The sequence below is a fragment of the Mytilus edulis genome, chromosome 1, assembly GCF_963676685.1.
Source record: "Mytilus edulis chromosome 1, xbMytEdul2.2, whole genome shotgun sequence".
NCBI lineage: Eukaryota > Metazoa > Mollusca > Bivalvia > Mytilida > Mytilidae > Mytilus > Mytilus edulis.
In genome coordinates this window covers 103,873,546-103,926,882 of record NC_092344.1, presented here as the reverse complement: position 1 = coordinate 103,926,882, position 53,337 = coordinate 103,873,546, and the positions used below count along the sequence as shown (strand labels likewise).

General features: G+C 34.9%; 2 protein-coding genes across 2 annotated transcripts; one reads left to right on the top strand and one right to left on the bottom strand.

The window, feature by feature from the left end:
- Positions 1-5,360: 5,360 nt before the first annotated feature.
- Positions 5,361-16,281, bottom strand: LOC139516705 (probable G protein-coupled receptor 85). Its single transcript, XM_071306965.1, has 2 exons — positions 16,056-16,281; positions 5,361-7,084 (listed from the first exon to the last, which is right to left on the bottom strand). The coding sequence occupies exon 2, from the start codon at positions 6,999-7,001 to the stop codon at positions 5,823-5,825; it is 1,179 nt and encodes a 392-aa protein (XP_071163066.1). The 5' UTR covers positions 7,002-7,084; positions 16,056-16,281; the 3' UTR covers positions 5,361-5,822.
- A 3,705-nt stretch (positions 16,282-19,986) lies between these two features.
- Positions 19,987-32,758, top strand: LOC139495909 (sushi, nidogen and EGF-like domain-containing protein 1). Its single transcript, XM_071284354.1, has 9 exons — positions 19,987-20,041; positions 20,804-20,989; positions 22,250-22,444; positions 24,819-24,950; positions 29,067-29,204; positions 30,278-30,391; positions 30,730-31,026; positions 31,267-31,497; positions 32,208-32,758. Exons 1-9 carry the CDS (start codon positions 19,987-19,989, stop codon positions 32,612-32,614), a joined length of 1,755 nt encoding a protein of 584 aa, XP_071140455.1. The 3' UTR covers positions 32,615-32,758.
- Positions 32,759-53,337: the final 20,579 nt, after the last annotated feature.

Genomic DNA, 53,337 nt, shown 5'->3' with positions numbered 1-53,337 from the left:
AATATGACATGGTAATACAACATAGAGCAGGGAAACTACACACCAATGCAGATGGACTATCAAGGAGACCAGATGATTTAGATTCTTGTAATTGTTATTATGCTGGTGCAGATATAAAATTGCTACCTTGCGGTGGTTGCTCATATTGTACTCGAGCACAAAAAGTCTGGAGTTCGTTTGAAGATGATGTCGATTATGTAGTTCCATTGTCTGTAAGGAGTGTTTCAGAGCAAGAAGAAGATTTGGACGAAACCAATTTAGATAGTTTAGTGAATTGTAATTGGATAAGCGAGTCTGAAATTACCAATATGGGAGCTGAACAAAGGAAAGATCAGGAACTTAACAGATTGATAGTATGGTTAGAGGATAAAAAAGAACCAGAGGAGCATGAATTGTATTTATGTAGCCCTTCTATTAAACATTTATGGAATTGTAAACATCAATTAGTACTTAAGGATGGTATATTATGCTATAAATGGTTAGATCCAGTTCATTCAAGATTGTTATTAGTTGTTCCAAGATCTTTAAGACACAAAATCTTAGAGAATTGTCATGATGCTAAACTATCAGGGCATTTTGGACAGGCAAAAACTATTGAAAGATTTAAACAGAATTACATTTGGTATGGGTTAAGGGAAGACGCGAGAAATTATGTGAAGTCTTGCCATACTTGTAATGTCAACAAAAAAGCCAACGTCAAACCAAAGGGGCCTCTAGGTCAATTTCACGCAGGAATTCCTATGGAAAAATTGCACATGGACATTCTAGGACCACTACACGAGAGTTCTTCTGCTAACAAATATGTATTAGTGTTAGTAGATCAATTCACAAAATGGATGGAAATGTTTCCATTACCTAATCAAAACACAATTACTGTGGCTAAAACATTACTAGACGGTTTCATTTCAAGATTGGGATGTCCAGTCCAAATTCACACCGATCAAGGGAAAAATTTTGACGGTCATTTGTTTCATGATATTTGCAGACTGTTACAAATCGTCAAAACTAGGACCACTCCATATAGACCATGTTCTAACGGACAAGTTGAGCGATTTAATCGAACCATTTTACAAGCCATCAGATGTTATTTGAAGGGAAAACAGAAAGATTGGGACCTTCATTTACAAACCATTTCTGGTGCTATACGATCAACTGTGAATAGACAGACAGGGTTTACACCTAACATGATGATGTTAGGTCGGGAAGTACTACATCCAATCAATTTACTAACAGGAACTTGTTCTGTCAATTTTGAAGCCAAGGAAACCGTTCATCATGTAATTGACCTAAAAAATACTCTCCAGGAAGCTCATAAGTTTGCGCGCGAAAAATTACAGGCAGCTCAGCTTCGTCAGAAAAGAACTTACGATATAAAATTGTATCATAAAACTTACGAAGTAGGTGATATTGTTTTCAAGTTGGATTCAACATCAAAAGTAGGTCAGAGCAAGAAACTCAGGGCTCCCTGGCAGGGACCCTATGTAGTAACCAGAGTATTGTCCCCTGTGTTGTATGAAATTACAGGTAGAAAGAAAGAGATGGTAATACATCATGATAGGATAAAACAATGTGACGACGAAATTGTCCCATTGTGGATAAAGAGACTTCGAAACCGTCTGTTTGGTCAGTGTGTTCCAGAGGGGAATATGGATTCAAGAAAAGAAGAAAACGAGTTGCCTGATGGTTGGTCAGATGTTTTATTTTCACTTCCATATTCAAACTGTGACAGCAGTGCTGTCCAATTGAATAGGAATGATGAAAGTAGTGGCAATAGTGACAGCAGTGCTGTTCTCTTGTCTCCTGATAAGAATACTTTAAAAGTACCTGGATTGGATTTAGACAGTGAGAATGATATTAATCATGGTAGTTGTGCTGATCCATTGGATTTGGCTAACATGAGTAATGGCAATAGTGACAGCAGTGCTGTTCTCTTGTCTCCTGATAAGAATACTTTAAAAGTACCTGATAAAACTGAAATATCAGATAGAGTAAAAAGAAAGAGGTTTCTGCCAAGCTATTTGTCAGATTATGTGGTGGATGTAGTTAGCGAAGAGTTTTGAGTGATGATGTTCGTCACAAATGTTTTTAAATATTTTTGTATAGTATGTTAAAGTATGTAATATTTTTCCTATTTTTTTTTTTTTATTTTTATTTTTATGAATACACATAAAGGTAATAGTATTTGCTCATTTTCAAAGCCTTATAAAAAAAAATAAAATAATTAAGTAACAATAAATAATTAGTAGGTTCATTCAGTATTTTCTAGACTGGTATAATGAGTGAGGAAGAATTGGATTATGAGGAGGAGGAGAACCAGGACCACTTAACTGAACCTAAAAGGCAGATAGCTATCAGAGGTGAGGCTACAAATGTCCGCTTGAGACACAGGGAGTGTGATATTTGCTTTCACACATTTACCAACCCAAGAAGACACACCATTCAAACTCATCTACCATGGTATGTGGCGCCAGAGACTGCCTGTTGGATTTGTGGTACTCAGGAACAGACAGCTAATTTCCTGAACAAGCACATAACTCGCTGTCATCCCACAAATGCCATTGATGCTACCTTTAAGAACAGAGAAGTGATGTACGCTGAGCTAATGAACGGTCTTCTACGAGAGTTAGCACGTTCATTAGGTACTTCCTACCCAGTAGGCCTTGAAGAGAAACTGAATGCCATAATGAGAATTAGGACACAATTGCCGCCTACAGAATTCCATATTTCTGAAGTTAAACTCGTGGATTCTTTCTTGAAATTGAATTGTATGGAACCTGCTGCTGATTACAAAATTCCTGCCACTCCACTAATGGAAATCTATCATATTCTTCACTGGAAAATTCTCAAAAATCTCATTGGTTATTTGAATTCAGACGAACAACTTTGGCTTTTAAAATTCGAGGAAAGAAAGGACAAAGACGGACTTCAAATTGGACAGTTGAGCACAAAGTTATCCGGACCACTACCCATCATAGACTCTCACTTCCATCTAGACCAACTATGTAGGCAGATGGGTAGTGGAGCTTTCCAGGATCTGGATGACCTTGGTTCCCAAAGCATTTATAAGACAGAACTGAAATATGCCATTGCTAACTTTGTTTTTCCGTCAGCTTGGCCAAACTCAGCACAGCGCAGCGAATTCAGGAAAGATAACCGTTTAAGATTCACCTTTGGCATTCATCCTAAAATTATAAGCTCATCATCAACTTCATCTCTGGAACATAATTGGACTGATCTTCAAAATTTATTAAATTCAACAAAAACAGTGGCAGTAGGAGAGATTGGTTTAGATGATTCTACCAACCCTTCAAGGAGAGATTTCAACCGACAAATTACATATTTTAGAAAGCAACTGTATTTGGCAGCAGCATTGAATTTAACTATCGTTATACACTCAAGAGGAAAGCCATCACTGCATGAGCATGTTTTGGCCATTCTAAGTGAAATATGCAAACCGGACCAATTAATTCATTGGCATTGTTTCACATGTTCTACTCAACTGTACTCAGCAGCCGTCAGTCAATTCTCTAACATTGTTTTTGGCATTACCCCATTTATTTTGAAGAACCGATACTCCAATATTGTAGAAATTGTGAAAACCTTTGGCATTACACGTTTAGTTTTGGAATCAGATGCTCCATATATCCCACTACATTCTCACACCATTGGAAACCCTTACTCCGTTCATGCAGTTGCACTTAAAATATCTGAACTTTTACAACAACCCATTGAAGATGTTTTCAAAATTACTACCGAAAATTCAAAGAAAATCTATAAATTACAGTGAGATATAAATACTTGTGACTTCTTATATATATGTACATATTTTTTATGTGGACCTATAGTAATATTACTTCTTTAAAAGGATTTAAAGAATGTTTAAATGATGGACATTTATATGTATATATGTAATTAAATTCCTTGGTGGAAGGAATAAGATAGGAGGATGAAGAATCAGGAGTAATTTATGTTATGCGGAATTCTAGTGTGTGACAGCTGTGCTGTCCATCTAGGATTTTGTGTAAGGATAGGAGGATAAAGAATCAGGAGTAATTTATGTTATGCGGAATTCTAGTGTGTGACAGCTGTGCTGTCCATCTAGGATTTTGTGTAAGAATAGGATCATCAAGAATCGGAGTAATTTGTGTTATGCAGAATTCTAGTGTGCGACAGCTGTGCTGTTCACCTAAAGTTTTGTGTAAGGAAGGAGATCGGAATGGTGAAGGAACGTTCACAGCCACACCTGTCATTCCGACAAGTCTTTAACATTTAATAACATTGAATTATATTTTTAATATTTGGAAATTCGCAATAACGTGTTATGTATATCAAGACATGGATAAAAATGATAAAAATTCTGCGGATAGGAACATTACTGCAATTGCCTCCACAATCCAGAGAATGATCAACAAAAAGAAGATGACAGGGAGGAGTGTAGTGAATCTCAGAGGTGCTCCTACTCTCAGGAGAAATATATATACTTAGCCGGAAGTGAGATCGTGCAATTCGGGGCTTCCTGTTCTAACCCATGGTCTATGTCTGAGGTGTGTTACACAGCTCCTACAAGAAGTCTAGATATTATAGAAGCTACGCTAATCTGACAGTTATTGTTGGTAAGTTATTAGCAAGCCCACACAAACACTTCAATATACGCATGTGCAAACACATTTTATTGGATTTAGAGCATGTTTTTTTTCACAAAGCGAAAGAAGCACGTCATATTATAATCATAAATAAGACTGTTAGTTTTCTCTTAAATTTAGCAAAGTTACGCGTTTTTAGCGGACTATACGGTATTATTTAGTCTAGTGCCATAAGATCAAAACAAGCAAATTCCTCCAGGGTCGAAAACGCGCCAAAAGGGGAGACAATGTCCTCGAAAAAAAATGACCAGATTTTTTTTTCAATAGGTAAAAAGTATGCTTAAAATTTGGGTAAAAAATGGCGAAAGCTGCAGTGTCACTATCTATATTAGTTGCTAACATCCACGTCACTTATAAAAATTGTGAATTGATGTCATAGAAATTGGTGACGTTATCCAATCAAAATGAACGTTACAATGTTGCATTATTGTTTTTTTCAGACTTATTTTGTAATTTGAATATACATTTTAGTATGTAATAAATCAAATATGAGAATTGAAGTCAAATAAGTGAACATGAATTTGACAGCTAATGCCCCTTTAAACTGGAAGTCCAACGGGAAAAAAATAACGAAATATAGAATAAAGACGTCAATTATGACGCGTCGTTTGGTGTATTGTGCTTTAGTGCACTAGTGATACACATCATATGACTATCGTGATCCTTTTTAAATATGTGATTGATTAAGATTTCATGATTATGAATTATAATGCAAAATTCAAACATTTTTGTATTTTATAGGTTTAACATGGTTCTATATCATATATGTCACTGATGCTATCAATTTGCATAGTTAAAAGATCAATATTTATTTGCACAAGCCGACCGACACCGGTTTGTCTTTTATCAATTCCAATGAATCCTTTATAAACGTATCAGTCCGTTCCTTAACACGATAGGACGTAATCTCTTTCATGGTAAACGTGTTGCGTCTTTTTATTATTTAGATATTGTTTATAATTGTTATGGAGATGTCGGATGAAGCTTATTATACAGCAAAATTTACAGATTATCTGATTGTGCAGCGTACACACCAAACCGTTAAAATAGATTACCATTTTTTCCAATTTGCAAGTACGAAAATAGTCAAACAGAAGTCTATTATATAATCAAATATTTTTGAAATCTTTAACAACCGTTTAAAACAACGGAATGCTACTTTTATGCTCACAATTTCTATCAAAGTTGTCTTGAATCAATCTGATAAATTTCCTCCTCATTATTATCTTTTTTCTTTGGTTTACTTTTAACTGTCATCAGATATAAGTATACAAGTGGACATAACGCCACCTGCATATAGGTCATCCACGATAGTATAGTCCCAACAGCATATGGAATTTCGGTTCCATTTAACGTCGAGATAAAAGCTTTCACTAAATATGGAATCCACAACGAGTCGAACATGATTGTAACAAATAAGAATTTTTTCGTCAGATGTTCATTCTTAACTGGCCCTGGTAGGCGAATGCGACCTGCAATATGGGCTAGATTTTGTGGTATTGTTGGAATCTGATTCATGCCGTTTGTAAATCCATTGATCCAATTCATCATAAGATGTCCATTGGCACCAGGACCAATGAATGCCCAGTTATTACTGCGTGCTGGAATATGTCTCTGTAATGGGCACATTCTCCTGTGGTTTCTGAGAAATATAAATATTTTCACATATAGTAAGATAGTACCGGTCATAACCCCTGTCATAACTAGAAGGAACCCTAATGTATCATTACCGCGATATGTGTGATGTCTAAAGGTACATTGAGATTCTTCTGGTATGTATTTGTATGTACCCATTCCAAAAACTGGCGGGAAAGAAACAGCAAACGACACTAACCAACCAACAACTACAATGGCAAGGTTCATGAAACCACGGGATCGTCTTTTGTGGAACTGTGTATGAACAATAGCAAGATGTCTATCAACTGCAATAGCAAATAATGCTACAACAGAACTGAATACAAAAAATGTATTGGCAAATGCCAATAGTGTACAGGATGAATCCCCATGTTTCCATATAGATCCTTCCACAATGGACGAAAGAACAAAAGGGAAACAAAAGATTGTCCTGGATAAATCGGAAACTGACAAACTAATCAAATAATAAAATGGTGGTCCATGGAATCGAGGCTTATTTCCTATAGAATATATGATTATAACATTACAAGTGATTCCGACGGCCATAATAACTGTCAGTATAATTAGTTTAGTTACCACAATAAATCCAGAGTCATGTTTGATAAACGTCGGTGATTTGTTCAACTCTATTTCAGTAAAATCTACAATTTCCGAGTTGATGTCAGACAGATTATATATGGTCGTTAGATTTGTGCTGGATGCATAATTTAATGATCCGTTCATTATGAGATTCAAGATTTGATCACAATAGATCCTAGAACATCCGATTAAGATTAAGATGCCGTCTTGTGTATCGCTGTTGATATCTAAAAAATAAAAAAAGAAACATTAGTTAAAACATATGAATAACATCAATGCAAAAATTAAAACAAATGCGATGTCAAAGATGATAGAATAGGTTGCTTAAAAGATTAATAGATTAAAAAAATAATTGTACACATTGATTACGGAAATGAGAAGCAAAGTTAAAAATGAATATAATTCTTATAGCGAGCCCATCTTGTCTCTAAGAGCAAGTCATTATATGAAGTTTGTATGACTGCATCTGTTGTATCCTTTACTTTAAGTTCAATCAGATATACTTTTTTTGCTCTGCATTTAACCTTTTCGTCAATTAACGAAACAACAGTCAGATCACCTCTGTTTGCTGCTTAGGACGTTCTAGTAATCGAGTTATGAAATAATAAAAAAGACCGACTTATAATATATTGCCTTTGATTTCATTGGGAAATAATACTTGAGACTATGTCAGATCTGAACGAATATTGTTCAAAACAGCAAACACTAACTAGTAGATTGATAATATACTTGCTAATGTCTTTTAGTATGAGATAACTATCAGTCTTTGCCTATTTATCGTTTATCGGTATAATCAAAGCATTGTGATAATTCATCAGAATTATATCATGCACAACAACGTTTACTGAAGTAAAGTATACAGGATATACAGGAAACAATACTGATACGATGGTCGAGAAATACAACTTGACCAATACTGTTCTAGGAAAATGAAGATAAATTTGCAGTCCTATTACTTAGCCTATTGATCTCAGACTAACTGATCAGATCAATGTAGTTTGTAAACTGGTCAGAAAAAGGTGACAGCTAATAATAATAGTAACAACTTACACAAAAAAAATAATTAACGATGATTTAGATTAGTATTGAGTTAACCGGATAATTATTTTCTCACTCTAAGCAGACCAACAATAATATGCAAAACTGTTTAATTCAATAAAAGCAACAAATTGAATTTAGTTCATCTTCTTTCCTTATAATTAAAAACAAACAAAAGACAGTGTCAGATAAATGATTCATTGCAAACAGGATGTACAATCTATCAGTTTACAATTATTCTGCAGGAAAACGATATTTGGTTTCAAGAACTGGTAATCAGATAATTTTAAGATGAAATGGATGGCGTAAATATCTTGAAAATATTTCAAACCAAATGATTGTTTTGTGTCAACATTATGTTTTAGCATAAGCATCATTATCTTTTTTTTAAAGACACGAAACTCATGTGAACTATTGACTATTGGCTGTCAATATCAATGTAAGGTTTGGATTTCGTAAAATATGTTGAAAGATGTTTGATAAAGAACTCTGCAGAGTAGCTACAAAAGAAGAGATATGGCTAGTAACATTCACAGAGTCGAGATCAGAGAGTCGATGAAGTCTATTAAACATACCACATCATATACTTCAAAACATGTTGCATAAATTTTGAAAATATCAATTAAACCAAATATATTTTGCTGCTATAAAGTAAATTTTGACACCATTTATCAAACTCTTCAGATTGTATATACTATTATAAACTTTTACTTCGGAGGACAACCATAACCAACACGAATAACGTGTTTTACTACTTTTCCTCCCAACACGTTTCAAAGTCTTTGTAACCTAAACAAAAATTGCAGTGAAAATAAATTGATACCGTCTTTTAGACACACATTATTAGATTTCATATTCGTAGCAACATTTTACAATTTTACAAATACATGTAAAGCTTATTGAATTTAACTCGTCCGTGCGCTGAGTTGATGCAATTGAATAATGAAGATTTTTTTCCTTTTTCGAAACTGCGAAGTAACGATATTACCCTTGACAATACACTAAAACTAACTATAAAATTTATAAGAAATACAGACTAGCCGATAAAATAACAGTGCGTCGATACAGTTATAGGAGAATATTAGCCTTTTTCATTGATTGACTTATTCCTGTCTACAAAATCATATAAAACTCAAATTAACTGAACGCTCAGCTATGTCTCTAGAGGCTGAATAGATAACAGTAGCAATCAGACGAGTTCCAAACAACAAACATACTTATTGCAAATGTACCTTTTCAAGAGCCGAATTACCTACTTTAGGAGTGTATGCAAAACACTAAATGTTCGGGGTGTCAAATGAACTACCTTTGTCATTTACGCTCAATGCTAATGTTAGGGGAAACAAATGCACTGCCTTTATCCGGGGTTTGCTAACAACTACAGGTGTGCCTTCATTTAGGTATGACCAACACTAGATATTGAAAAAAAGAATTAAGATACCTACCACACTATGAGTAAACGACTACGCGCGTAATCTTTTTTTAACGTCATACAAGTGAGAGGTTTAGGTAGCTATAAAATAAGAATTTTCTGGAAATCATAAAAGTTACCTTCATCGGTTATGCTCAATACTAAATGTTTAAAATAACAAGTAAGCTACCTACATTTTTAATGTTAACAACACTAAATGTTCGGGAAGGCAAATTGGGTATGCCCAACACGAACTGTTGGGAAGACAAATAATAAGAACCTTGGAGGACACTTAAACTTAGAAGAACTGGCATGGAAAGTTTCACTGAAGAATTTTAAAACTTATAAAGCAAATGAAACATGATACATATATTTGCTTTACAAAGTATTTTCAATTCATTTAGTAAGACTGACAGAATTTAAAAAAAATAGTACTTTCAATTTATCAGATACATCGAACAAAAACATTGAAAACTATTTTCTTCCTTTTTCTCCCTTACTAGCCAAAGTGTGGAAATAATGACAATAATACACAAATGAAACTTGATGTTGTATTTGCATTTTGGGGTTCATGTTTGTGTTTGTTTTACCCTTGATGTCTGCAGTTGACATACATTGTGATCGGTTATATATCGAATGAATTAGATAGTCCATGTATTGATGCAGAATTTTGGTAAATTGTAAACAGAAGTTGTAATGAATATGCACTTTGACACCATGCCTCGTGTCAAATATCATTGGAAGAACTTGACTTGTATCATAAATGGAAAACTTGACAAGAAAATCACTTTAACGTGAGACTTATAACACCACAGCCATTGTCAGAAGTTCACGGTTTTAAAAATCATATTGATCAACGTCATCAAGCGAAAAAGCTTTTAGACACAGTAATAAAATCTGGAATGAATTACAAAAAGTTAAAACATCTCCATACTTTCCTTAATGGTTTCGTGGTATCTGTCTAAATTTAAGACTTATGATGCACTTTAAAGTCACCAAAACGACAGCGGAATTTGTTTAATAAGAATGACAATAGAAGGAGTGTATTTGGCTTTATATTGATTATACAGTATTACTTTCGAAGCATTACAATTATCCTTCATATATACATGCTATCTTGTATGATATATTTTCGACTGGACGTTACGCCAGATGCAATCAATCAATCATTCAATTATAATTTGCATTAATAGGGGTTTATTGTTTAGAATTAAGTGTAACTCTGCTACATATAAGGAATATTTTTTTTACTAAACATTAAGATCACAGTAATCAACGTCTGAATAAACCAGCAACTGCGATTGCAATTATCATTTGCTTAGAATTCATGTTGCCCAATTTACAGTTTTCTGTGACTGTTGTCAGATCTTTTATTCGTATTTGCATTGTTTTTTTGTTTGTTTGCTCCTGGTAAAGGTTATGTGCTCTAACCAGGATTTTCTTACTTTAATGTGATTTGTCAAGTATAAACACAATGGCTGTTAGTATGCAAATCATGCATTGGAACTGATGCATATATTATTTCATAAAATTGCTATTGCATGTGAATATTGATTTTCAAATGTCTTGGAATTTACTTCACTTGTTTTCCATACTCGCTCAGAACCTGATTTTAAGTAGAAATGAAGGGATTTCCATACAAAGAAGATAAATTCATCTTTTGAGAATCGCATGAATATTTTCTTCAATTTAATAGAAATTTTCGTTGCAATGGAATGAAATCCCCAAAACATGAACGTAAAATATATCAAGGCTGAGAATAATTGTAAGGAAAAATTATCGAAAAGTTTCAGTTTTAAAGGAAATGGAAAGTAACTGGCAACGCACTTTAGTTCAAAATAGTCATTACGAAACTTATATACCAATTAGCCAAATTGGTTCACAAAATTTAAAAGCGCAGGAGTAAATGCCAATAGTATTTTAGGAAAAAAATTCCATTAACTTTTCTCGTGTCATATTATAAAATGACATAAAAAAAAATCATCATTTATCAATAATCAAGCATGTATTACTATTAGTTATAATTGAGGATAATATGAAATTACGTCCACAACGCATTACTCCGAATCTATATAACCATTTATAGAACTGTCATGACTGCATTCAGCGTGTAATTAAGGACTCCTGAGATAAATTCAAGTCGACTATAACCTATAATACTATAAATATATTTATGAATTGGTAAGGGGGATTTCAAAGGTTAAAGTGTTTCGAAAAAATCTTTCATATCAACAAATAGACTAACCATAAAACTATTCAAACGACGTATAAAAGGCAACATACATGCAGTCTGACCTTTGTTCGTCTTGTATGATTTTTAATTTTAGTTTCTTGTGTATAATTCGGAGTTTAGTATGACGTCCATTATCACTGTACTAGTATGATACACATTTTTAGGGGCCAGCTGAAGGACACTTACGGGTGCGGGAATTTTCGCTACATTGAAGACCCATTGGTGGCCTTCGGCTGTTGTCTGCTCTATGGTCGGGTTGTTGTCGCTTTGACACATTCCCCATTTCCTTTCTCAATTTTAGTCTTCAACAGAAGACTGTGTCTATACAAATTAATGAGCTTTAAATCGTACTCGAGTGTTTTTAACTGATTTGTAAATAAATTAAACAGCAGATTTCAAATAGATCTATCTACCGTCAACACCAAGGCATAAAATAACAAAACATTAAAGTCACACGAACTGTCAAATTTGATAAAAGAAAAAATGACAGAAGACAAACATTGACGATTAGAATCCTAATGTAGAAATAAAGGAATATTTACCAGAGTTTAACAAGTTTAATAGATCAAATTTAACTGAATGATAGTTACTGCTACGTATAGTATTGTCTTGTTTTATATATGGTATATTAATGGTTTTCGATTTCACTTGGTTATTCCTGTTTTGAATGCACTCAGTCGCCGAGGACGGGTCGAGTTAGATGTGATTACTCTCAATCGCCGAGGAATGGTTCGAGGTAGATTTGAATGTCTTCAGTCGACGAGGAGTGGTTTGTAAATCCCCTCATCACCGAGAAGGGATCGACTGTAGTTGAGAAAGCCCTCAATCGCGGAGAAGGAATCTAGTGTAGTTGTGAATGTTCGTTGTCAGCGAGGATGGGTTGAGTGTAGTTGTGAATGCCCTCAATCGTCATGGAGGAGTAGATGTCATTTACTATTGACCTTCTGTTATACCCTCTATACACAGGGGTGATAACGCTATTTCTTGTTCATTAAATTGCAAGAAACGACGTATCGAAGTTATGTTAAATCTTATCAAATTAGTTATATAGTAAGCCTGAATCAATTTCATTTGATACTTGTTTCATTGGCAATCATAATTCATATCACCTCATGATATATAGTCGTTTTAACCACTGTAAAAAGACAATTCGGAGTATGCAACAAACTTAGAGTACAATGTTCGTGTTTTATGAATGAGTTTTCTTCATCCTTTGCTTACTTTCATTTCTTACGAAAGTTCGTGTCAGTACATTTTTCCATGTCTAAATATTACATCCTCAACAACAAAATAGACATGTCAATATAAAGTGAGAGATCGGATTTTAATCAGACTGATATAAAATTAATCAAGATGCAAGCAACAACAGTTATGCGGATAGTATTAAGGATTAAGTCAGCAGCATCTCTGATATTGTTTTAAAAGATGCAAATATTGATTAATTTTTTGTAACAATAACCTTTTCAATGGGTAAAGAAATTCCTTGAAGAATTACGAAAAGAGAATAAAACGCATTGGCTTAGTAGAATTAATTTTATTTTTAAAATAATAATTTGATTTGCTTTTTTAAGAACACAGAGCTCGACCCATACAAGAACAACCGAGATTTGTATTTATGTATTTGGATTCATAAGTCCCTGAAGGATAAATTGTTTCCCCAAGTACACATAAAAAATGCCATAATATTTTATACTGAATATCGTAAGAAAACCCTAGAAAACATAAAGGTTTTCCCGATCTCAATTTAACACAAACATGTTAATTTTTTTGACACGAACTTCACAACTGTTGTAAACTAAACCAGTTCCAATTCAAGATATGGGATATTAATTTGTTACTTTGTTTTTGGTCATTGTTTGTATGTTTATTTTTACATGGTATGTTGCTATGATGTTTGTTGTTGGTGTGGTCCATTATATCGTAACTTCTAGTTTACATGTATTCTCTACTGATGATTTGAACTATATCTGTCTGTTAAATGTGTATATTTTTAGTTATTCGTTCTGCAGGATATCTAATGGTTGACTTGAGTAGAACTAACACCTACCAATAGGGAAAAAATACCGGAGATAATAGAGATGCTCAGATTCCTGACTGTAATATAATTTGCGCTAGGTCGAGTAGCAGGTCATTGTTGAACTGTCGTTTAAAACTTTTTTTATGGAGATGATTGAATGGACATTCGAAAAAAAGAAATGTTTGATTGCCAAATTAGAACAATGTCACTTGATTCCGTTCACTTATAAGTATATTTTTTAGTAAGAAGAATGACCTCTACAGTTTATCAGTCACACATATCACTTCTATGTACCATTCGATTTTATCTAAATCTAAATATATAGCTGTTATAAATATCAAAGTACATATGTGTTGTAAATCAACTTCTTCCAAAAGGCATATTTTTTCATTCGTATTTAAGAAATTAGTATCCTTTATTGATATGCCCACTTTAAAAACGAAATAAGATCACATATATAGACGTCTTTACGGTATACTAAAACCCCGGCATACATAACATAAGGGCTGGATATATAAATACGCAGCCAAGTACACTCGTTATGGTGCTTCTATGCTCTGCGAATGGAGTTAAACCATGCTTTTCGACGTTTGCAACCACTCCTTGAAGGCATTTAGATTTTTATTTTGGTTTTGTTGTGATGATTATAGATAACTAGCTACATGTCTAGCATTTAACTTGTGTCATATATTAACGAAACCAAGAGATCTATATTTTAGTTAGAATTACTGAAAATGAGGGCATATTAAAATTTTATATTTTACAAAAAAAAACCATTCAACTTGGCTTTTCGTTCGAAAGTATTGTTACTTTCTTTAAAAGTCCTTATTGATGAAATTTCAGGGGTTTTCTTCCAAATATGCAAATTTCGAACCAAATTATCTAAAAATGTAAGTCATGAAGGTACTTTTATCTTTGCATATTTCAAAAGTACACATCGAAATTGACCTTCTACCAAAATTTCAAAAAAATAAATCAACGAAGGATCTCTACTTTTTCGTATGCCCTTAACGTCCACATTTCGACCTGCTCTGGTTGCGTTTTTATACATTCCGCACTGTCACTTGAGCAAGGATGATTCTGATTGACGGAAGATGTCAAAGATACTACTATTGATACCAATAAAGGTTTTGAAACAGCGAAAAATATTAAAGTAAAAAACCATAGTCAACATTCTACTCATATATGTTATGATGGTATGATACTAAACCCCTAACGGGAAGGATTGTGCCTGATGTTTATATGATGAAGTCATAATCTTTCAGTCAGTTTAATTGAAGTCTGGAGCTGGCATGTCAGTTAACTGCTAGTAGTCTGTTGTTATTTATGTATTATTGTCATTTTGTTTATTTTCTTTGGTTACATCTTCTGACATCAGACTCGGACCTCTCTTGAACTGAATTTTAATGTGTGTATTGTTATGCGTTTACTTTTCTACATTGGTTAGAGGTATAGGGGGAGGGTTGAGATCTCACAAACATGTTTAACCCCGCCGCATTTTTGCGCCTGTCCCAAGTCAGGAGCCTCTGGCCTTTGTTAGTCTTGTATTATTTTAATTTTAGTTTCTTGTGTACAATTTGGAAATTAGTATGGCGTTCATTATCACTGAACTAGTATATATTTGTTTAGGGGCCAGCTGAAGGAAGCCTCCGGGTGCGGGAATTTCTCGCTACATTGAAGACCTGTTAGTGACCTTCTGCTGGTTTTTTTTCTATGGTCAGGTTGTTGTCTTTTTGGCACATTCCCCATTTCTATTCTCAATTCTAGTTCATATAACGAATTTGAGAATAACACATAGTCACTAAAATTGTGTTTTTTTTAAATTCGAAACTCATGATTTGGAACTACTGTTATGTTATATATATAATTGAGAAGTGATTTGTTTTATTGCAGATTAAAATGAAATGAATGAATAGGGTAGATCAAAACCAGTTAATTGAAGAAAAATTATAACAAAGTTGATGTCATAGACGAAACTAATCAAAATATAGATCAAATTCAGCATTATAATCTTAATAATGAGATCATACGCTTTTATATCTATTTTTCTTATATTTACTTTATTTTACGTGGATTGTGATATTCTTTTTAGGTTACCATACAGCTCCTTTTTACATGCTTGGGTTTCATACTTTGGTATTTAAGCATGATTATGCCTAGAAAATTGCTTTGAGCACTTGAATTCACAAGGAGTTACTCCAATTTCCACTTGAACACTGACTGCTCAGATACGCTTATAACATAATTTTAAATACGCAATATGTTTTACCCATTGGAGATTGTCCTTTATTGTCATAATAAAATTAAAAAAATAAAATAATAATAATAATAATAATAATAATAATAATAATAATAATAATAATAATAATAATAATAATAATAATAATAATAATAATTAATAATGATAATAATAATAATAATAATAATATTCAAATCGATTTATTTTTTTCAATTACGTAATGATATAAATATACGATTCATAATAAAACAAATTCTTACCATAAATCTCAATATCCACAGAAACTGAATTTAATATTACAGTTTTCCAATTGTTTTATAAGCTTTGTTTTTTTTTCTGTATAAACAAAGTGGCGTCTATGTAATCTCTGATTAAGTCCAATGCTGAGATAAAGCATATTTCATATTGTGTTACCAACAGTAGCTCTCCCACTAATGGAAGTCGTCAGAAAACTTGATGGATGCTTCAGTGGTGTAAAATCAATACAACAAAACATATTCAACGTTTCGTTAAATCTGCGACTACTGCTGACATCACTATCAACAAAATAACTAGGCTAATTTGTTATGAAATGACAAAAATGTGATTATATTTCTTGTTAAATATAAAATTGATTGTATCACAAACTTGCAGATTCTAAATTACTACATTTTCAGTTTCTGTGATAATGGAATGTGAAATAAAGAAATATTGAACCATGCAGTTTTGGGAGGAATATAACTGTCCTAATTGAAACTCTGATGCAATAAAATTTTATTAATTGTGTAGTTTGATCACATTAAATTGTATATATAGACCTTAAACACTACTAGTGTAAAAGCGCCTTATTTCGCTTCTGTTATGAACTATGATTCGAATTACTGTTTCCGTTACCGTTCAAGTCGGGGTCCTCTTTGCGGTCCGCGTCTAAAATCATGTCCATTCACGTAAAAAAAAATAATCAGCGATTGGGTAACTCGAATAATTCAAGCCCTTTCCGTGTCCGATTTTCTCCCATATTTTAAAGTAATTTGAATTTCTTCTTTTTTTAAGAAAAAACTTACTCAGTTGATAAGCAGATAATTTACTCAATTCTTTAGGTAAAAAATAGTCAGAAAAAGTTTTTTTTTTCATTTGCGCTAGACAAAAAATATTCATTTGTTCAGGAAAAAAATAAACCATTTTTCAAAGAAAGAAATTCATTGTATGCTAAGGAAAGGATTTGCTCATTTGATCAGGATAGAATTTAAATTTACATTGAAGTCATTTTTTTTTTATAATAATTTTTTTTATAATAATAATAATAATAATAATAATAATAATAATAATAATAATAATAATAATAATAATAATAATAATAATAATAATAATAATAATAATAATAATAATAATAATAATAATATTTTTTTACTTAAAGAGGGTTACACAGTTAGCTATAAAGCTAATCTTCCCTGAGGCCATCATAAAATACAATGAAATATAACAAACAATTACAAAATATCAAACAGACACACATACATGAATAATGAAATAAAAAATTGTTATGAAATATACAATTTTCAAAACAGGTAAAAGTTACAAATTCATATATGACATGTATGGTATTGGCATCAACAATATCATAAGTTTGAGTAAGTGTGTGAAAATTATTATGCATATAAAAAACGCACAGCTTCTTAATGTTCCATCAAGTATTTTTTTTAATCTTTTTTGAATGAGATTGTACTTGAGGTTGTTTTTTTTCAGGGATATTGGTAAGTTATTCCATAAAATAGATCCTGAATATATAAAATATTTCTTATAAAGCTATAGATGTAACTAAGAAGGTAAAGAATTAAATATCGCAAACCGAAAATTAATATTTCCAGATAAAGCTTGATAAAAAATGTTCTATTTTATTCAATCTCTCCATCAAGTTAATAAATGCATAAGAAAAATCGAATGGAGCCAACATTAGATAACTTCATCATTTTACCAAGCATAATTGCAAGTTTCAGTCAGAAAACCGAATACAAAAGTATCCCCATTTCCATAGAAATTATAGTTTAGAACAACTCGAAACAAACACTATCAATTTGATTAAACGTGAGCAATGATTTCCAACAATTAAGTTCAGATCTCCGAAGATAAATCGATAGGAATGCATATTAAACTGTCTCTTGACGTCAAATTGACATCTAAATGTTTTCCGACCTTTCACTCAGACGATGTTCTTTTCTATAAACATTTAATACAAGGAAATGTACAATGAAAAATCAAATTGCTATTGGCAGTCTTTTCAGTTCAGTCACGGAACATCGCTGTCATAACCTTTACGATAGAAAGGATATTGAACAGACCTAGAAACCATTAAACCTTTTTAAGATGTGCTTAAAAGCCTTCTTTTTAGCTGTCCATTCTCATAAACGTGTGGCTTTTTCTTGGTAGAAAATCATTTTAATTGGTGAATATTAGATTAAGAGTAAAGATGTTTGTAGCGTTCACCATTAAGCATTCAAGATGGTATTAAAGCACAAATAATGCGTAACACGCACAGAAAGTTTCGCCATGGAACAAATTCTTTCGAAAAACAAATATAAATGCCTACGTGCCTTTAAATTCATTCTCCATGTTTGATTAGTTTTGCAGTTATTAGTCGGGGACATCTCCTGGTGCCTAAAATTTAGCAATTTAGAAAATAAAAAAATCCACTTGTTATCAGCTTGGACTTATTTTTTGAGATTTACTTCTTGGTAAAAACTATAGTGGCAATAGACTCAAACACGACTTGGTGAGGGCAAAATATTTAGACTAAATCACAACACGACTTGAGTAGAGCAAAATGTTTAGACTAAATTACAACAAGACTTGGTGAGGGCAAAATATTTAGACTAAATCACAACACGATTTGGGAAGGGCAAAATCTTTGGACTAAATCCCAACACGACTTGGGAGGGCAAAATCTTTAGACTAAATCACAACACGACTTGGGGAGGGTAAACTATTTAGACTTAATCACAACACGACTTGATTAAGGCAAAATATTTAGACTAAATTCCAACACGACTTGGGGAGGGCAAAATCTTTAGACTTAATCACAAAACGACTTAGGGAGGGCAAAATCTTTAGACTAAATCCCAACACGACTTGAGTAGGGGAAAATATTTAGACTAAATCACAACACGACTCGGGTAGGGCAAAATATTATGCAAAATCACAACACGACTTGGGGAGGGCAAAATCTTTAGACTAAATCACAACACGACTTGTGGAGGGCAAAATCTTTAGACTAAATCACAACACGACTTGAGAAGGGCAAAATATTTAGACTAAATCACAATACGACTTGAGTAGGGCAAAATATTTAGACTTAATCCCAACACGACTTAAAGAGGGCAAAATATTATGCAAATCACAACACGACTTGGGGAGGGCAAAATCTTTAGACTAAATCACAATACGACTTGAGTAGGGGAAAATATTTAGACTAAATCCCAACACGACTTGGAGAAGGCAAAATATTATGCAAAATCACAACACGACTTGGGGAGGGCAAAATCTTTACACTAAATCACAACAAGACTCGAGAAGGGCAAAATATTTAGACTTAATCACAGCACGGCTTTTGGGGGGAGAATGGGGCAGGGTTAAAATATGTAGACTTAATCACACCACGACTTTGGGAGGGTTATATATTGACTTGTCTTATTAAAATGTCGTTGTTATATTTGTAGGGCCCGATCGTCTTTTAATATTGTTTTCAACGCTATATATCTGCATTATGGAATATCAGTATAATTGCATAGTGTTTATCCGAAAAATGTACGAATTTCTATCTTAATGTGAAATTTTAGAACTTTATCAAGTAAGGATCTATAAAAAAAAAAAAAAAAAAAAAAATACAAATAGAACAATTTTAATACCCCCTCCTCAATATTTCATATTTATTAAAGATGTATGCTATTGCTGGCAATAGTTTTTAAATTTTTTCCGGGCTGCAAAGTACAGAGGATGATAACTGCTGATTCACATCAGATCAAATACACCCCTGGACATCATCGATAACATCAGCACGGATTTATGAATCAATAACTATATATTTCAGCATACCTATAGTGATTAGTATCATACAGCCTTCGCCCCAAGTTAAAAAAAGATTTTATGTCTCGGCTCAAAAGAAGTTTACAAAACTAAAATGACCATTCAATTATACGTTAAACAGTACTTATTGATATGGATATTTCAATGATATCGATTGCATTTTTAATAAGTTTATTTTTTGGACAAGGTAAATATTTCAGCTTCTATATTTTAGCCATTGTTTGACTGTGTCATTTTTTTTCTGTTTTACAAAATTTTTAATCGCACAAAGATATAAACTAATTGACAATTTTTTTTTTATAATCCACGACAATCATATTAGTTTAATCTTTTAAATTTCTTCGTATAAGATTTTTGATTATTTTTAAATGTGTTAAAACTTATAAGTAATGAGTTTTTATTTTCAGTTAAAAATTGTGATAGATACCAAGTTTTTTTCATATCTTTTGCATTTCCAAAGGACGAATGGATAAATAATCAATGCTTAACGCATTATACATTTCGTGTTGAAGACAATATTCGTGTTCCCATTAAAGAAAAAAAATGTGCTGTCATTTTCAAAGAACAATATGATTTCTCAATCTTTGCTCCTATTTTTTTCCCTAAATTTATTTATAGTTCGTATGGTATACAATCAATTTGTTCGTTTACATGCATGCTTATAATATTACTATTGATACATAAGTACATGTATATTGTATTATAAGAATTTAAACAACCAATCGAAACTCAAAATGACCAGAAAAAACTTTATTAAATTTTAACACACAGAACATGTTTTTAACGTATAAATACATGGAACAATACTAAAAAGATTATAAACCAAGACACACTTTTTATAGTTATTGAGGTATCATATTTGTCTTTGGGAGAAGTGATCAGTAATAATGCACTTTTAAAAAGTTAAATTAAGAAGCAGCCACTTTATCAAGTTTTATATACCTACTAGGTGTACCATTACCAACACTGTGCGTGGATGACAAAGTAGATGGAAACTGTGATTTTATGAAATGTGTTCATGGGATGTATATAAAAATGCCTGGATGTCCTGTTGGTCAAAGGCACCAAAAGTATCCTGATTATGCATGTGTATTGATAGAGGACCCCGATGCTTGTTTGCCAGACGGTAGTCCAAGTAAGCAACTTCATTTCGAAAAAAATCTTTATCGCATTTTTTTCTTTGGTGGTATTTTAAAGTTGTTTCATTGGCAATCATACCACATCATTTAATTTTTGTTTTTATAATTGTCTATTTGTCAAAGTCACATGTCGCCCTATATCCCACCATCGTGGCTTCAATGCAACATATCACCGTATATTTCGTTGCCATGAGCAACATAATGGACGCCCCTTGTTGGAACATTAACTAAACGAGTCAAGGACAACCCTATAAAGTTCAATCTCCGGCGCAGAGTTCATATCCGTTCCATACATGCTTTGCAATACTGTACATGACATAATACGGAACGGATATGTGATCTCTGCGCCGGAGATTGTATAAAGTTACAAAAAAAAAGCATTCAATACTTATAATTACATTTTTACCTATAGGATCATGAAAACACGCCTTTTATCAAGTTTTTATTTCATTTACCTGTGCACTCTATTGTGGGACCTCGTTTCATGATGAATGAAAAGTTGCATTGTGTAATGCAATTGATTAAGGAATATCACGAGATTGCTAGTTAGCCAATCAGAATAACGTATTATAATGAAACATACATCTAATGTAATTATTACACGTTACATATCTATTGTCTGTGTATTGCATATGTTATTTAAGAATTGAATACTTCTTTTTGTAACTTTATTGGGGTGTAAAAGCGTTTACCGAAGTACATTTTGTATGAAGCGCGAAAGCGCTTCATTCTAAAAATGTGCGCACGGTCAAAGCTTTTAAAACCCTATGAAGTTACAAAAAGAAGCATTCAATACTTATAATTACATTTTTTAGTTAGGATAATGAAAACACGATTTAAATCAAGTTTTTATTTAATTTACATGTGCACTTTTTTATGGAACCTCGTGTCATCATGAATGATAAGTTTTATTGTGTAATGCAATTGCTAAAGGAATAACACGTGAGGTGCAGTAAGCCAATCAGAACACCGTATTATAATGAAACATACATCTAATATAATTATTGTTTATAATAATATTGTTTGTTATGCTATATGCCCTCCTGGGGCCCTAATTTGGTAAATAATAATATTATATTCTATTCATACTGTAGATCATGCAGTGCAAATTTTTATGTTAGAACCCTAAAAAAACTAGAAAATCAATATATATATATAACTGTATAAAAGAAATGTCTTGTTTGAGTAGGAGGCAAATGGACAACATGTTTTTTTTTCTTTCTTTTTTTTTTTTTTTTTTTTTTTTTAACTTTTAGTCCCTATAACACAACCACAGTGTACCGAAGACAAGGTTAATGAAACCAGTTGTACTTTTATGAAATGTGTGCATAAAAAGTTCATAGCAATGCCTGGATGCCCGAGTACACTCAGACACAGAAAAGATGGCGACTTTGCATGCGTGCCGCTGGATCACCCAGATGTTTGTGTTCCTAGTCTTACAACTGACAAAAGTAAGCATATATATATATACGAAATAGTATTACACATTCACATCACCCTTCGATCTTAAATTGATAACTATCTACTTGGAATAGTTTTAGAGATTTTTCTAGATGAGTGATGACAAAAATAAACTAAATAACTTTTTTTTTCTGGTAAAACATTTTTTATATACAAATGCTGCATCCCCCATTATAAATACAGTTATAAATTCAAATATATACTTATAGAATATGAATGTTGTTTGGATTTAAATATTGTCATGTTTTTCTTGGTAACAAAACAATATTTTAATTGTACACCAATCAAATGATTTGATTTGATTTGATATGATTTATGTCAGATGAGATAAGTCGTACGCGAATAGAGTAAATTACGAGAACTCTCTACTTGTATAAAACGTTTTATGTGGTTTCTATCTTTGTTGGTTTTTTTTCTATAAAAGAATTCCTACGAAATGAGTAGTGTAGAATGTGACTATTATAGCTTATTTCAATATTATCAATTTTTCAATTCAATTCTTAGTTTAAATCAGGTTATCTTGATTTCATCATTGACATGACTGACCTGACAGAACTTAAAACGGATGACTCAATAATGTATGTCTTAAGGGTAAATCTAACAATTTGTTGATCTCGAATAAACAATAAAGATTATTAGATTATCAAAAAGATAATCAGTACAACAAATATGTATCTTGAAGCCTTACTTATGGTTTCTTTGAACTTATAAGGACTTCTTGACCTGCTACCAGTGTCTTCGTCTAAGTTCATTAATATTTAGATCTTAGCTAAAGCCTTATCCCAAAACATATCATTTTACAAAATGTCTTATTAGATATAGGAAGAAGATGTGGTGTGAGTGCCAATGAGACAACCCTCCATCAAAATAACAAATAATAAAAGTAAACCATTATAGGTCAATGTTCGGCCTTCAACACGGAGCCTTCGCTCACACCGAACAACAAGCTATAAAGGGCCCCAAAATTACTAGTGTAAAACCATTCAAACGGGAAAACCAACGGTCTAATCTATATGACGCCCGACAAGCAAAAACGACCCTTATGGCAAAAATTATGTATAATCAGATTTTTAATTTATTAAACAGAAAAATCTAATGCAAACTCAATGTAACTGTTATAAAGGACGATGAAGTGTATCTAGTTCTTTTTCAACTCGTTGCAATTTTCTTTTACAATATAAATTCTCGATTTAACATGAAGGACGATGAAACAATGGTACTTTCTGATACCATAGACTAGGTTTAAACTAAACAGATAAAAGGTTTCTTATCTACGTAACCCATTGCTTAGTACAAAATGTAGCTTATCGTCACTAAGTCTTGCTTACACTGTTAAACGACTTATTTTATTGATGATGATTTTCTGAAGACTTCTGCTAAATTAGATCCATTATCACAGTTTGATCGTCACTTAATGTTCTTAACAACAAAATCTACCAAACGTTTTGAATGACCAAAGAGCTAGGCGTATTTTGTAATATCTTCCAGTTATCACACACAAAGCAAGATAGTCAGTCATAAACCGATTTTTGTTTTCTCCTACAATAACAGAACAATAAATATTGAACATTTTGAAATACTCTTATTTTGATTTCAAAGGAATTCTTTTAATTTTGGGAGCGATTTCATTTATTTATTTTATTATTAAAAACAAACGAGAAACGATAAACACGTATACATTACATAAACCAATGACAACTACTGTACATCAGATTCCTGACTTAGGACAGGTGCAAACATTTGAAGCGGGATTAAACGTTTTAATGATACCAAACCTTTTCCCTTTTTCTGAAACAATAGTATAACATCACAACATAGAAAAACACACGATAAAATATCAATTGGAAGGCTTAACTCAATCAAAATAACGTAAATTAACACACTATGAACGAATAAATTTGATCTGCGATACCTGAATGCAAATACATAGCTAATAAAATATTAGGAACAAACATTCAAGGCCAAAAAGCAAACAAACAAGTCCAAACATAAATATATATATCAAAAAATGTTAAAATGTGTTAAATATTTGTTTGTTGAGGCTATGACGTGGTTAAAAAAACCAGAGACAGCAAAGCTTACATTTCTACACTGAAATTACCATATTTCACCCCTATTTTTCTATTATAAATTAGATTTATTTAATTTTGAACGGGACGATTAATTTTAATGTTTTTTTCGCAGTTTGAGAAGCCAAATATTGGCTCTACTCATATCTCATCATTTGACTTTGAGAATTATCTCAAGATTTTCAACTTTTTCAGCAAGACTGTGTAACATAAGGTAATAGGGTTTAAACTTTTTCAATGTTATTTACGGTACACAATTATATTTTGATCTGTACATTTATATTTTGGTTTATAGTTATAACTGATCCCGACCCTTGTAAACCAAGCCCATGCTTAAACGGAGGACACTGTATAGGATCCTCACCACCACAACAAACCTATATGTGTGTTTGTAACAGCGCCTACAGTGGACAGAACTGTCAGATAGGTACGAGAACATAATCATCTCTACAGAAAATGTTGATATAATTATAATTGTGTAGAAACTGTACAAAAATATATAAATACAGATAGTAGGTAATAAAATAAATAAATCTACAATACGTGTGATTTTGCAACCCTGTATACATAGCACAATTCCCCATGTGAAATTGAAAACTCGTCCAAAAGAAATAATCCACAATGCTTTTCAACATAAAAATTGGAGCATACGCTTTAAATATATTTCTTTGGAATACCATTCGGCATTTTTTTGTTAATAGTGAACAAAAAGGTAAAATATGCTACACACAGAGGAACAAGTGATTAGTATGCTGGAGTTTCTTATAGACAACATATTTGTTGAAATTTGAGGTAGACTTTTTCAACAAATTGTCGGCATTCCAATGGGAGACCTGTTCCTATTTTCATATGAATCGAAGTTCCTTCAAACACTTGTCAAAAACAAGAAGATCAGAGAAGCAAGGTTATTCAATTTCACTTTCAGATATATCGATGATGTTCTTTTCATTATCAATCCGAACTTTTCTGATTGGGTTCCATTAATATATCCCTCAGACCTAAAAAGTAAAAAAAACCAAACAGACACGGTTTCCTCCGCCTCATTTTTAGACGTATATCCCGAATCTACATACATATCTCAGTTCCTGAATCTATGACGAACGACACGATATTAATTTTGAAATTATCAACCCCCCCCCCCCCCCCCCCCCACCCCACCTTAGTAGCAGTCAAACAACTTCAACTGCTTATGAGATGTACATTTCCCAACTTATTCGGTATTCAAGAGCTTGCAGCTCCTACTCATACTTTGTAAAACGTCACTAGTGACTGAGCATGCAGACAGTTATAAACCAGGGATATGTCAAAGAACGTTATAGTTCTTTTAAAAAAAAAGTCAATTGAAAGGTAACAAGACCTCGTTGATAAATATTCCGTATCAAATTCACAAATAATACACGATGGTCTTGAAGTATAGATTTTGGGTACTGAAGTTGGTTATCATCTTGATAGCGTGTTAGAGTATTCTTTTATTTGTCTTTACGAGTATTACTTTTACTATTTAGGGACCGTTCAATATTTATCAGATGGATGGGCCGGTGCAAAATGGGGCGGGGCAAGCACTTTTTTTGTGGAAATATTTGGATGGGCAAGAACTTTTTTTGAATATTTAGTGGATGGGCCAGAACATATTTTATAGGAAAAATTTTGCTATCAATTTTATTGGTTTGAAGGATATTTCTTTTGCGGGCACTCAAAACATGTTGCAACAAACTGGTAGCTTGGCTCATTTCTGTCAATTTTAAGGATTTAATTAAGGAATAAAAAGCTAGAATTTTCTGTTCAGACTATCTTTTAAATTATTTTGACCTTATAGAATACCAAATTGTTTAATAGTTTGGTGTATTGTGGTAAAATTTATGGATTTAAGTAATAGGTAAGAAAAAAAAGCTCAAATTTTTTAGATAAGGCTAAATTCAGATAGTAAACTTTAAAAAATTTTCTAACTTTTTCAAATCAACTTGGATTTTCCTAAAACTCTACAGCTATCTCATTTATATATTGATCTTATAAAAAGCCAGGTTGCTTGGTAGTTAGGTGTCTTGCTGTTAAATTTATAGATTTAATTAACAGGTAAGAAAAAAAAGCTCAAATTTTAAGTTTAGGCTGAATCTAGATAGTCATCTTTGATTTTTTTTATAACTTTTTTAAATCAACATGGACTTTCATAAAACTCTTCAGCTATTTCATTTATATATTGATCTTACAGAATGCCAGGTTGATTGGTAGTGTGGTGTATTGCTGTCATTCTTATGGATTTAATAAAAAGGTTAAAAAAAAAAGCTCAAATTTTCAGTTTAGGCTAAATCCAGATAGTCATCTTTAAAAAATTTTATAACTTTTTCAAATCAACATGGATTTTCATAAAACTTTACAGCTATTTCATTTATATATTGATCTTATAGAATGCCTAGTTGTTTGGTAGTTTGGTGTGTTGCTGTCATTCTTATGGATTCAATAAAAAGGTTTAAGAAAAAGCTTAAATTTTCAGTTTTTGGTTATTTCAAGATAGTCATCTTTAATTTTTTCATAACTTTTTCAAATCAACTTGCATTTTCATAAAACTCTACTGCTATATCATTTTTATATTGATCTTACTGAATGCCAGGCTGTTTAGTACTTTGGTTTTTTGCTGTCATTTTATGGATTTAGTTAATTGGTTGAAAAAAAGCTACAATTTTAAGTTTAGACTAAGTTCAGATGGTCAATAGTCTCTTTCATTTTTTTTATAATTTTTTCAAATCAACTTAAATTTTCATATAACTGTACAGCTATCTCATTTATATATTGATCTTAAAGAATGCCAGGTTGTTTTATAGTTTTGTGTTAAACTGTCAAATTTAGGGAATTAATTAATAGGCGAAAAAAGCTGCATCATTAAAGTCAAAAACATGTCTGCCTATATTTGCTTAAAAAGACCATATTAAATTTCTTTTTTGAAAAGTAGAATAGATAAAGGGACACTGATATTTGAACTATAAACATGTTCTGTTATTAGGACAATAATTAGTAATTCAGTATATGATAATATGTTTAGTCCAAGAGTTATTGTCCCTTAATTTAAATTATTTCCTTTATTTTAAATCAATATTGTATTTGAGGCTGTACATATAAAATCAAATCTGTACATGTATATTCATACTGGTTTTGAAAATCAATAAAATGTATGGTTCTGATAAACACATAGATATATACATATAGAATTAACTAGCACATTTTAAATTTTGTATAAAGTCTATTCTTTGATTTGAAGACATAAAAATTTAAAAACTTAAAAATAGAAAAAGAACCTAAATAATTTTTGATTGTCTTTATAGAGTTTTAGAGGGGCAAGGACTTTTTTTATAGATTTTTTTAGATGGGAAAGGATTTTTTTCAGAATTTAAAAGGATGGGCAATAACTTTTTTAATGAAACAATATTAAGAATGCACCGGCCCATCCATCTGATAAATATTGAACGGTCCCTTAGTCTGTATTTGGTGATATTCATATGACGTGACTCTTTACAACCCGTCATGTGTTATTGTTCTATGATAATTTTTGTATTCTTGTCTTTTATTTTCGCAAATGTGCTTTGTCTGTATACCTTTTTGTGTATCTTTGATCAATATAACTTGGCTCTTTTTTTGTACTTATACATCCCATCATTGTTATTGTGCTTTTGTAAATTTTTGTATTCTTGTTTTTTATTTTTGAGAAATAGTTATTTTTCTTTGTCTTTATGCCTTTTTATGCTTCTTTGCTTTATATTTTTTTTTGGTTTTAAAGCGATTAAGATTATAACACAGTGTTAACTGCTGCACCCCTATTTTTGACATTTTAAACCTAATTTTTCTATTTATTTTGTTCAATCGTCGTTGCCAGACAGTATAATGGAACTTGATGCGACTGTCATACAAGTGAGAGGTTTAGCTATAGCTATACAAAACAGGTTTAATCCACCATTTTATACACAAGTAAATGCATGTAGTAAGTCAGGAATATGACAGTTGTTATCCATTCGTTTGATGTGTTCGAGCTTTTGATTTTTCTATTTGAGGACTTTCCGTTTCGAATTTTCCTAGGAGTTCAGTATTTTTGTGATATGTCATGACCAAAAGTAAAAACACAATTAGACAAAAAGACTGTCACCTGTTGTGTGAACATGACAATAATGAGATAAGTTGTACCTGCAAATGAGACAACTATCTGCCTTTACTGAATAGGCATCTATAGTATAGAAATCTACAAAATAAAACCACAAGCAAATTTAATACGTCCCGGGTCGTCTATAACAGGTGATACTGCATAGACAGGGAAAATATATAAGTCTTACGATTTGTACCGATGATAATGGTTTATGTTAGAGTTTTTATTGGTTTTTGTGTCGTTCGGTTGTTGATTTGTTACCCTGTGCTTTATATTTTTTGATTCAAAATTATTTGATCATGAAAAACAAAAACAAGTGTATGTATTGGTTTGTAACCTCGATAACCACAAACAAAAATCATTTATCAACTATTGCAAATTTTCACCCATACATTTATTTATTTTATGAATAAGGCAATGCATGTGTAAACAAACCATGTTTGAATGGTGGATCTTGCACGGGCACAATTGATGGAGTTATATGTATTTGTCTTCAAAATGTTGATGGGTTTTCTTACCACGGTCCGAATTGTGAATTAAAATCACAGTCATGTAAGTATGACTCACAGTAATAATAATCACAAACAGAAAAATTGCCGCTCCGGGTCGCGTATTGTTACTTTATTGAAACCTTGTCGTATTGCATATATAAATGAAATAGATTTTTGTCTCATCGCCATCTTTGCTAGCCAAGTGTTACGGTTCACTCGCCCCTTTCTCCACATATGACTAGCGAAGAAGTCTCATCGCCGACAAAGGCTGTTTCCGGTATCGGTTTCGACTATGTGAACATTTTTAAGTTTGTGAATAAGAGGAATTTAAAATGGTAAGTCAATGATATTTGATATGAAGTTGTATTATCATTGGTATATAGTAATTTTTCATAGACATTATTTTGTCTTATTATATCTGACTATGCGGTATTTGCTTATTGTTGAAGGCCTTACGGTGACCTATAGTTGTCATTTGGTCTCTTGTTAGAGTTGTCTCATTTGCAATCATACCACATCTTCTTTCTTTATATTATCCCATGAAATACGGTTCGTTGACACGTTGTAAATTTTGCGCATGGTTTACGTTTACATGTTAGGCCAGTTTGCAGGGATCACCTAATGATCAATTAATTATATTTGGCGCGCAAGTATATTTTCATTGGCATATCAGGTGTTGCATCGAGACTATTTGGCCCATCAACTCAACCAGGATCCATATTGACTTTTGCATACTTTATATCTTATGTCAGTTTAAGGCGGACCACTTATGATTATTTTGTATATCCATGTAGTTGTATAAGCATTCTAAGATCTTTTTGGGAAAATGAATGTTAATCGTTTCATTTTGAAATGATTAAGATAGTCATATATAAGTAGTTTTTATTTAAATATTTAATCCAGATAATGGTATTTTAAATTGCTCTGGATTTTTCTCGGCTGCTTAACAATACATGGTACTATTATTTATATGAAAATTTTACATCTCACCTTGTATTTATAGTGTTTGAATATAGTATTTTAATAAGTTCATACCATTATAGGACAAATTTGATATAAAATTTACGAAGAAAATACAAAGAAATAAAGAGAATAAAATTTAGTAATAATAATTTTACTAGTGTTCTCTTTCAGTATCAAAAGTGTGCGCTGATCTGCCCTGTAGAAACGGAGGAACATGTCATGCAAGTACAACTGGATTTTCATGTACATGTTATTCTGCCTTCACTGGACAATTCTGTGAATTAGGTTAGTATGTCGAGAACGCAGCAGCGAAATACTATTTTATTCTATTTAATTTTTTGCATTTTAAACATCCAATTAATTTTGGCATGAGATTCGTATTTTTTATATGTGTGCCGTGAGCGGGGGTTTTAATGAAATTTCTGACTTCAATTGGAGAATGAAATGAAATCTGAACAAGACTAACGTTTTTACTAAATGCGTTATTTCCATAACCTTTCATCACAGAAATACGCACGGAATATTTCCCAGTTTTCTTGTTTAAAATAAAGATATCTCCAAAAATGCTATCTTTATTGGTATTTATTGCATATTTCATGTATACTTCTTTCTTTTTTTGCAAGCTTTTGAAAACTTGCTGACCGGTTGTGACGTCAAACCTTGTTTAAATGGAGGCACGTGTTTTGCAACCCCCACTGGACATCAATGTGTTTGTACAGTATCTCAGGATGGGAAGATACAGTATACTGGTACACATTGTGAAACAGCAGCGACTATAGATACTGACCATTGCAGTAGTAGTCCATGTTTACACGGAGGAACCTGTTTTAACATGGGAAATTCTCCTGGCTATGTGTGTCAGTGTGTGACGATTCCGACAGGAAAAACGTATGGGGGACTGCGTTGTGAGGAGGAACTGAGTACGTGTTTTAATTAACACGCATAATTATATAATATCAATGAAGATTTTTGATAACTCTTGATATTCATGCCTGCTGACGTATTGAGATTGTTTATATTCCATTTCAAATCGTGATTACGTTGGTTTATCAAAAGATGCCGTGAACTAAAAATATTCTAATCTCCCCAACTGAAATAATGGACAAAATAGATAAAACATGTATATGCATCTCTATTTCAACTTTAGATTTCTTTTACAGCATCCTCTGCAATAACTGACCAATGCCAGACGTCGTCATCAGCCAAATTTGCCGATTCAGAGGAATGTCAAAGGTTTTACGATTGTAGTATAGTATATGCGAATGTTCCGCTACATTTTAAGCAACATTTAGACGAATGCATTTATCCCCAGATGTTTAACGATATCACTAACCAGTGTGACAATTTTACTAATGTGAATTGTGGAAGCAGAAAAGTGTTGGTCGATGGATGTAAGTTTGTTTTCACTGTTAACCTTAATTCTATATGATTGCTTTAAGTCTTGATTGTATGTAAGTATATTATGCTGATTTGTCCTTCTGATTAATCGAAAGCAGTCCGTTAAACACAATATTGGAATGAAGGAAATGAGATATATGTATCGGATAATCTTTATCTAATATAAAATTAAGCCAAAAAAAGTTAAATCTGCAAATGCAGTAACAAATATTAGTCCTTGTCTAAACAGAATTTAAACCAATGGTTCCGGGACACCGTGGCAACTCTGCTGCACTATTTCCCGCACCAAGATCACTCAACAAACTGAGATTAAGATAGTAAGGTGCCACTGAATATGACGTATGGTGACATGTTGATGGTATATCTTGCAGATCAGCTATTTTATGTCAGTCGTAAAGTTTGCATGTTACCAAGTAACGATCACCAACTCCTTCTCTTAAAAATGGAAAACCGTACTAATCGCAAACATAAAATTTCCTTATCATAAGTGCACTAACTGTACAGTTGAACGGTTTAATATAACAAATAAGAGGAAGACAAAAACTGGTGTAGATTTTTGACTTACAACCGTCTTAGCAACATCTATCTTACTATGTGTTCTTTTAAGTGTTTTCCCCCTCGAATATACATTAAAGTTTATTATGTGGGAAACAAATACAATGAAATACTGAGTTTTTTGTATATATTTTTACTTTCATTTCAGGTGATTATTCAAGAAACAAACCACTTCCTGGTCACTCAGAACCATGCACAATTGCCTATCCTAGCTGCCGAAACAAAGATGATGGTTTATACGAGCATCCAGATAAACAAATGACACCTCACTACATCAAATGTTTTGTGGAAAGAATGATGGGTACATTTCAGTGTGAAGAGGACCAATATGGGGTTGAAAAGTACTTTTATAAAGGAACGTGTACCAGTCAATACCAAATTCCAAAAGCTGAGGGTGGTAAATTGATCGATTGTGTAAGCTTAGGTGATGGTTATTATCCAGACGAAGACATAAAAAGTAGATACATTACGTGTATTAACAATGTGGCGACAGTACACGACTGTAATTATCCATTGCAATTCAGTCCATTATATAAGGCTTGCATGTTCTTGTGATTTCAGGAATGAATAAACGACTACTTTTGCGTTTGCTTAGGCACAAAATCGAACTTTTTTTGTGGTTCAACCTCTTTCATGAAAATTTAAAAACAATTGTTTTGAAGGTCAAAGTTTGCGTTTATAAAAATATACAAATTATAGATCATTATAGAACTTGAAAATGTATTGAAATATCAATTCATGCCATAAGTGCTATTTACATACAGCCGATTGCATTGAGTCTCTAAGTAAAGGTATTATCGTTGGTTAGCTAACTTCCAGCTAAACCATGAAGTCATTATAAGATTAGATACTAGTATACTACCCTTCTTTTGAAGTAGCCTAGTCCTACAGTAAAAAATATTGCAGTTATTGTCATTTAGTGGGAATACTCACCAACTCGTCCGCTTTGTTCGTGTCTGCAACGACGTTTAGATTTCAATGAAACCAATCTCTGTACAACTGGTAAATGATTACAAAAGGGTAATTTATACATCTTATTTTTACAACGATATTGAATATAGAGTTGGGAATTTCAATTACTAGTGTATCCCTGAATCGGTGTGTTGTGTTCTGTTATTTTTTTTATTTTTTTTTTTTTTTTAAACTTTTTTTGATTGATTTGTTTTGTCATGAGTATCGATTTATATCTGATATTAGAATTAGAAATAAGATTTAAATTACTACCAACTGATTTAGTGTGTTCTCGTGGTGTTCTATTACATCCTTGTCTCATGTTTGGTGAAGGTTGTGCGACTCCATCATGTTTAACCCTGTCCGATTCTTTATGTGCCTGTTCCCAGTCAGGAGATTGTTACCAAGTGCGTGATTTTCAATGTGTTGAAATAACTTAGGATTTTCCGAAACACATTTTTCTTCTACTGCGTACCAACATAATGTAGTATAAGTGATCAGTAATGATCTGCGAGTGTTTTCTGATGTGCTTCCTATTTCCTGTTTGCTGATTTGTTTGAATTAAGAGTATGCGTATGCTTAGCAAGCCACCACGTGCATTCTATAAGTGTAAGCATACATCAGCTATTGGGTTTCTCATTTGAATCGTTTCAAATTTTGCATGGGTTTTAACCAGACTCAAGCTAGCGAACAATAAGCCAGCGAACAATAAGATGAAACAAGCTAGCGAGCAATAAGCCAGCGAACAATAAGAAAACGCACCCACATGATCATGCCTAAAAACCGAAGATTTGCAATAACACGACACGTACTTATAAATATGATGACAAATAAATAAAAATGATGACAAATAATTTCCAATAGGAAGATGAAATGCAATTCCATTTAAACACAGAAAAGTTTAATAATTTATTTGTGTATTTAATAACTTTTTTTTTAAGGCCGGGAATTAAAAAAAAAACTTTCTCCTTTCTCTTTGATAAGGGATTGGTTATTAGGCGAGTGACTTATTTCAAAAAGACGCTTAGTTAACGACTTTAATGCACCCACCTAACACACGGCTGTATTATATATCATTCGAAAGCTGTTGATCTGTACTTTCTTTTTGCCCGGTCTTAAAAAAATCGTACGGTGCAATTTTTGTTAAATCAAGGTCAAAGGTCATGAAAAAAAATTCCAATTTTTGCGATTACTAAATAAAACGCCATTTTCTAATTCTTGTACCATAAAATTTTTCAGAAGATCATATAAACTTTATGGAACATGATACATAATTTCCAAATCAAACAAATAATAAGAGATTCGATGCGCACAATTTCCCGAAAATTGAAATTTATCACAAATCCTAAAAAAAATGAAAAATTATTCAAAAAGCAAAATATATCTTGGGGAATCGATATTTGAATGCTAAAAAAATAGATAAATGTATATGGTTTAGGTCAAGGAATATTTGTTTTGTAATTTTAAGATGCAATTATTAATTATTGTTCATGGAACAGCCTTCTATTGAAGTGTTTGCAGTTGCCCAAAAATCTGCCATCTGCAAATAGCGATCATTTTGTTAATCTATGTTAAAATAGCACATCGCTAATTGTGGATATCAGGGAGGAGAATGATTTTCCATAATAAAAGAAGGGGTATTTAAAGTAAGAAAAGAATATATGCGAGGTAATTGAGGTTAAAATATGTTTTTTACGAAGTCAAACTGTTTTACTTTTTGTAATCTTGTTTAAATGCAAACATTACTTTGCGATTAAATTGTAGGCAACATTGAAATAAGTAACCTTGTTTAGAAACACTTGGTTGTCTAAAGCGGGATGTAACGAACTAAATAAAATGCTTCTTATTTAGTTTAAAATCGTGTTATAGTAAATCATATTAAATGTGTTTAGAAGTTTAATCGCTTTAATCATTTGAATAAAATATGCTTTGAGTATTTTCTACATAAGCTTTAAAAATACAAATGCATGTCATTGTGTATGTAAAACACTATAAGCAGTTGTGAAATAACAAAATGAAAAAGTTAAATACCCTTCCTGACCTCATAAGATCATTCGCTGTTTTATGAGTGTTCGTTTTCATGGTATGCTGTGTTTTTTAGACTGTTGTTCATCTCTTGGACTTTAATCTTATTTTGTTCATGGTTTTAATTCACTTTATTTGATTTATGGTTTGAGATGTTGATTGTCCCTTTGGTATTATTTTACTTTAAACACATTAAGTTGCAGTAATGAAAATCAGCCAAAAAATCACCTCAAAGTAAAGTGAAGAAGATTAACGCAATAAGACGAATATCCGCGAAAATAACTTAATTTGCTCACGATGATATATATATATAGAACCAAATCGTTATCGTGATACATTTAGCTACACTGATCTACAATTTTTAAACCTTTTACTACTTAAATTGTGACGAAATATATCAAAGGGACATCAAACTCATAATTAAAAACGAACTGACAAAGTCAGGCAAAAAACGAACAAGACAAGCAACAGTATACAAAACACAACATATAAAACTACAGATTGAGTAACACAAACCCCCAAAACATTTTTTGAGTGAACTCAGGGGCTCCCGAAGGGTAGGCAGATCATGTTCCACAAGTGACACCCGTCTTAGTTTAAACATATTTATTTATAGTGAATTGGGAAACAAGTTTTGCAACTTAAATTAATCGATTTCCACTTTGCGGGTGCGAGTGCTGCCTTGTAGCGACATTAGCCTGCTCTTTTTTCAAAATCTACAAAGGTGTGTTTAACGTGCAAGAGATATGGCTCTCTCTTAACACGGGTCAGCCATTTATCGTCCCCTTCCGACGGACTTTCGTCGTTTCCTCAAGACCATACTCACAAATGGTGTCAAGGAAGAGCCGAAAATTCAGTCCCTGAAATTTTCATTACGGAACGGAAACGAACCAGGAACCTTTGTGTTAGTAGTCCGATGCACTAACCACTACACCACGACTCTCTTTTACTTGTTTTGTGGCTCATGTATTTCCTAACTCGGTGCCAAGCCTTATTCGGTTGGTGACATTCACGGCAGAAATGACGGCAATTTGGTTACGTCGATGGAACTTATCAGTCGTCATCTGGCGAAACAGATATCTCATAATTGCAACCAATTCGTAGTGGCGTCCATGAAATTTTCAAAGGGATGATTTCAACTTTGCATTTGAACTCTGGTTTAAAACATGTTTAAACCACCATTTTTCTTCAAATGTCCTGTACCAAGTCAGGCATATGGTAGTTGGAATCGAATAATCTGTTTCTTTGTATGTTGGCGTTTGTTTTTGTAGCAGTTCTGTGTTTCTGTTATATCGTTGTGTTCCTCTTATAGTTGATGCGTTTTCCTAGTTTTTGCTTTGTGACCCGGATTTATTTCAGATACTAGTAAATCGATTGATGACTATTTAATAGCGGTATACTATAGTTGCCTTTATTTCAGAGGAGTTGAGGCTCATATCGGTCTCTCCGTTAGTAGTATAGATATGCAGGCGTTGCTATAATGTTGCTACATAGAAATAAAAAGTTTATAATTTGGTAGTAAGGGGTGTTTTTATGGGTTGTTTTATGCTCATCTCTTTTGTCGTAAAACTTGTTCTCAACTAACCCTCATCATCGATTTCAAGATACGTGATAGAGTAAACTGTATCTTTTGATTCTTTAATTTTTATTGAAAATACGAGTCCAACATTGTCACAAATTTTGCGATATTCAGTGAGATGACATTATCTATATAATGGAACGTGAAGTTTCAAGATAATGATAGCTTCTTTTCAGTCGTCATCAGAAACTCTTGCATGAAGTCATCCTCGTATGAAAAATGAACTAGTCATTCAAGCTATTCAGGAAGTCTAGTTGTAACTAGAATCGTTGCGTATTAATGAATATTTTTTCTTCAAAATTATTCTTATTTGACGAATTAATGCATGTAAACAATGAACAACGCAACTTAAGCAATCAAGTAGTCAAGTTTTATAATGTGTTTACTAGTTTTTGAAATTCTTTGAAAAATCAATTTTCATCAATTTATTTTCTATTTATTTTGGTCTAAATTTTCTATTCACATTAAATAAATAAAAGGTCTTTTCACTACATCAATATTTATAATGAAATTACAAATCAAACAATTAGAAAAGTCGAAATATGTTTATTTCAGTCTGATAGTTACAATGCAGATGGCAATCTCTTAGTTTCACCCCCTTTATTTCAAGCAATAAGATGATTCGCGCACATATTTTTTCTACTCTATCTTTTTTCAGATTCTTCAGAATTTGTTTATTAAATCTTATATTGACCACATACAATGTTTAAATAGGAAGAAATGCTTAAAAACTGTTTTTTTTCGCAGATGGCGGTATTTTGGGCAACTGTATGAGTTGTTATGATTTGCTGTTAGAAGTAAGCATAATTTTAGGAAATTTTATGATGTCAAACACTTCTTTGATAGTCATTACAGGGTTTTACTTAGTTTTAATTGATTAGCATTTGCACAGGAAAGAAAAATTTGGGTTTTCACACATTTTGTTAACTTTTACTCGAATTTCAGGAAACATGTGCTATCTGTCAAAAAGACGCTTTAAATATTAAAAAATGCATTTGAATAATGACTGTTAATCTCTCTGCTAAAAGTTTAAATTGATTGCATATGTGAATTTAGTATATAAAAGTCATATTATGCAATCAGGCTGAAATCTTAGAAAATATGCACTTATTCGTCCTTGGCCTTTGATCTTGATTTGACGGAAATTGCACCGTATGATTTTTTTACGACCGGGCAAAACAGATAGTACAGATGTGTAGCTTTCAAATGATATATAATTTAGCCGTGTGTTAGGTAGGTGCATTAAAAATTTATTTTTATGGTTAAAGTCACTCGCCTATATTGTCTGTATAATAATAATAACAATTGATAACAACAGGTTACACTATATTACTGTAGCGAAACAATAAGATCTTCAAGCTTATATAATTATACGATTAAAAAAAAACTGATAACCATTATATTCACTTTTCGCCAAAGAAATAGCTAGTTCACGTAATTATTCAAAAGTAAATAGTCACTCTTGTAATTTATTTATTACATTTCGATAAGAGCGATAAGTGTAAGAGTCACACGAATACACCAATTACGTCAAATAGAATGAAAACGATTTGAACTAAATATTTTGGTTAATCTAAACAACAATTTATTTAGAATCAAACCTAACTTGAATCCGTAAACATTTCCCTACGGCAAAACCCGGATGGGGTAGGGTGACCTTACCATCCCCCTTCTTTAATTCATAAAAAAAATAGCTACGGTAAAGCTTTTGTCCCCACTATAATACACAAATGATAAACACTTGCCTAAGCTTGCCTGGGCCCAAAAATCCAGGTGGGTAAAGTTACGGAATTTTTTATTCGGAGGTCCAAAGTTGGGGTCGGGTGACCCTACCCTCCCCCTTCTTTAATTCATAGCCAAGTCCCTACCGCAAAGCTTTTAACCACACTAGGTACACTCGATAGGCAATTGCCTAAGCTTGCCTGGGCCCAAAGATCCAGGTGGGTAAAGTTACGGATTTTTTTTTCGGAGGTCCAAAGTTGGGGTCGGGTGACCCTACCATTCCCCTTCTTTAATTCATAGCCAAGTCCCTACGGCAAAGCTTTTAACCACACTAGGTACACTAGATAGGCAATTGCCTAAGCTTGCCTGGGCCTAAAGATCCAGGTGGGTAAAGTTACGGAATTTTTTATTCGGAGGTCCAAAGTTGGGGTCGGGTGACCCTACCCTCCCCCTTCTTTAATTCATAACCAAGTCACTACGGCAAAGCTTTTAACCACACTAGGTACACTCGATAGGCAATTGCCTAAGCTTGCCTGGGCTTAAAGATTCAGGTGGGTAAAGTTACGGATTTTTTTTTTCGGAGGTCCAAAGTTGGGGTCGGGTGACCCTAACATCCCCCTTCTTTAATTCATAGCCAAGTCACTACGGCAAAGCTTTTAACCACACTAGGTAAACTCGATAGACAATTGCCTAAGCTTGCCTTAGCCGAAAGATCCAGGTGGATAAAGTTACGGAATGTTTTTTTCGGAGGTCCAAAGTTGGGGTAGGGTGACCCTACCCTCCCCCTTCTTTCGTTCATAAAATTTTCCCTACGGCAAAGCTTTTTTGCCCACTAGAAATAAATAATAGGCATTTGCCTAAGCTTGCCTGGGCCCAAAGATCCAGGTGGGTAAAGTTACGGAACTTTTTTTTTTGAGATGTAAAGTTGGGGTAGGGTGACCCTACCCTCCCCCCTTCTTTCGTTCATAAAACTTTCCCAACGGCAAAGCTTTTTTGCCAAGTAGGTACAAATGATAGGCACTTGCCTAAGCTTGCCTGGGCCCAAAGATCCAGGTGGGTAAAGTTACGGAACTTTTTTTTTGAGGTCCAAAGTTGGGGTCGGGTGACCCTACCCTCCCCCTTCTTTCGTTCATAAAATTTTCCCTACGGTAAAGCTTTTTTGCCCACTAGGTACAAATAATAGGCACTTGCCTAAGCTTGCCTGGGCCCAAATACCCAGGTGGTTAAAGTTACAGAACTTTTTTTTTAGGTCCAAAGTTGGAGTAGGGTGACCCTTCCCTCACCCTTCTTTCGTTTATAAAATTTTCCCTACGGCAAAGCTTTTTTCCCCACTAGGTACAAATAATAGGCATTTGCCTAAGCTTGTCTGGGCCCAAAGATCCAGGTGGGTAAAGTTACGGAACTTTTTTTTTTGAGATGTAAAGTTGGGGTAGGGTGACCCTACCCTCCCCCTTCTTTCGTTCATAAAACTTTCCCAACGGCAAAGCTTTTTTGCCAACTAGGTACAAATGATAGGCACTTGCCTAAGCTTGCCTGGGCCCAAAGATCCAGGTGGGTAAAGTTTCGGAACTTTTTTTTTGAGGTCCAAAGTTGGGGTCGGGTGACCCTACCCTCCCCCTTCTTTCGTTCATAAAATTTTCCCTACGGCAAAGCTTTTTTGCCCACTAGGTACAAATAATAGGCACTTGCCTAAGCTTGCCTTGGCCCAAATACCCAGGTGGTTAAAGACACGGAACTTTTTTTTTTAGGTCCAAAGTTGGGGTAGGGTGACCCTACCCTCACCCTTCTTTCGTTCATAAAATTTTCCCTACGGCAAAGCTTTTTTGCCCACCAGGTACAAATGATAGGCAGTTGCCTAAGCTTGCCTGGGCCCCAATACCCAGATGTGTAAAGTTACGTAATTTTTTTTTTGAGGTCCAAAGTTGGGGTAGGGTGACCCTACCCTCCCCCTTCTTTCGTTCATAAAATTTTCCCTACGTCAAAGCTTTTTTGCCCACTAGGAACAAATATTAGGCACTTGCCTAAGCTTGCTTGGGCCCAAATACTTAGGTGGGTAAAGTTACGGAACTTTTTTTTTAGGTCCAAAGTTGGGGTAGAGTGACCCTACCACCCCCCCTTCTTTCGTTCATAAATTTTTTTCCTACGGCAAAGCTTTTTTGCCCATTAGGTACAAATGATAGACTATTGCCTAAGCTTGCCTGGGCTCAAATACCCAGGTGGGAAAAGTTACGGAACTTTCCTTTTTTAGGTCCAAAGTTGCGGTAGGGTGACCCTACCCTCCCCCTTCTTTTGTTCATAAAATTTTCACTACGTCAAAGCTTTTTTGCCCACTAGGAACAAATGATAGGCACTTGCCTAAGCTTGCCTGGGCCCAAATACCCAGGTGGGTAAAGTTACGGAACTTTTTTTTTTTTGAGGTCCAAAGTTGGTGTCGGGTGACCCTACCCTCCCCTTTCTTTAATTCATAGCCAAGTCACTACGGCAAAGCTTTTAACCACACTAGGTACACTCGATAGACAATTGTCTAAGCTTGCCTTGGCCCAAAGATCCAGGTGGGTAAAGTTACGGAATTTTTTTTTCGGAGGTCCAAAGTTGGGGTAGGGTGACCCTACCCTCCCCCTTCTTTCGTTCATAAAATTTTCCCAACGGCAAAGCTTTTTTGCCCACTAGATACAAATGATAGGCATTTGCCTAAGCTTGCCTGGACCCAAAAATCCAGGTGGGTAAAGTTACGGAACTTTTTTTTTGAGGTGTAAAGTTGAGGTAGGGTGACCCTACCCTCCCCTTTCTTTCGTTCATAAAACTTTCCCAAAGGCAAAGCTTTTTTGCCCACTAGGTACAAATGATAGGCACTTGCCTAAGCTTGCCTGGGCCCAAAGATCCAGGTGGGTAAAGTTACGGAACTTTTTTTTTTAGGTCCAAAGTTGGGGTAGGGTGACCCTACCCTCCCCCTTCTTTCGTTCATAAAATTTCCCCTACGTCAAAGCTTTTTTGCCCACTAGGAACAAATGATAGGCACTTGCCTAAGCTTGCTTTAGTCCAAATACCCAGGTGGGTACAGTTACGAAACTTTTTTTTTTGAGGTCCAAAGTTGGGGTAGGGTGACCATACCCTCCCCCTTTTTTCGTTCATAAAATTTTCCCTACGGCAAAGCTTTTTTGCCCACTAGATACAAATGATAGGCATTTGCCTAAGCTTGCCTGGGCCCAAAGATTCAGGTGGGTAAAGTTACGGAACTTTTTTTTTTGAGGTGTAAAATTGGGGTAGGGTGACCCTACCCTCCCTCTTCTTTCGTTCATTAAATTTTCCATACGGCAAAGCTTTTTTGCCCACTAGATACAAATGATAGGCATTTGCCTAAGCTTGCCTGGGCCCAAAGATCCAGGTGGGTAAAGTTACGGATTTTTTTTTTCGGAGGTCCAAAGTTGGGGTAGGGTGACCCTACCCTCCCCGTTCTTTCGTTCATAAAATTTTCCCTACGGCAAAGCTTTTTTGCCCACTAGAAACAAATGATAGGCATTTGCCTAAGCTTGCCTGGGCCCAAAGATCCAGGTGGGTAAAGTTACGGAACTTTTTTTTTTGAGGTGTAAAGTTGGGGTAGGGTGACCCTACCCTCCCCCTTCTTTCGTTCATAAACTTTCCCAACGGCAAAGCTTTTTTGCCCACTAGGTAAAAATGATAGGCACTTGCCTAAGCTTGCATGGGGCCAAAGATCCAGGTGGGTAAAGTTACGGAACTTTTTTTTTTAGGTCCAAAGTTGGGGTAGGGTGACCCTACCCTCCCCCTTCTTTCGTTCATAAAATTTTCCCTACGTCAAAGCTTTTTTGTCCACTAGGAACAAATGATAGGCACTTGCCTAAGCTTGCTTGGGCCCAAATACCCAGGTGGGTAAAGTTACGGAACTTTTTTTTTTAGGTCCAAAGTTGGGGTAGGGTGACCCTACCCCCCCTTCTTTCGTTCATAAAATTTTCCCTACGGCAAAGATTTTTTGCCCACTAGGTACAAATGATAGGCACCTGCCTAAGCTTGCCTGGGCCCAAATACCCAGGTGGGTAAAGTTACGGAACTTTTTTTTTTGAGGTCCAAAGTTGGGGTAGGGTGACCCTACCCTCCCCTTTTATTCGTTCATAAAAATTTCCCTACGGCAAAGCTTTTTTGCCCACTAGATACAAATGATAGGCACTTGCCTAAGCTTGCCTGGGCCCAAATACCCAGGTGGGTAAAGTTACGGAATTTTTTGTTTTTAGGTCCAAAGTTGGGGTAGGGTGACCCTACCCTCCCCCTTCTTTCGTTCATAAAATTTTCCCTACGTCAAAGCTTTTTTGCCCAGTAGATACAAATGATAGGCACTTCAGTAAGCTTGCCTGGGCCCAAATACCCAGGTGGGTAAAGTTACGGAACTTTTTTTTTGAGGTCCAAAGTTGGGGTAGGGTGACCCTACCCTCCCCCTTCTTTCGTTCATAAAATTTTCCCTACGTCAAAGCTTTTTTGCCCAGTAGATACAAATGATAGGCACTTCAGTGCGCTTGCCTGGGCCCAAATACCCAGGTGGGTAAAGTTACGAAACTTTTTTTTTTAGGTCCAAAGTTGGGGTAGGGTGACCCTACCCTCCCTCTTCTTTCGTTCATTAAATTTTCCATACGGCAAAGCTTTTTTGCCCACTAGATACAAATGATAGGCATTTGCCTAAGCTTGCCTGGGCCCAAAGATCCAGGTGGGTAAAGTTACGGAATTTTTTTTTCGGAGGTCCAAAGTTGGGGTAGGGTGACCCTACCCTCCCCGTTCTTTCGTTCATAAAATTTTCCCTACGGCAAAGATTTTTTGCCCACTAGAAACAAATGATAGGCATTTGCCTAAGCTTGCCTGGGCCCAAAGATCCAGGTGGGTAAAGTTACGGAACTTTTTTTTTTGAGGTGTAAAGTTGGGGTAGGGTGACCCTACCCTCCCCCTTCTTTCGTTCATAAACTTTCCCAACGGCAAAGCTTTTTTGCCCACTAGGTAAAAATGATAGGCACTTGCCTAAGCTTGCCTGGGGCCAAAGATCCAGGTGGGTAAAGTTACGGAACTTTTTTTTTTAGGTCCAAAGTTGGGGTAGGGTGACCCTACCCTCCCCCTTCTTTCGTTCATAAAATTTTCCCTACGTCAAAGCTTTTTTGTCCACTAGGAACAAATGATAGGCACTTGCCTAAGCTTGCTTTGGCCCAAATACCCAGGTGGGTAAAGTTACGGAACTTTTTTTTTTAGGTCCAAAGTTGGGGTAGGGTGACCCTACCCCCCCTTCTTTCGTTCATAAAATTTTCCCTACGGCAAAGATTTTTTGCCCACTAGGTACAAATGATAGGCACCTGCCTAAGCTTGCCTGGGCCCAAATACCCAGGTGGGTAAAGTTACGGAACTTTTTTTTTTGAGGTCCAAAGTTGGGGTAGGGTGACCCTACCCTCCCCTTTTATTCGTTCATAAAAATTTCCCTACGGCAAAGCTTTTTTGCCCACTAGATACAAATGATAGGCACTTGCCTAAGCTTGCCTGGGCCCAAATACCCAGGTGGGTAAAGTTACGGAACTTTTTGTTTTTAGGTCCAAAGTTGGGGTAGGGTGACCCTACCCTCCCCCTTCTTTCGTTCATAAAATTTTCCCTACGTCAAAGCTTTTTTGCCCAGTAGATACAAATGATAGGCACTTCAGTAAGCTTGCCTGGGCCCAAATACCCAGGTGGGTAAAGTTACGGAACTTTTTTTTTGAGGTCCAAAGTTGGGGTAGGGTGACCCTACCCTCCCCCTTCTTTCGTTCATAAAATTTTCCCTACGTCAAAGCTTTTTTGCCCAGTAGATACAAATGATAGGCACTTCAGTAAGCTTGCCTGGGCCCAAATACCCAGGTGGGTAAAGTTACGGAACTTTTTTTTTGAGGTCCAAAGTTGGGGTAGGGTGACCATACCCTCCCTCTTCTTTCGTTCATAAAATTTTCCCTACGGCAAAGCTTTTTTGCCCACTAGGTACAAATGATAGGCACTTGCCTAAGCTTGCTTGGGCCCAAATACCCAGGTGGGTAAAGTTACGGAACGGTTTTTTTTAGGTCCAAAGTTGGGGTAGGGTGAGCCTACCCCCCCCTTCTTTCGTTCATAAAATTTCCCCTACGGCAAAGATTTTTTGCCCACTAGGTACAAATGATAGGCACTTTCCTAATCTTGCCTGGGCCCAAAGATCCAGGTGGGTAAAGTTACGGAACTTTTTTTTTAGGTCCAAAGTTGGGGTAGGGTGACCCTACCCTCCCCCTTCTTTCGTTCATAAAATTTTCCATACGTCAAAGCTTTTTTGTCCACTAGGAGAAAATGATAGGCACTTGCCTAAGCTTGCTTTAGCCCAAATACCCAGGTGGGTACAGTTACGGAACTTTTTTTTTGAGGTCCAAAGTTGGGGTAGGGTGACCCTACCCTCCCGCTTTTTTCGTTCATAAAATTTTCCCTACGGCAAAGCTTTTTTGCCCACTAGATACAAATGATAGGCATTTGCCTAAGCTTGCCTGGGCCCAAAGATTCAGGTGGGTAAAGTTACGGAACTTTTTTTTTTTAGGTGTAAAATTGGGTAAGGGTGACCCTACCCTCCCCCCTCTTTCGTTCATAAAATTTTTCCTACGGCAAAGCTTTTTTGCCCACTAGAAACAAATGATAGAAATTTGCCTAAGCTTGCCTGGGCCCAAAGATCCAGATGGGTAAAGTAACGGAATTTTTTTTTCGGAGGTCCAAAGTTGGAGTAGGGTGACCCTACCCTCCCCCTTCTTTCGTTCATAAAATTTTCCCTACGGCAAAGCTTTTTTGCCCACTAGATACAAATGATAGGCATTTGCCTAAGCTTGCCTGGGCCCAAAGATCCAGGTGGGTAAAGTTACGGAACTTTTTTTTTTAGGTGTAAAGTTGGGGTAGGGTGACCCTACCCTCCCCCTTCTTTCGTTCATAAAACTTTCCCAACGGCAAAACTTTTTTGCCCACTAGGTATTAATGATAGGCACTTGCCTAAGCTTGCCTGGGGCCAAAGATCCAGGTGGGTAAAGTTACGGAACTTTTTTTTTTTAGGTCCAAAGTTGGGGTAGGGTGACCCTACCCTCCCCCTTCTTTCGTTCATTAAATTTTCCCTACGTCAAAGCTTTTTTGCCCACTAGAAACAAATGATAGGCAATTCCCTAAGCTTGCCTGGGCCCAAATACCCAGGTGGGTGAAGTTACGGAACTTTTTTTTTTAGGTCCAAAGTTGGGGTAGGGTGACCCTACCCTCCCTCTTCTTTCGTTCATAAAATTTTCCCTACGGCAAAGCTTTTTTGCCCACTAGGCACAAATGATAGGCACTTGCCTAAGCTTGCCTGGGCCCAAATACCCAGGTGAGTAAAGTTACGGATTTTTTTTTCGGAGGTCCAAAGTTGGGGTAGGGTGACCCTACTCTCCCCCTTCTTTCGTTCATAAAATTTTCCCTACGGCAAAGCTTTTTTGACCACTAGGGTAAAAATGATAGGCACTCGCATAAGCTTGCCTGGGCCTAAATACCAAGGTGGGTAAAGTTACGGAACTTTTTTTTTTAAGGTCCAAAGTTGGGGTAGGGTGACCCTACCCTCCCCCTTCTCTCGTTCATAAAATTTTCCCTACGGCAAAGCTTTTTTGCCCACTAGGTACAAATGATAGGCACTTGCCTAAGCTTGCCTGGGCCCAAATACCCAGGTGGGAAAAGTTACGGAACTTTTTTTTTAAGGTCCAAAGTTGGGCAGGGTGACCCTACCCTACCCCTTCTTTCGTTCATAAAATTTTCCCTACGGCAAAGCTTGTCTACTGGGTACAAATGATAGGCACTTGCCTAAGCTTGCCTGGGCCTAAATACCCAAGTGGGTAAAGTTACGGAACTTTTTTTTTTTGAAGTCCAAAGTTGGGGTAGGGTGACCGTACCCTCCCCCTTCTATCGTTCATAAAATTTTCCATACGGCAAAGCTTTTTTGCCCGCTAGGTACAAATGATAGGCACTTGCCTAAGCTTGCCTGGGCACAAATACCCATGGTGGTTGAAGTTACGTAACTTTTTTTTTTGAGGTCCAAAGTTGGGGTAGGGTGATCCTAACCTCCCCCTTCTTTCGTTCATAAAATTTCCCTACGGCAAAGCTTTCATGGCCACTAGGTACAAATGATAGGCACTTGCCTAAGCTTGCCTTGACCCAAATACCCGGGTGGGTAAAGTTACGGAACTTTTTTTTTTGAGGTCCAAAGTTGGGGTAGGGTGACCCTACCCTCCCCCTTCTTTCGTTCATAAAATTTTCCCTACGGCAAAGTTTTTTGCCCAGTAGGTACAAATGATATGCACTTTCCTAAGCTTGCGTTGGCCCAAAGATCAAGGTGGGTAAAGTTACGGAACTTTTTTTTTGAGGTCCAAAGTTGGGGTAGGGTGACCCTACCCTCCCCCTTCTTTCGTTCATAAAATTTTCCCTACGTCAAAGCTTTTTTGCCCACTAGGAACAAATGATAGGCACTTGCTCAAGGTTGCCTGGACCTGAAGACCCAGGTTGGTAAAGTTACGGAACTTTTTTAATTGAGGTCCATAGTTGGGGTGGGGTGACCCTACCATCCCCCTTCTGTAATTCTTTAAATAATAACCTACAGCAAAGATTTTGTCCCCACTAGGTACAATTGATAGGCACTTGCCTAAGGTTGCCTGGATTCAAAGACCAAAGATGGTAAAGTTACGAAACCTTTTTTTTTTGGTCCAAAGTTGGGATCGGGTGACCCTACCACCTCCCTTCTTTATTTAAAAGCAAAGTCCCTTCGGCAAAGCTTTTGTCAACACTGGGTACACTCGATAGCCAATTTCCTAAGGTTGCCTTGACCCAAAGACACAGGTGGGTAAAGTTACGGATTTTGTTTTATTGTGTACAAAGTTGGGGTCGGGTGACCTTACGACCCCCTTCTTTAATTCATAACATAGTCCCTACGACAAAACTTTTGTTCAAACTAGGTAAATTCGATAGGCAATTGCCTAAGGTTACCTGGACTCAAAGACCCAGTTTGGCAAAGTTATGGAACTTTTTTAATTGAGGTCCAAATTTTGGGTTTGGTGACCCTACCACCTCCCTTCTATATTTAAAAAAAAGTCCCTACGGCAAAGCTTTAGTTCGTGAAAAAAATCTGTATGCCGAAATGCTTTGAACATCCCCAGATACATATACAATTGAATAGCATAAAGTTTACCTGATTAAATGATGCATGTGAGTCAATCATGTCCAAGATGTAACCATAAATCAAGATCTTCGATATAGGCAATGTTGACATGATATCGTATCGATATCGATGTTTGCTTCAAACAAACATAAACGGATGTAAATATCAACAATTTTCATAAGACAAACTCAGATATACCAGATGTCGACGATATCGATAAAGTCGAATCGATTTCGATTTGATATCGAAGCTTGCTCTATACATCCATCACATAACCATATTTCGATAGTGCATGAATGCTGGATATTTGAAGATCCAACAAAGTGGAATGTAATGTGTGCCAACACATTCTGGCGATCAACGCACAGATATATCTGGTCAGACCATTAAGAAAGCAAACCACAGTGATCATAACCTTCATGTGAACTGGGGTTGGGATAGCACACAAATCAGCTTACAGAGATATACATCTGATAAAACCAACAGTTAGACGAGAAATGTTACCGTCAAGGAAGGAAAATATTAAGTAGCTAACTAATGCAAACAAAGTGATATGGAAAGCTTTCGATGATGATCTCATGGAAAACAACTTAGAGACAAAATTAGCAGGAAAAGTTGAGAGCAGTGACGTCCATTATTTACTTCGTAGGAAAGGAGAGATTTTGGGTTGATTACATCTGGGAAACGAGAAAGAACACGAAGTCAGAGTAACCGCAAACAGTAGAGGAACCAATATAACTGCATGTGTATTTACAATTGATGAGTCAGAACTGAAGTTCAACAAAGTGCAGGATGTTTTGGAGAAAACAAGAGCAGTACCAGGGCCATACAGTATATGTTCCAAGCTAACCAGACGATTGTAGAAGTTTTTGAGAGTAGTTTGGAGAAGAAGAAAGATGATAGATGCTTGGTATAAAACAGATAGATGTTTTATTCCGAAGGGAGAGAACTCCATGAAGGTTGAGTTGTTTTGAACCATCTCTATACTGAACATCGAGGGAAAAAATCCTACCAGTTCTAGCAAAGAACAACACAATTCCTGCTAAGTAATGAATAATGCATAGACCTATCGGTTCAGAAATGAGGCATGACAGAGGTATCCGGATGTATTGACCATACTAGTGTTTTGACTCAGAGCTTAAGAGAATCATAGGAGAAGAAAAGCGACTTTGGCTAGACCTTGCATATGCTTAAGGATTCATACCTCACAAACTGGTAGATTTGACATTGCAGAGGTACTGTGTGCCAACCACAACATGACAATGCTGCAGGAATACTTTGATCACATAGAGATGGTATTTACAGTAGGAGATTTCAACACAGCTTGGCCAAGACTATGAAAAGGAATATAAATGGGATGTACATTGTCCTAGTATTGTTTGCAGCCGCTGTTAATCCACATTATGAAGTCAGTTGAAAAACCAGGAAGAGGACCATTAATGTCAACAGGTAGAAGACAACAACCAATATGAGCATTTATAGATGACATGACTATTAATTATTATAAATTAAGAAATGCATCTCCGTCATGCAAAGCTCTGATTTCTTTCACGGATATGGCTATACTTTTTGGACCTTTTGGAATATATAGCTCTTCATCTTTAATATAAGCTTTGGAATTCAAATATTTTGGCCACGAGCATCACTGAAGAGACATGTATTGTCGAAATGCGCATCTGGTGCAGGAAAATTGGTACCGTTAATATTATTACTACCACTGGGTCGATGCCTCTGCTGGTGGACTGTAAGTCCCCGAGGGTATCACAAGCCCAGTAGCCAGTACTTATGTAGTGGCATGAAAATACGGATTTTTGTGTTATTAAAATTTGCTGTTACAAAATGTTAGAAATTATTATAAATTAAGGAATGTATCTCCCCCATGCATAGCTCTGATTTCTTTCACGGATTTGGCTATTCTTTTTGGACCTTTTGGATTATAGCTCTTCATCTTTTATATAAGCTTTGGATTTCAAATATTTTGGCCACAAACATCACTGAAAAGACATGTATTGTCGAAATGCGCATCCGGTGCAGGAAAATTTGTACCGTTAATGTTATTACAGCAAACACAGAACTAGAGGGAAGATGGACCTTAGAGATATTGGAAGGAATGATAAATTGGGCATCAACGAAATTCCAACCCAGTAAATTCAAGAAGTTTACTTCTGAAAAAAGGCAAAGTGAGAGATGAAACTTTCGAATTAGCAGGGGAATTTTACCAACAGTCGGAGATAAAATGCTTTTAGGACAGTAGACAGTAAAACACAAAAGAAATACTAATGCAGCTGGTATAAATAGATTGGCTGTCGAAGATAGACCAACGTGGTCTGTCAGGAAGATACAAAGCTTGGATGTATCAACATCGTGTCTTGCCAAGAACACTATGGCCGTTATTGATATATGAGTTTTCCGTGTCCAAAGCTGAGGTTAAGAAAGAAAAAAAGACTTTGGTTCGGCGTAACAAGAAGTTTCAGCAGCGTTGACAATATAGTGACTAAACAGCAATAACCACTTACTTAATTCGTGGACTGAAGAGTTTAAAGTTACAAAAACACGACAGGTCATGATGGTAAGTAACAGCAAAGATGGCAAAGTTAGAGGAGCCAAAGTGAAGATGAATACAAGAAGAAAGTGAAAAGCATAGAAAGCAGGAAGCAGGAAGTTCGACAAATAAAAGAATAGAACAGTAATATCAATGCGGTAGGTATGAAGCAGCAAGGTGGCTGGTCTATTTGGCAAGGAACTAGAAGCGGGGTGTTTGCCAGGAGCGATATTTGGAGTATGAAGGGATATCGTTTCAGCATCAATCTGAGATCAGTGTATGATGTACTGCCAAGTCTATCAAATCTCTATGCATAGGGATTGATAGAAGATCCAATGTGCACCGTATGCAAAGACAAACCAGCTTCTCTACAACATGTGTTGTTGTCATCTTGTCAAGTGGCACTGAAAAATTGTAGGAACACATGGAGACATGATAGTGCACTGAACACATTAGCAGCGAGGTTGTACTTCGTCAGGAGGAAGAGGAAAAAGGTAAAAAAAAACCATCACTTTTGAGAGCATGGCCAGCACACATGAAGGCCAAAGGATCCATGCAAGAGCAACAGACTGGAGGTTTACTATAGTCTTGCTGGAACTGACATTCCCTTTAGAAGAAAGGATGTATGAGGTACACGAAAGGAAGATGGTAAAATATCAACAGCTTGTATCAGATTGCCAACAATAGGGATTGAGGACTTAGTGCTTTGCTATTGAAGTAGGGTGCAGGGGTTTTGCGGAACAAACAATTAACAAGCTCACAGAACCTAATTAGTGCTAGGAGCAGATAGGGAGAAGCTTATTTCAGAATTGTATAGACAAGCGGAAGTATCATCACAGTGAAGATAGGATGAGAGAGATGAGATCTGGAAAAGTGGCAATTAGATTTATTGAGGGATTTGAAGATATTTAGTGGAAATAATGGACTTATGATAGAAGAGACTTTATAACATGTACAGCTCTGGTGACAGCATCAATCAGTGACAGTGCAAAAGTTACATCAGCTGACACATCGGGTGCGATGTAGGCCATCCAGTTTCAGAGTCAGACTGACCCGGCGCACCTCTGGAGATTGCATGGTGTTGAATAGCACAGAAACAGCTGCGGATGGAGGCTGCACATGATAAAGGAAATGGACCAGCATTGTTACGATGTTTACAAGGTTAATCAATATATGATTCTTGAAGTGCATTTTGTTGATAGAGATTATTATACTAGCTGAAAACTTCCAGAAGATCGTGGTTTGCAAGATGTTTGCAATTCTACTCTAATTATCATGAATCCAGAATAGTAAAATTGTTGCCCAAATATGTCAGACAGACATACACCTGTGATAAGGATCAACATCCAAACAACTACTTGATTCCTTATACAACTCTGCAATTATAAACAGCGCGACAAACTCCCGCAGATGTATGCTTGTGTTCTGCTTGTTTTTATTTTTATTTTACATAACTTATTAGCATCACCTTTGTGTTTATTTTTACTTTTTGAAACATTTTATATGTTTAATGTCAAGATGTTTCCCGTTGTAGTAGATTTTGCTAATTAGGAATTTTCGAATGCTGATGTTGCGATATGAACAAGACATAATCTACACTTGCATAAAATGTTTCTGACGTGAGCATATTAAGGAAGTTCCCTTGTCATGTTTTGGAATTTTTGTCAGAATTTCGGTATCCTCTGTATTTATCCATTTGAATGCCTTAACATATTTTGCCCATTGACACCCATTTTTCTTTTTATAAATCTTTAACATGCATCATCAGTAAAAGTAATATTAAAATCGTTGTTATTTTTAACAGTTTTTGAGAACATGTTGCCAATTTGAAAATATAAAACAGAAGAAAAGGTTTGATTGCCAAAATGACAACTCTCCATCAGAGACCAAATGACACAAGAATTAACAACTATAGGTCACCGTACGGCCTTCAACAAATCCCATTGCGCATAGTCAGCTTTAAAAGGCCCCGAAATGACAATGTAAAACAATTCAAAAGAGAAAACTAACGGCCTAATTTATGTACAAAAAAATGAAAGAAAAACAAATATTGAAACACATCAACAAACGACAACCACTGAATCACAGGCTTCTGCCATGGGACAGGTATATCCCTACATATTGTGACGGGGTTAAACATGTAAGCGGGATCCCAACCCTCCCTAACCTGACACAGTGGTATAACAGTACAATATAAGAACGAACTATCAAAATCAGTTGAAAAAGGCTTAACTCATCAGATAGATCAAAATACATATACTAAAAATACAATTGAACGTGGCCTGGTACTTGTACATCCTATAAACAAAAACAAAAGACACTGAGTACCGATCTTATAATACTCTCAGTATTGACCGCTAGTTCAAAGCCACTAACAACTAATTAAAAAATCATGCATCTAAGACTGAATTATCAATCAGTACATACCCGACATCCAATTTATTTAGTAAAAGACGTCATAAACAGTCAGAGAAAAACATGACCTTGTGCAATGCCAAGATAAGGGTATCGATAGATTGTAGATTCATGAAATTAAAGTGTATATGTATATAACATAATAATAATATTTAGTTTGCTTTTACTTTACTGATAACAAAATCGATATTGATACCAATAAAAACAATATATATACGATGATCTAATTACAGTGTTGATTTGGTAATCTTTTAGATCAAGTTTATTTGACGGATCGATAAGTTTACCAGGATCTCTTCTTAATTTCCCGACACGGTAAACAATATTTCCGTAAAAAAAGGATGTGTTTTCCCGTTAGAAATAAGTTTCTATAGGTACAGCAAAACTTCAAAACCAAATCTTTATATCTATGGAAGAATTACGTATAGGTAATTTGTGGTAAAGAACATAAATGGAAAGTTTTAAAACATGTTTTGTTGTTGTCCCCTACTACTTTATTTTTTGAAAAAAATAACAATTTTTGTCACATGAATCTACAGTTCCATACTAGAAAAGAAAAACAAATTGTTATTATCAGCTTCATTAACAACATGTTTAATTTGTTTCAGTAACAATAATGCTTATTAAAATATACGGGATTATTAGGCTTGCTTAGTGGAAAATAATAGTTAAAAGTAATATTGTGTATTAATAAATACACATTCACTATCATATCTTATCTGCACTACAGGGTCAGTGTGAGCTTTTCACAAACATTGATCATGTCTGTCGTTTGTAATCCGAAGTCGTCCAGCGTCGACATTTGTTTACTTTTACAAAAGACGTAAGTAGTTTCCTCAAAAATGAATCGCTCATTA

Excerpts from the sequence above, each read along its gene's own strand:
- LOC139495909 (XM_071284354.1), top strand. The coding sequence starts at position 19,987 with ATGGATATTTCAATGATATCGATTGCATTTTTAATAAGTTTATTTTTT. Across the intron at positions 22,445-24,818 it reads TAGTCTTACAACTGACAAAA|TTATAACTGATCCCGACCCT; the intron begins GTAAGCATATAT and ends TTTGGTTTATAG. Across the intron at positions 29,205-30,277 it reads TGAATTAAAATCACAGTCAT|TATCAAAAGTGTGCGCTGAT; the intron begins GTAAGTATGACT and ends GTTCTCTTTCAG.
- LOC139516705 (XM_071306965.1), bottom strand. The coding sequence starts at position 7,001 with ATGAACGGATCATTAAATTATGCATCCAGCACAAATCTAACGACCATA.